Below are 60,948 nucleotides of genomic sequence, written 5' to 3' on the forward strand. Positions count from 1 at the left end.
CATAACAGCACTGCCACCTGGTGGCCAACTGATGGCAATGTAATCACAATTAAATTACATGATATAGGATCCAATAATTTGATCCAATAAATAAATACTAGGGTGTAGCTGTGTATAAATAAGTAGACTGTAAACTGGCATACATTAAAATTTAATAATTATACTATTGGGGGACAGGAGTTTATTACAAGAATTCATGAAAACAGTAGGAGCCCAAATAATAACATACAGTATTTATCATCTTTGTTTCTTGCTTTGCGACTGGGATATAGAAACTATAGAACCATCTAGTCTGTCTGTTTTCTTTGCTGCAAAGACTAAAACCTTAATCAGTCCGTTGTCTTTTCTTGTTAAAAACAATAAAATGTCTCTAAATATTACTATATTGCAAGGAACTAGCAATGGAAAATAATGTGTAGCTAGTGCAAGGTAAATTTTTACCCTGCTGGATGCAGAATCTGATCCTTGTTTATAAACCACGGATATTTGGAGTCATTGAACGTATATCATATCCTTACATCTTTTGAATATGCTTCCAAAACAAAAATGATATCATCCATTGAAAACCACTAGCCAGAACATCAGAATCTGTAATATTATGTTTACTTAGATAGTGCCAGCAGATTCCATAGTGTTGTTACAACAAGGGACAGTGAAAATAACTTTGAGGCAAATGAAAATTGAATATTAACGCATGTTGAGCCATATAGGTACTGAAGGAGAAAAGGGCCCTGGCCTTGTAATGTTACAATCTATTAAAAAAGAGATAATCCCCACTCACTTCTTTCATATCTCTGTTTCTGTAAAGTGGCTAAATAGATGGTTTTTTAGAAGAAATTTTAGGACATCTGCATAACCTACCATAGTTGGTAGTGAAGTCCATGCCATAACTGCCTTGGAAGTCTCTTAGAGAATGGGTTTATCTTGTGAGATGAGTAACTAGTGGTTAATCTGTGCCCGGGTTGTGAAGTTATCGATCACATGTAGTTTTGCTTGATGGACAATGTAAAATCCATACCACATTGATTATGTTTTTAACATGCGACTGGACGGCTATTGTGTTATCATCACACACAGGTGACTGGAATATGCCTAAATTGTATGGAACCCGGATTTATTTGAATTTCCTTGCAAATGCCTGAAACTAATATATATGCAAATCCATTTCAGAAAACAGGTTTGGCGACTCGTTCAGACTTCTTTTTGCTGTGGGCGGCCAGAAGCTAGTGGTTATGTTTTGTACTATAAGTGTAACACTGACACGTACAGTGAGGGGCTATGTAAAAGTGAATTTGCGATGAGACCAAGAACTGATTAAAGTTTTAGTCTTTACAGCAGGAAAAACGGGCAGACTAGACGGGGGCCGAATGGGTAAACTCTATGTTTCTCTATATCTGCTTTCACAACAAAACCAACAACTTTGAATAATACCTCCCAAACTATTACAGTGTTTACAAAGTAAAAACAAATATCTATTTTAGTAAACTTAAATCCGTAAGGTCTTTGTGGCTGTCACCATCTTACTGCTGATTTTTTTGAAGGAGAAAGAAGACATATAATGAAAGTCAACATTAAAAGAACTGAGCAGCAGATTTACAGCAAACGTATAAAATCCTGAGTCTCGCGTGATCGTTGCGTGACAGTCGGCACGTACTACTCCAGCTTATATTCTTTTGAGTGGAATAAAAATGACAAAACCCGCTTAACACGGTAAATAGTAACCCAAAGCCTGGCGGTTTATTGTAACAGTTGCTTGCATTCATTAAAAGACAACGTATTTGGGTATTTACACTGGGTAAAATTTCAATGGTTCAATCTATTGCCCTACCCAAAGCATGAATTACTTTTACGGCATAGTGACCAATTAGGATAGATGTTAATAAATACATCGGAGGCTTGTCCAGACCTGCCAGAGTAAGTCAGAGATGAAAATGGAAAACCTGTATAAACGCCAGCAAAGGGTGATCAATTGTAACCATGGAAACATATATATATACAATTATCCGCAGAGAACAAATGAACATTAATTCCTTGTAAGTCTCAAGATATATGTAAACAAACAATCAGGTGATTTTGGCACCTTAGTTGCTAAACTATTTTCATATTAGACTTCATCAGAGGTGTTTTTGGTGGAAATAAAAAACTGGACAAATATGTCCATGTGGTTAAGGGTGGAATATATAATAATTTTTCTTAGGGATTGGAGTCATTATAACTTTTCCTGTACGTTGGGCAATGATTAACATCTTCCATGCCAATTAGAGAGAGCCGGAGTAATGATTAACACCTTATCAGCCATGCAGGGGGATGTAGGGCAGTGATTAGCACCCTCTCAGATAGAAAGGTTTCAAAGCAGGGTTACAAATATTATAGGGACCTTCCAAGAACAGAAGAGCGTCCGCAGAGCACTCTTGGCAACATGAGAGGTTGATAAAAGTAAACTTCAGCTTTTATGGGCAAGTTGAGCATGACAGTTGTGGTCATTTTGGTGACAGGCAGATGTGCGATGATTTGAGTGTAGTCTACTAGGCCTAGGGTGGCAGATGCACGGGGGACCATTTCCCTGATGCAGAACTGGAGGTCAGATCACCCTCTTGGGCAATTAGGCCCCCATTGTGCTGCTGCTCGTTGGGCTGTTTATGAGAGAGCCTCCGTAGACTGATTATGACATTACACGACAGTGCTTTGTGGTGTAGTTTGGGAAGCGGCTGGGGGCGCCACCCTGTGTAAGGCCTACGTCAGCGCCTAAGGGTTATCCATCTGTCTACTAGTGTCCACTAGCCAGTCACTATACGTAATACCCAGCTCCATTGTAAGCGTTTAATGTAATGATAGATGACTAATTAGCATCTAAAGCAACTGCTTAACAATCCCTCTATATATAGACTTCTAGATAAGACTGGAAAGGATACCTGGAGCCCACCTAATCATGCTTGTATGTGTGTTTAATTGGAAAGGGATACATAAAGTGTAGATATTTAACTGTTCAGAAATAAGGCCATTCCATCAGATGGAAAGAAGACCACCTTTCCAAATGTCCTCCAGAATGATATTCTATATATGGCTCCTGCTATTGTACTAACAAAAGGGGCCAGACGCTTTATACCTGTACGTAATCAGTATCAACGCAATTCTTCTCCTACGTGCTTTCAACCACGACACGTGCTGATGATTTGTAAAACAAAAATGCTCCAGTTAAGTTTTGTGTAAAACAAACATTTTCTACAGTCCGCTGCCCAATTTTTGCATAATGCCGAATATTTTTATTATCTTTCATTAAAGAAAATAATCCATAGAAACATGTGCGCGTATAAACAGAGACAAGCAAATCTTGAGCAAACTCATTATATTTTTTTATTAATGAAACTTAAATTTCAGGTCTGCACACAATTTGTTCACCATACCACCACATATTAGCAATAGTTTTCTATTTGGTATGACGTTTGTTAAATGTGGCTTAAAAAAAAAGTGTAAACTAAACTAAACTACATCTCTATCAACCGTGTCACGCTGGAATTATTTGGGGAATTCATTAAATGTGTATTGCCTCTGGTTATTTTCATTAAAAAAATTGTAGCTTTACCTTGTGTCTGTCCCTCAACTAAATAGTCATTATCGGGGCAATTGTGTTTCTCAGTACCCCCAATTAGGGCTCTGCAATTTTCTCCCAGGTTATTCACTAATATTATTGTTGGACTTGCATTATATGTGTATATATATATATATATATATATATATATATATATATATATATATATATATATATATATATATATATATATATTACAATATACTGCAAGTCCAGTAAAATGTGAGGCCCTAGATAATATGTTGGTCCCATTAACAATAACAGTTTTTAGCTATCTTTGCATAAAAATGGACTAGTTTGCAGATACAGTTAAGGAAAATTAATATTGTTTATACTCATTCTTGTGAACGAGGAACTGACAAAAACAGGTAAACAGTAGCATTATACCACAACATTGGTTTTCATCCCATTATGTTACTAATTAACAGTTTGAGTCAATTCGTTGTTGTGTTAAAGCTTTTTAATGTAAATAATTTGGTCTATAGCATAAGAAAAAAGAAAAGGTGTGATTCTGAAAACATGAAGCGACAGAGAATATTTACAGCAGATTGCTTTTTGTTAAATAAAGATCACTTTTGGATAGTTTAAATGAATATTGCCAACCGATACAATCAATCAGAAATACAATTGTATAAAAAAAAAATACCACTCTCATATCAGAAGAAAGAAAGAATTCACCTCTTAAGACTGTTCATATATGACAGTAAATCCTATCTATTATATGTTTGTCTTTTATTAATGTAATTCTATAAAAATATTCCATAACCTGATAGACAGAACTTAATTTGTGTGGGACTTACTTTCAAGTAGGACAAATTACTCCCATGGCCAACTAAAGAATATATAATACATAATATGATGTATTCTACAAAAGGATGAACATGTCTTTATAAAGCCACAGGACAGTGCAATATAATACTTTTAGCTATTAGTTCATTTCAAATTTTCATATGTGTTCCAATTATACATGAATATTTAAATCCTAGACTAACCACCATTACAACAAACAGCATCACTTCTCAGCTTGCTATTACAGGAACATAAACCATTTAACGGCCGTGACTTTGATCCCCAAATAATTTAATTCAATATATGTCTAAATGTAGTCATTGTGCACAAATCCCCCAGGCAACTTTTAGCTACGATGAAGATCTGCATAAAATGTCTTTCACTGGTAGACGACGATGATCGTAGTTTAGACATTTCTTGATCAAGCACGTTCTCACTTGATAGATGGCAAAGTCTTCTGTCTTTGAACAGTTTTGTTGCAAGTTAATTCCTAAATGCACGTTGGTCCTTTGGAAGACTTGTCTGTCTCGTAAGGTGCTCTCAACAGTTGTGGGACGTTTTTGAATATCCATTGCATCTGGCCAGGTGGCCTAGGAGGTTCAAAAGATGTTGGTGGGGTATTTTCTTAAGTGGCGAAATCACAGGGTTCTTCATCTGATGTGAGGAATAAATAAAGTTGGCGTCTGTTCAAGTATAGGAGAAGGAACATGGAGTTTCAGCTCTTTTTGGCCTCCGTGTTGTCATTGTCCGCTGAATGTTGGGTAGCCCCTGGTGCGGTATCGTTCTCCTGCTCATGCTTTTCACCGTCTCTCTTCTCCGGCTCTCCCGGCTTCTGAGAAGGCTCCACCGCTGTTGTACTTTTGCTGGAGTTGCAGCCCATTGCGGCACTATGCTCAGACAGCCTGTGTGTGTCACGGAGTGAGACAGAAGTGTAATGAACAGATCCTTCCTTATTCCAAGTTAAATAGTCCGGCCTGGTGTATTGTCAACAGTGAAAGTGCTTCTGTCCCCTTGGCAACATAAACACACAGATCTGTGAGCTGCTTAGTAATGCCAGACCTGCGAGGCCACCAGGTGGTTTCCATTAGCACTTGTCCTGCTCCACTGGCTTCGCTGCATTTCGCCAGGAGAATGCTTAAATATTAACTTATTATAAACCTTGAGTCTCAGCTAAAGAACCTTTTTTTTTAAGTAAACCATATCCAAGCGTCTCGCCAACTGAAAATGCTAAGTACACTGATCCAGTTGCTGTATTTGTGAGGGAAGCAGTTATTAAGACATAGAATCATATATTATGACAGTAAAACACAATGGCCTGTTTAGTCTGCCCTTACATTCACTTATTCATTCTTTACAATAGCTTTATCTGTTCTATAATTTTACTGCAACGTAAACAAAAACTGTACATATTAAATAGGACAATGGCTGGAGAATCCATATGAGATTAGTGGGGGGGGGGACTAGGGGATATAGGAGTAAAAGATGAATATTTCAATGGATGGGTTGGTACACAAGCATTGTATGAGATATATGATGGGTTTATATGTCGGTCTAACCTGTTGGCAGATCCTGCTTTTACTGTTATGTGATGCTACTTAAACGTTCAAATTAGTGTTTTTATGGCTAGTATATTCTACTATACCAAAACCTCCAAATTCAAAGAACTGGTTTATCACCAGGAGTGGTTGGGTAGTTGGGTGGTTGAGTTTTAATTAAAAATGACTATTATATTATTTATTACATCACAATCACAATAGGTTCCTACAAACAAAGAAATGGATCTTACAGACGTCTCAGTGAAAAACCTAGACCTTCCTGACCAAGAGAAGACTTCCTGACCAGGGCCGGCCCAAGACATAATGCCGCCTGGGGCGAAGTTTAAAATGCCGACAACCCCCCCCCCCTTGTCGACGCAAGCTTTAAAAAGCTGGGGCAAAAGGCCTGGGACAATTGCCCCACTCTGCCCCACTCTGCTCCATGGTAGGGCCGGCCCTGTTCCTGACTATAGTATGTGCATTTGATATGGGACACTTTGGTTTATGGTGGTTTATGGGCTTATGAAAACATTTTTTATCTCTCACCCAACTTTTTTTATATAAACTTTTTTTTCATTTTTCGTTATTTTTTTTTATATAAACTTTTTTTTGTTCCCATTCCTGTAAAGTGTGTTATTTGCTAGCATGGTAACAAGTTTGTTGCTGTCCTGACCCTGGTAAAATGTACTGGTGATCGAGTTTTACTTCCTGCAACTACACTGAGACTGCTTTTAGCTGCTGGGTATCTGTAGACGGATTGTTTGTTTGCTGTAGGCAAACACTAAGGAAACCTTAACACGTCCAAATGTAGTCCCAGCACAAACAAATGCTGACTTTACTGGCATTTGGTCACTCTCCGGGGGGCAATGGTCTGTGCCATTATGTAGTATAAATCGATCTGCCCTTCCCTTCTTTCTGCTGGCATTCAAACTCCGATACCATACATTTTGAGTACCGCGAAAGCATAATTATTCACGTTGGGGGTGTATTTTCCACCTGCCAAAAGTACCATCAAGAGCCCAACATGGCACGGCCAGACCGCGGCATATATGAATATGGGGATGCATGGTGATGCATGAATGGTAGTGTGCAAGGTGCCAAACGGCGATGTGGCCATGATAATGGTCAGGGTTAGAAGAAGTCAGATGGCTAGATAATAGTTTCTACCTGTGGTACTTAAAAAGTTAACTTTAGACCATTGCTTGACCCCAGTGTGGGCCTGGGGGGGGTATATTAATAATTGGCTAATGCTTCTCTATTAACTTGTTCAGACCAGCGATGTTATATTAAAATCATTTGTCATGTTCAACCCTTGTACGCAGACATACGAAGATAGTTTTGTATAACAACGGGAGTCTTGGAAACTCTTGGAAACTGTTATTGAACCATTTAGTACAATCAAGACATCTGTTAACCATTTGTTATCCTTAAAACCCACACATGGTCAATTGTAAGGTTAAATGTACCATGCGTATAATTTGAAAAGAGGGCAAAATGTTGTTACATTTCTAGCAAAGCAAAGCAATTCTTATCGGACTGTTTACTGGTTATGGTGGGCTACTTTTTATACTTTACACTTGACTTACATTAAATATTGATATATGCTACATAAAAACACCAATCTAAAGAATAAATATTGGGGATTCCATCACATTATATTGCCATGGCTATGTCAAAATGACCCAATCTTGGCAAGTCCCATCTAATCTAATCTAATATAGCTGTATTGCTTACCATGGAGCTAAATCAGGAGACCCTTCTGTATTATAAAGCACACTTTGAATACGACCGGGGTGCTAACCCAGAAGTCTGGTTATACATATATATGGATATGGGATATGGGATAATACCCATCCAGGCCATATTCTCCAAACCAGGCTGGGCCAAAGCCAAATTCAGCCAGCTGCTCACTTAGTCAGGGCTCAGCTGCATCACGTAACAGTAGTAGCGCAGCTCTCAAAGTGCTAAGTGTCTAAGTGTGTGTATATGTGTGTAAGAGTGATTAGGTGTAAGTGTGGAGTGTGTAAGTTAGGGGGCCACTTGGCTTTACATGCCCGAGGCCCTCCCTTGTGGGTGTATATATACTGTATATATATATATATATATATATATATATATATATATATATATGTATTGCACGCACTCAATAGCTCTAGCTTTACTTTTCTTTATCAAACCACACACTGAGCGGAACAGCACCTTTAAATTTCTACAGGTGAAAGATATTTGGCTGATCTTGTTTTTCTTGGCACTAGCAGAAAACATTCAGAATCCCAGTAAATATTGCACATATGATAAAAACACACACACTGACACAAGACCAGCACGGCAGAAAAACATAATTTGTAAATGACTTCATACAGTATGAGTATGTTTTTTAACCTGTTTTTTTGTAAGCTCCTATCATAATTTTTACAACAAGCCTTTTATTAATATGGTAATTTAGATATATTATTATCTAAATGTTCTAGGTAAAGAGTAAAATTATTTGCTAGGATATTACAAATGCAAAATAATAATAAAAAAAAAAAACAACCAGGCATATATGTTTCTGTTTGCAGTGTGATAGAATTTATTAATGAAACAATAAATGATTCATTGCAACAAATAATCTGTGCTTTTAGAACTGTGATAGAAAATGACTTTATATAAGATGATCAATTACCTAAAGTATTGATTTTTTTTCTGATAATAAAAATCATTGGCACGACAGGCACTCAAACATTAGCAGACGGAATGAAGACTGGCATTAAGTAAGTTACAATTAGCAAAGTATAATTACTTTTACAGAATAGTAACCTCTAGGCTTGGTGGTGCCAAGTAACCTCTGTGTACTGTTAAGCGGTTGTCCTGACGTTCGTTGTTATGGATCTAATAGCTGAATCAGTGGGGATTAAAAACCAGCTGACTCTTAGGTTACGTTTCATTGTCCGGGATCCATAACAAAAGCTCTGAAACTAGAGTCTGATAGTTCTAGTAAAGTAGACCTTCAGAGAACAGAGCAGTTGCTAAAAGAAAAAAAGAAAAGAAAAAAGACACAAGTTATCGAAGATCCTAGAGATGGAAATTCCAGATATTTCCTATGTTTTAGTATCTATCCTTTTTTTTTTCTGGGCTAACTTGTCAAATTGTGGGTACCACGGTCCTTCATCAAAGGGCATCAGAAAACCCTACTGGGATCTTTGCTGTGTTGGTCATCACAATGGAGGCCATCTGGAAGTCCAGGTTCTGTCAGAATAGGGGAACAAAGAGGAGCAGACCCTGGACTGTGAAGCCAACAGTAACAATTTAATAAAATAAGATAAAATGAACTTGAAACAAAAGTGAAGTAGTACAGCTGATGAACATCAAAGCTATAGTCTGCAGATGAATACCAGCTGGGTTCTCAATATGCTGATGGACAGACTGACACTTTGTATCAATGTCTTGGTGGTCTTCCTATGAGGTCTATGCCAAAACAAAGTTCATAAAAGATTCATATTTTATTTTAATAAAGTTGTTCCCTTAAAATACCAACAGAGGGCAGCAAACTTCCACATCCTAACTAAATGCAAGCCACCAAAGACAACTAAGAGGTAGCCTTGGGTGGACAATGACCACTTTCAAGCCTATGGTCATATTAATCAGAGCAGGACTGTCTGGCACGTCAAGTCTGGACTGTCTTTATGCAAGATTCAGAGTAATATCTTGATATATATACATATTTCCCCTTATTAATCTGTCAAACATGCTTGTGTGACAATGGAATCGCATACCTCCCAGCATTTCAAAATGTGAAAGAGGGACACTTTTTTTTTTTTTACCAATACAAGCGATTGCACTTTAAAATGCTTGCATCGCCACTTAAAACACGCTTCATTTTTGTCAGCACCGTCATGCATATTAAAAATAACCAACACATTGAACTGAATTCCCATAAGGCTCAGCCAGACATAATACTTCCATGATGCTGGCTGAGCATCATGGGAAGTGCAGCAACAGTAAAGCTGCAGATGCTAGCTGTGAATACAATTCTGATGATTCTCAGCCAGCCAGGTGTCCACCTTAATGCTGGCTGAGCATGATTGGAAGAGTAGTCCACAGCAGCATAGATTTTTTAAAAAGGCTAATGTTAGCCCCCTTCCCAGGACCCCTACACACTACGTTTACACACACACATACACACATGTACAGTACCCTTATACACACACATATACATGAACACTGCCCTTACACACACACACATATACATGTACACTGCCCTTACACACTGTCACAACGCAGCTGATCACCCGAGTACCCGCAGATAGCGGGTACTCGATACTTACCTTCTCCAGGGCCCAGTCTCAACCTTCCTCTGTGCCGTGAGTGCCCGCGTCTAGCTGTGCACCCCTCCCCAGCTGCACCTGAGGTAAGTATCGCTCTCGCCTCACCCTTCTTCTGCCCCTGCAAAGTTGGACAGTTGGAAGGCATGGAATCGACAGGTCTTGCAATAGGAAAACGTAGAATCAGAATACATTAATAACCAGTGTTTTTTCCTGGGGGCAGAGATTCCAGTACTACCATACCAAGGGGGCATTTTCCCTTATCTGGGCTTCTTAGATGTCAAGGGCCAATCTGTCGCTTGAGTGATGCAACACATTAGAGAAACTAATCACTCAATCAGGGGATCAGCCCTCAGCAGACCAGGGGAATGTTCCTGCTATTGGACAATTCCAGCAGTTGCTAGTGTTTGCACCCAGACTAAGTTTTATACATGGGCCCCAACACAAAAATGTTAATTATTGGGATCAGCCTTTCATAATGTGCAATGAGGTTTATAGCTCATGGTTTAACAAATTACTTCTACATACAGGACCAGTTCTGGACCATTTTTTTCAATCGCCGTTTTACTCTTTTTTTCTTTATAAATAGACCATGTGACATTATATACATTTCCAAACAGTTGAGAAAATGTCACACAATCTTTATAAGAGATTTTTACATTCGGGAGATTGATGAGTTAGCTATGCTATCTGTCAGACAGAACAAAGCTGAGGCTCTAAAAACGAAGTTCTAATCTAGAGAGGAATAACGTCTGCTTCTAGTTTTATTCCTATTGTCAAATTTCAGCTATAACAAAAACTTGGCACCAATACGTGCCATGCTGACATCAATATTGTTTTCTAGCAAATTATATGCCATGTGTTGAAATGTCACAACATTATTATCTATTTTCTCATTACAATACAATTTAAAGCAACGGCTCGGATTTAATTTTTTTACATTCTTCCATTTTTGTAAAAAGAAGTCTTTGAATTTCATATCTACATTGTTCTGCAACAGAGGCGAATTTATTGTCAAGAACGAATACTAATTAAGTATATATCTTTAATTAAGTAGCAGGATCCAGCAACAGGGGCATATTGTCTGCCATTATTTGACGGCCACCGGTCTACCAGTGCCAGGGCCGCCTCATCGTCCCCAATCTTGCTCAACCTGCATCTTATTAAGTTTCTCCGTCACATCTACCTTGTCCTGGTGGCTTCCATTCTGGTGGTCCAGCAGTGTGGATTTCTCACTGAATGCATTACATCCCTGCAAGTATTGCAGATATGTGCTTGCGAAATGTGGCACCCCTCTCATGGTGCTGCCCTAGACCTAAATACTCTGTCTATGTAGAACAGGGTATGAAATGATGTGTCCACCCGCACTTATGCGATACCAATGTAACACAGGACCAGCAACTTGAAGGGATAGCTTATTGTTTTTTATTAATATTTTTCCTTCTTCTTACTCCTACTCAGCTGCTTACCTTAGACAATGTAAAAACAATATTACAAATGGGCTCTTTCTGGACCGTCTGTAGTCCCCGAGACTTTGACTCTTTGACAATAACACAAATCGGACTACAGAGAAAATCAGACACTTGTTCAGCTCAGGGAATTCTTCATTGCCATATTGAATTTCTAGCTGAACATGAATTGTATGACATTGTCGTCTACATGTTTTGGCTTCCCTACACTCTGTACAACAAGCAAGGGTTCTCTTTGTGAAGGCAAGCAGAGGTCTAAACCTGTGCTTCTACTCTTGGGATCATATCATCACAACATCAATTATACCCTCAAATCTAATAGATGCAATAGCAAGAAGACACCACAGAACTCACCAGGCAGGTCAAATTAAGTGACTTTTTTTAGGTGGCCTACAAACCAGCGACCATTTCCACCACAATCAAAGTTTTTCCAGTGTTATCGATGACACCTTCTCTACCCTTAATGTTGAAAGCAACATTTGTTTTTTTTACCACCTTGTACAAAATTTGATACGCTTTACATGACAAAAATAGCTGTGCGTCCCCATGAATTAATTTTACTTTACTGAGCCTTGTACTTATCAAATTATAAATGAAAGATGTACGATTGTCTTGTCTCCGTCTCAGCTAATTCAATTTGTCGCTCTCTTTGTCATGATTAACTTCGGAGCAGACAGAGGTACAGATATCAGTAAAGGACTGTTTTTAGTGTCTTTTTTTTTTGCAAATCATATAATATTTATTTTGTTTGACGTTTAAGTGAAGTAGGGGAAAGGGTTGTTTGATCTATTAAGAACGTGTGGTTGCATTTCTTGTAAAGCTGTAAGTAAGTTGGTAAATAATTGAAACTATTTAAATCCTTGACTATATTAAAACAAAACTTGGTGATAATCATTGATTTACTATTAGAAGGGTGACACGGGCACCCCGAGTACGCAAAAACAATGCCAGGGCCCTGTTTCTCCAAAGAGCCCTTGTGGCATGGAGAGCCTCTTGTCAGGGGCAGCTTGTCCATAATCAAGATAAAGACGTGATTTTATCTAGTTTGCTAAAATGTCCAATTACTTGAAGGGGATCTGCCACATTCCAGAGTTCTCAAGAAAATGTAGACTATTTGTAGACATTAGAGAGGGGAACTGATACATAAGGCAGCAGACAGAGTCTTCAAGAAATGTATTGTGAAGGTGAGTCTCTATGATGACCACACCTTACCTTATATGGAGCTGTCCTAATTCTTGAAATTAAAATGGTAATTAAGTGTATTAGTGTGTATTAGTTCTTTAGTCAAAGGTGATACATTTTATTGGACCACCAGAAAATGGAGGATGTTATATCTGAGACATTCATGTCACCTCACATCTTTTTGTATGTTGGCTGAAGACCCCATATTCTATTGACCCAATATGATTATGTTCGTGAGAAATTTATACCTGTAACTAATTCCCATTCTACTGATTTGATTAATGATTTTTTAATGTTCTTTCTGAAAGCCCACACAATTTAGACATTACCCCTGTCCCTCTCCTGCATACCTATCTGATTCTAGTCCTACTCCTTGGTTCCTGTTCCTAAATACCATACCTGATGTCTGCTCTTGCGTTATCATGCCCTGATTCATTAACCCTAAATGTTTTCAGTCATTTCAATCTGCCAAACGCTTTATCCACTATAATATTTTCAGCCTTTGCATCCATTGAGCAATTTCCTGATTTTTGTGGGCATCAAGTCTGGAGTTTGGTAATCCGTCTGCCTCTACCTTGTAATCTCCACCTGATCTCTCTAGACTACAGTCGTCTGATCTGCGTCTGCATCGAGTCTGCAGTCTTTTTTATCTGCATTCAGTCTGCAGTCTCCAGATCTTTAGCTGCATCCGGTCTGCAAACTCCTGATCTCTGTAGGCTCCTGGTCTGTCTGTGACCATCATGCAGTTTCCTAATGCAGCCACAGGTCTGAAAGACCACTGAGTTGTGATAAGCAGGAAAGGGTTCTATGCTCTAAAATGAGAACCCCCATGTAACTCAATAGGTAAGATTCATAGAATTACACAGTAAATGGGTAGATTTCCATCAATGGAGTGAAAACCTGTTCAACTAATGGTGATGCTACATGGGTGACGGGATCCAGCTGTATCCTAGCAACCAATCATAAGGCTTTAGCCTACTGTGTTCTTACCATTAGCCTACAGGGTCTTACCATTGACTAATACAAAGGAAAAACCATGTAATACACCTTTTTACCATGGTGATGTATTACTGGCCTGTGCAGCAACTGACACTGAACACTGTTACCAAGTTCATTCTCTACAATCATTCCCACTCATTTAATGGCTATATTTTCCCCCAAAATGCATACCCTTGCATTTGTCAATATTAAATCTCATCCGCCGCTTGGCTGTCCAGTCCTCCAATTTGACCAAATTCACTTGCAGGGAAATATAAAGCCTAGTTCAGGCTGTATTACCTTATCTAGTTTTGGGTTACTTGTGTCGTCTACGAACAGAATCATTGGATGGTGGAGGAGGGGAGCTACAGCTTCTCCCTACGGAGAATTAATTTTTAAAGAATGCATATTGAAGAAAGTACTTTATTATACATTTTTTTCCATGTGGGACATCATACTGCCCCTTTAATAATTCTCCATTAGGTCTTAGTATGCATGCTTATGTAGTTACAATATAATTTCTGTGTGTGTGTGTGTGTGTATAACCCCCAGTAGGAAATGCCTTTCAGTGTTTCAGTTATGAAAGCAAACCGTTCCCAGTATAAATATATAAACATTTCTAGTACCATAAAAGCTCTCTGTCTTATACAAGCGAAGGTGTTTGCAGTCCGGCCGTTACTCTTGCTGCAGGCAGAGTTAACATTCGTGGCAAGGCTGTCTCGTGATGCCTGCGTGGGAAAAGAATCCTTTTCTCCAGCAGAACCTGGCTGAGGCCTTGGGGGAAAAAACCACAGTGGGAGGGAAAACATAGTGAAATAATCCATTCTGACACCGACATCCTACGTCTGACTCCTGTTAGCGTGGAAGAGGGTGACAATGCCAGTCTGCAAACCCTTTACCCTTATTGCGGGTTCTGGTGTGTGGATTCACATCGCTATGTTATACACTGCAACTTAAATACATTTAAATGCAAATAATAAATATAAACAGTATAATGTATAATATTATATATATGAACACAACACTTTACACAGCTGGTATTCACATAATTGTAACAAAATAGTAGTGAAATAATACTGAGAACAAATGTATAGCACTTTTTATATATAGTATATATATATATGTGTGTGTGTGTGTGTGTATGTATATACATAAATATATACTCAGGGGCATAAATAGAAACCACGGGGCACTGGTGTGAAAACCGGCCCAGGGCCCCCAAACTTCAACAGCTAGTATGTCCCATAATTGCCCCCCCACACACACACACACAAACTGGTCTGTGCCTTCTTTTTCCCCTTTTCCAACATACAACATATGTAAACACACTTACACAAATCATACACACTTACTCATACTTACTAACACACACTCCATCTCACTCTACTCTCACACACACACAATTACACATTCATGCTCATACACACACACACACAAGTACCCATCCATGCTCACACACACAGACACACACAAGAACACATCCGTGCTCACACACACAAGTACACATCTGTGCTCACACACACACAAGTACACATCTGTGCTCACACACACACAAGTACACATACATGCTCACACACAAGTACACATCTGTGCTCACATACACTCCAGTACACATCCGTGCTCACATACACTCCAGTACACAACCATGTTCACACATGTGCACATCCAAGTTTACACACACAAGTGCACATCCTGTCTCACATCCATCCATACATAAATGCAAATACATATAGATACATCCCACCTTCTGCCCCTGCTTACCTCTCACCGCTCCTGCAACTTTCTCTCTGGCGCAGCCTTGTTTTCACCGTGGGGGTTACGACCTCCACCTGAATCGGTGCTGTCTAGGTTGGAAGGGCCCTTTCTAAACAATTTTGGACCGGCATGAGGAGGCAGGAAGAAGGGGTCAGAGGTAGTCGCAAGTGGCCCACTTGCAGCTGCAACTACTATCACCCCTGTAGTTATTCCAGTGTATATACTATATATACACTGTACTGTGCAAAAGTTTTAGGTAGGCATGAACAAATACTGTAAAGTAAGAATGCTTTCAAAAATAGACATGTTGATTTGTATTGTTTAGCAAAATGGAAAGCGAGTGAACAGAAGAAAAATCTTAATCAAATAAATATTTGATGTGACTAACCTTTGCCTTTAAAACAGCCTCAATTCTTCTAGGTTCACTTGCCCAGTCAGGGACTTTGTAGTCATACAGTTAGGTGTATTACTAAACAATTATACCAAACAGTTGCTAAGGATCATCAATTTAATATGTAGGTTGAAACAGCTGTGTATACAGTCTACACAGCCATATTAACTCAAATTTTCACATACACATCCGTGCTTACACACACACACACACACACTTACATATACACATCCATGCTCACACACCTATACATACACATCCATGCTCACACCTATACATATACAGCCTTGCTCACACACTTAAGCATACACATCCATGCTCACACACAAAAGCACCAACATTCCGACAGTCAGCCACTGACCTCCATAACCGACCCCTTATAACTACTGCCTGTAGAACAGTGTCTAAAATCTTGGCCTGTCACTTGGAAGGTGTACTCCAACCATGGTAAAAAAAAAAAACAACTAAGGTACTTCCATCGTTATTTTTAACAAGACAAAAAAATGCAGGAAATATATGTCATTCTGAGCATCTTGTTTCAGAAGTTTATTGAGCTAGTTTGGAATTTGCACACTTATTGATATATTTTGGTTGCTCTTCTGTTGCAGGTTGTAGTAGGTTTCCTAGCATCCCTGAGCTTTGTTGTTTGTTTGCTTGCTTGTTTGCTTGTTTGCTTGCTTGCTTGCTTGCTTGCTCATCAAAACACCACTTCCGACTCTCCAACTCTGGCTCTGAAATGACGTTAGAGTCAGCTTTTATAAGCTTGAAAACGAGGGGCGTGGCCAGACATTCTGTCACGCCCCCTGTGCAAGCGTACACTATCGAAGCGTCTTCTTCCGGCGGCATCCAGCGCATGCGTGCAGCGCCTCAGCTATCCGAAGCTGCGGCTCCCGGATACCGGAAGGACCACATTGGATGTCTAGAAGGATCACCCGGGCGGCCGTAGAACCTCGCCAGTAGATGACGGGCGCGGGGCGCTGGATCAATGGTATGCGGCCGGATTATCCGCAGCACCTGGGGCCCCCAGAGATCGGGGGCCCCTAGACACGTCCCTAGTGTGCATAGTGGATACTCCGGCTCTGGCTTCAGAGCCTTGACTTGGATAGGCACCCCTTTATGTAAGTTGAGATGAAGGTCTGGGATGTCACGTCCACAGGGGCAGCACGTTTTGTGTTTTTGGTACTGTAGCTTTGTGCTGCTGGCTATGGAGCTGTGTCATGCCATTGGTAGTGTGGCACCTGCCCTCATAGCAGTGTCGTGAGGTCCCTTTAAATCATAGACTTGTGAGTGGCATGGGGCTATCAGCCTTACCTCTCTTAGATAATGAATTATGCTATTTAAAGGGTTAATTACAGTTTTTCCTCCCCAAAGATTGAACATGTATGGCATTAATGTATATGAATGCTCTGGTGCTGACACTGCTTTGAAGAGCATGGAGCTGGTAATCCTTGTCATATTGGTGGTGGTGACAGCGCTGTGTGGCACTATGCCCTGGCATGACAAGGGTTAAACTGTGGGTATTTTTGTTCTTATGCGACAATATGATTCAGATCTGCGGGGACAGCTATGGCTGACAGCATGTTAGTCCCTTAAAGTTGCGCGTTGGCATTTAAAACATTGAGGAGAGTCTGATGTCATTAATACTTATCGTGGACCCTGGTGATCTCACTACAGTATTTACAGGTGACGTCACTTGTCCTGCCGGTGACGTGTATGTCTAACGTGTTGATCTCAGAAAAGTCTGGTTCAGCTAATGTCTGCCTCAAGGATCAGTAGGGTTAATCACTGATCAGATTAAAAGCCTTTTAGGGTTAACAGGTTCATACAGTAAAAGTAAATTACCTGTTCATAGTAATAAACTGATATAGTCTGCGGCCTTGGCTATGGGCCAGGAATCAACTACAGGTGACGGAGGAATCGAAGGACTTGAGTAGTTAAATGTACTTTTTCTTGGTTATTTGACTTGGCCGCCGTGCCAGCGTGTGATTACACCATACTTTTTTATTTAAGTTTTCCTGTTGGATTTGGAATCTGTCAAAACCGGTCATTTCGCATTTTTGATGACATGTCAAAAAAAGTTGCAGGGTGTTCTAGAACTCAGGACTTTCCTTTTAAAAGCCAACTAATAGGGCCCATGTCATCATGATTATATCCATTGCATGGCAGTAATGGGTAGACACATGGGTAGATTAGATGGGTCTGTCATTCTTGAGTTGTTAGTGTTGTGAGTGGCTGATAAAAGTTTTTGGTGAGGCTTTACATTGTCTACAGGGGCAAGCCGCAGTCTTGTTCTGCCTGTAGTGTTAATAAATTTACATGGCGTAAATGTGTTTGATGTCATATGTCGGTTAAGGGGTTAAACTACCTCGCAATAAATAATTGCTGCTGGAGGTTCTGTTTGGCCTTTCGAAACTTAAACCATTCCTGGTATTGTTGAATGTCCAGGTGATTCCTAGAAATAAATCTATAATCACGTGGAGTTTTGGACCATTCATGGTTTTTACCAGGAACACCTAATTGCCATGTGACATAGAAGCAAGCAGTGGTCGCTCGATGCGTCAATAAGATGACATATCCACTGAGGTTTATTTAGATGGCTTGCTGGGGAGTGCGGTTGCAGTTCTGTGTAAGTGGAACAGCATCTTAAACATATTGCGTTTTATCAAAAAAAGCAGGCTGTCTTGGGACTTGTTTGTTTCCTGAGTGACTTAATTGGCTGATGTTTAAATGTAGAATATGAATACTGTGCTGCTTATCTTAATGCCCTCGTTTAACGTTACTTATGCCTTTACGTGTGGGTGCTGGAGGCTGTGAGTTGCCGATTAGGTGGTGTAGCACCTGCAGGGTTTCTAGAGCAAAGTGAACCCACGTAGGATGTTGACAGCCAGCCTCGGATGGGCTGATCCTCTGTCTTCTCGCCAACTCCTCCTAGTGTCTCCAGAGCGTAGCCTGAGACTCGGCGACAGGGTGAGACTGTGTCACTCCACCCCTTCTGGCCACGCTGAAGGGATGCCCTTCTTCTCCACTCCCCCCTCTTTAACCTATTACATCAGGAGCAGTCACAGACATGTTCCCTCATGCCACAGACAGGGGCCCTTCCTCTGTTTTCTCCCACGCAGGTCATGTATCTTCCTTTCCTTTTGTACGGGGAATCAGACAGCACTCACATCGATGATATCGGTGCTGGTGTTTGAAGGTTGCACGCTCCGCTCTTTCTGGAGCAGCAGCTGACAGGGTGGCCCCCATTCTCCTCTCCTTAATCAGTCGGAGACAGCTTCCCTCACTGATCGGTAGCCTAAACTGTTTGATATCTTTGGCTTTAGCTGTGTCAGGCGGCGCACATTTGAACTTCTCTGTTGTATTTTAGCAAAAGGGCATGCCCCATATTTTTCTTTGCTTCTGGAGCAGAGGCAGACAGGCAGTGCTTACCCACAGCTATCTGACAGGCAGGCGAACAACCCTCTCTCCTCCTCCTCCTCCGCACACACATGTATTTGTGTAGAGCAGCACACTGAGCGCCTGCCTGCATTAATCTTCATTCTCTGGAGGAGTAGCAGTCGGGGGGATCCCCTCTGAAGCTGACAGCACACAGAACCCTTCATACCACCCAGATATCTAGATCACTATAAGACTAGGAATTCCCCTTTAGCCCCTTTTCTTCAGAGAGGTGCTTAGAGCTATTGTTATCCATCTACTGTTCTCTGGAGAAATCCTTGCTGCTCAGATACCTTATTAATCTTTTTTATAGAGAAAAAGCATACAAAGCATCCGATAACCTTCGCTTTGTGGAGCTGGAGCCGATAATGTGTGTTAGGCGGTTGACTGAATACCCACGCTGTACTTTTGCCCCTAAAATTCAGAAGCAGATAAGTGTGACCTTGGTATCCTCTGCTCTCTAGAGCCGTAGCATATAGTGACCTTGGTGACACGTGAAGCCCGCTGATACCCACTTCTGTCTGGAGCATTATCAGGAAGGAGTACCCATGGCAACCTCTGATTACCAGATAAGCTAGGGCGTCCCTGACATGGTGGAGTCTCTGTTATGGTAAAAGGCAAGGGTTGTTCTACCCTATAGAATGCAGCCGACGCATTCTGGACTAGTAGCAAACAGTATCCCGCTTCAGCTATAGCAGACAGTGTGCTCTTTCATTCCACATCCTTGGGGTAGTGTTAGACATCACTCCTGTAAATCCTCCTCCTCTTGTGCAGGAGCGTCCATGCAGACTTTGCGCCTTTCCCACCCACCACTCTGTGGTGCACTAGAAAGAAAAGGGCTTAGCGTTTTGTATTTCTGGATATTAGCTGATCAGTTGTACAATAATGAACTCTATAACACAGAATGTTGATGTTATCCTTTGCTTTTAGAAGTAAATACTGATGCTTGCCCATTTTTATACCCATTTGGAACACAGGCAGAAGAGCATCCCCTTATCTCCACAACTATCAACGGTGGAATGATTTTGTTCTCTGGAGCCTTTACTGGTTGTCCGCTACCAGAGCTTCTCATTCCGGAGATGATTCTTTATGAAGAAGGGATGTCCCAAAAGATCCCAAAAGTTATGTGACACGGCATCTTTTTTGGTGTTGGCCCAAGGTATCAACTTTGACTAAGAACACGGTTCTAGAGCAAGACCCAACAAGGCTTCTTTTCTATCTACCCCTCAGAACACAATTTCCCTTCTGTTTGGTTCTGCTGGATAGAACCCTTAATCATTCTCTTTGGAATGGGTCTTTTTGGACAAAGCTGACAAGGTAAAGGGGTAAAAGTGCCAGTGCTCATGTGTCTATTCTGTAGGAAAAATTGCCCCAGATACAGATCGGGCTCCAGCTACATTCACGATTTATATATAAATTACATGACTAAACTGATATGAATAACTGTGCACATGGGAGAAGGGTGTGGGAGAAAGCGTTTGAAAGGGCTGAGTCATATGCATATTTAGGAGATTTACGTCTGGCATAAGATGGGAAGAACAGGGCAAGATGAATCGGTTTGCCAGTTTTTGCCTGTTTCTAGAGGTACTGTGAGAATGCACAGTATAGTGAAATACATTTTGGGAGATGGCCCCAAAAGATTAGAGAAATAAAAGGATTTGCACGTTTTGGCTTATTCATATTGTCTGAGTAATCAATGCCGTGTCTTCTCCAGCAGCCGTCCGTGTAAATGGCGTGCAAAATAAAATCAGTTATCAGACATTCCTTGAAGATTCTCCTTTTTTTTCTTTTTACAACCTATAGGGTTTGACACGGAGCAGTCCATGAGCAGTCCTCGTAGTAATGTTTATTATATACACCATGTTCCTTTCTAGGGTGGGCACACGCTTCTACGCGATACATGCAAAGGTCCTGTGACGGAACATCATGAGAACGGGCGTTTAACAAGCAACCCTGCTCTGGATATATGTAATAATGGCTTTAATTTTAATCATTTGGAGGCCAAAATTGCCATAGAAATACTCTGTCTGATGAAATTGTCAAGTCCACTTAGTTTTACATGCAGGCGTGACTCTATACAATGTAACGCATGAGGGAAATGTATATGTATTAATTTTGTGTTGTGTTTTTGCAATGTTTTGATACTTTGCTGATAGTTTATACACAATACGTGTGTGGGTAGACATATGTATGTGCTTGGGGACGGAGATGTGGGTCCTCAACTATGCAGATCAGTTTCTTCCCATTCTACTCTTGGTACATTGTGTTTTCTGTACAATAGTTATCGTTTTCATGTTGGTGTTTCCCCTTGAAAATAGCATGCCTTGCCGAAAAATGTTTAAAATTGCGTCCTTGACCTGTTTTAATAAGGTAGCTACTGCTTCTGAAGGGCTGGTGTTCTGAGAAGTTCTGCTGGGATGCTTCTGTGGTGAACGACCACCATAGCTCAAGAAGATAAGGCATTGGCCTGGCTTTGGTCGGTTTTCCGTGGACAGCTTCCTAGAAGCTCTCCAGCCATATACAGCTGGGCTAGCACATGTTAGACGTCATTGGTTTAAATGCTCAGGGCAGAGCATTATTTGGCCTGCCAGATGGTGATAGCTTTTCATTATAGGACTTGTAGTCCTAAAAGACTTCTACGGCTGAGTCTTGCTCCAGTACTATCCCTTAATCTACATTATTTGTACCGTGCATATATATCAGTAAAGAAAGGGCTTTCACGCCGGTAATAATGAAAGGAAAGCGAGATAGCGAGGAGACGGGGTGAAGAAGTGAAATGGTTTTTAGCAAGGCGTGATCCTATGAGGGATGTTGTAGAGTTTCAGTATTAATGGTGTCTGCAGATTCGACTGTAGCTATTTTTCTTCTTGCAGAAAGTTGTTTGTTCAGCCAGTTTAATGTTTAACACACATTTCAGTGAATTCCATATCCAGTTATGTAGTATGCATGTATATTGCTTCTTTACCAACTAGTTACTGATTACTTGTGTTTTCTCCCCGTTTTTTTAAAATATTTAAGTACCAGACTGTGATAGGTAGGTTGGAACAATGGTTGCTCTTCGTCAATAGAACACCTGAAGATGTCCAATCATTTTCTCCTAGAGTTTTTCCTGAACCCCCTTTCCACTCGCGTAAAGCGCATCCGTTTCAGTCCTAATTCATTAGAAGTTCTCTCGAGATGAACAACAAAATGCAGGCCTGGCTAAGTGAGATTCTCTAGGGATTAGCATGGATTTGAACGTCAGACTAGATATTATCATTTCAGCATGGGACACCTTGTGGAACCTTGGAGACTTTGACATCCTTCTTCTGGAAGGTGTTGAGTCACCCTTTAACCAACCGGAAGCTGTGTTGATGTAACTTTAATCGTTCCATCCACGTCCACCTTTTTGAACTCGCTGAAATATTTGGTGCAATTGCCAACCATTCACTTGAGTGAGGTTTGGTCCTTTCCTACTTTACATTGAGTGACTTGTAAGAGGAACACGTTGCTTTTTGTCCCTATGTAGATCTAGAGACATGGTTTCTTTGTCATGCCGGGGGAGAATCTTAGAGGCAGGGCTACACATCAAGCGTTGGTAGAAACTGAGAAATAATGATTTAATATCTTCTCTGCAATATTCCGCATTGAAAAAAGGCTTTCTCTCCGCAATTAGCATTCCATTCCTGTGTCTTAGAAAACCATAGGGAAGAGAAATGGTTCTTTCTAATTTATGAAACCGAAAGAGAGAAGAAGAAAAGTAATTTAATCCCTTAGCTACTCCGTTGAATACACGACGCTCCAGAGATAAGTCGCCAAGCCAATACGACATTCTAAATAATATGAGATACTAAATAAGTAAATAAGGTGCAGCGAAGGCTTGTGACCCCGAAACCTTTTTCTAATGCTGCATTTTTTTAGCTGTTAAATTCAGTAGTTGAAAAAAGATCCCAATTTTACTAGCCAGCAAAAAAGAACTACCAGCCCGCCTAACGTTAACAAGAAGAACAATAAGAAAGATCACCCCAACAAATCCATTGGATTATATATACTCTCAATAGATTTACATTATAGAATGGCTGTTATATTGTGGAATTATCACCCCCCCCCCCCGGGCATTCATGACATCTGCCGTTTTAACGTCAATGTTCATACCTTTGTCCTGGTTTCAATGTGTATTCTGTCTGTAAGCAAAATCATTTTTTCGTAATACAAACTATGATTGCTATTTACAGTTGTGTAAGCAACTTGGCATGGATTTTCAAAGTGGAGGCCACTTCAAATGGAGTAAACGTTTCAAACTTTAACTATCCACGCGCCGGCAGCGTGTCCATTTGTGTTTTGCTCTTCTAGGTTTTTGCTGCTATGTGTACCGTTATCTAGATGGTTAACCTGGTGAAAGACAAGCGATAGTAACTTGTTGGTTGAGCAATGATTGCGAATGTACTGAACGTAATCAATAGCTCTTTCCTCCAGAATAGGTCAATAATATTATTAAGTCGATTTATTTCACTCTCCAGCTCGCAGTCGCAGGATGCAGTGCTAATGTGTCATCGGTGATGGGCAAGCTGAAGTATGTCATCGGGACATGCTAATGTTTACTGTTAACCACAGTCTCGTGTGGTGTACTCGTACAGAAATTGACACTTCTTATCTGATCTGCCCTTAAATCCTTACTAGATCATTAGTAACTGGCTAATCATACTTTTGTCATGACGTGTACTGGTTGATGTGATTGCTTTGCCCTGATACATGCAGTTGACCGGCACTACTCTCAGTGACTTCAGTTGAGTAGGATGATGGTACTACAGAGCTTGTGCAGGAAGCGTACTTAAGTATGCTTCCTGTTTTCTGCAGATCCTAGTGAGGGAGGAGATCGTCGTAATTTTCTAACTCCGGTAACTAAAGCATGCATTTCATAATTTGCATGCGGTAAAATCCATTGGGATCCAAGGTGATTGGGCTACAATATGCTTTTAATATACTGGTTGGGCCGATCCGTTAAATGTGAGGGTGCTGCTGGGGCCTTTATTTATCACTTCATAACAATCTTAACCTGGCACAGTTTTTGTTCCTTCTTCTCCACCTGTTAACGTCTAACCCAGTCACTTGCACATGGGGATTGAAGAACCTCATCCCTGCCTGCCCTCGGGTACATACACTGCTTTGTATAACCGTGATGCAGCTGCTCTTTGGAACAGATTAATCTCCCTCATCGACTCGTTGGAGCCCCTTATTGCCACGCTTGTCTGTGATGGTGTTCTGTAATGATCGAGGGCGCTGAGCACTCTGAATAAGGAATAATCAGTTAATGGCTGTAATCTTGGGTAAAACATTCGCTATCCGTGCAGGTTCTCGGAAGGCTTGTAGAGGTCCTGCTGACAGATTCAAAAGCTTTCTGCCGTGGCGGTTGTAACCCACCGTGCAGCAGGTGAACAACGTGGGGATCTGAGATGACAGCTCCGATAAGAGCCACAATTTAAAGGCTTATGGGAAGCCGTCGCGCTCTCTTGTTATGAACCACATTTGGATTGGTGTATTGTGACTGCGAAAGGGTTCATTGGAATCACGACCTCGTAGTTGTGAATTTTCCCACGGTCCTGTAATGGAAAGTAGTAGTAGCGTTCTAAAGCCCTTAGGTGAAATAAATAAAAAAACATGAGGTTTATTTACAACGGTGCCTGTAAGCGTAGGTGCTGTTCCACTTGGGCAAGACAATTGAACCCTGTGCTATGTTAAATGTTTTATATATACGTATACGTTCATTTTTATATTGATATTTCAGCCCGGTCTTTTTTTAAAATTATTATATATATTATCAGTTCTTACCACTACCTTCCATTGGCCTTCTAAACCACCGGTTCCATGCGTGATAACGAATCCCAAAGTTCTTAGTATGCACACGGATATTTGATAAGTGCATAACGATAACGACCTTAAGTTTGTTTTTTGCATTGTTTTTGTTCAATGCATTCCCAAAATCTGCATAATTATATACTATTGTTAGAAAGTTGCTACCATAGCAGTGAACTTCATGAAGCCAAGTATGGTCTTGGTGACATCCGCCAAGCGTGCATGACTTAAGACCATTGGATAATCATGGCTGGGGTCCCGGGGCTGTGCGGTGTGAAGGGGGCATCAAAGCACAAGCCAGTTTACTGGATTACTGGGAGAGGGAGGATCTAGTAATGGCGCTGAGTTATACTACAGGAAACATAAACAGGGGCGAGTATTTTAATATCTACTGTCCCTGTTTATATGCCGTCTACTGATAAGCACATGGTGTATATCATAATTCTAAAAAAAAAAAAAAAAAAAGTGAGCTTCTCATATTTCCATCTACTGGTGATATTCTTGGTGTGTGGGATAGGCATATGGGTCCTGAATCTAAGACTAAGCCAGAGACTGATTAAGGTTTGCGTTTATATAGCGGGAAAAATAGGCTTAAAAGGGTAACTAATACTAATCCTGGCATCTTCAGGAAGTATTTTTTTTTTTAGAAAAAAATTTTGCTGGTGTTTTGCAAATTAGTTTACTAATTCTGTTTTTTTTCTGTTTTCTTTATAGGGTATTGATAATGTAGCGAAATCTTGTTGGAAGGAACTATGCAGCCATGGCTAGGGTCTTGACTTGGCTAGTCGTGGCTTAGTCTTCTAATGATCAAGTCTTAAATCAATTGTTCAATATGACAGACCCGATGATGGATTTTTTTGATGATGCACACCTCTTTGACGATACATTGGGCCTCTCGGATGATGCCTTTGTTCAGCATGGCCCTGTGTCCCTTGTCGATGAGTTGAACCTTGGAGCTGAGTTTGAGCCTCTCCATGTGGACTCTCTGAATCATTGTCAAGATTCTCAGACACACCAAAAGATCAATGAGTTTGACGCATTGAATCAGTTTGACTGTATTAAGCTACACCAGGTAAACCAATCATACAATAGCCCGGTGGAAAACGTTCTCTCTCCGCGGTCACAGTTCAGCTGCTCGCCAATTCACCCACCTAGCCAGGGCAATGGGTTGTTCCCTGATGATGGTAGCCCTATGTGGGGCCACCAGACCGCTACCAGTATTCCTAGTCAGAATGGTTCACCGTTCCACCAACATGGACACTCTCAGGCTATGCAGGAAAACAAAAGTTTTGCTGCACACCATGATTTTGCCTTGTTTCAAACCAATGAGCAACAGGGAGTCCCGATGCAGCGGCAGCACAATAGAAATCATATCGCTTCAGGTCAGGAGAACCTAAGCCAGCCAAAAAACTTTATGGAAGTCAATGTTTCTGTACCACACAGAACCAGTGTTACCCAACAGCCCCAGATGAGTAATACTGCGACTTCGCTCCCGTCTCTTCCTGTTCAACAGTTTTCTCAAACAGATGCATCGATGCACTTTTGTGGCAATCCATTAGTGACGCAACAGGAAAGCACCTTTGAGGGCCAGTCTACTACGATGTCCTCCTGTCCGGTCAGTGCTACTCCACCCTTTTCGGCTCACTATCCCTTCCCCAGTAACCACCTTAACCGGTCCGTGCATTCATTATCAGACTTTACTGGAAGCCCAACATTCTCAGACCTAGGAACAAAGCAAGAGACTAACCAGCACATTCTAGATCCAAGTGCACAATTACATTCAAACAATTTCCAGATGATGCACCCTTCACTCCCTCAGGGCAACTTCAACAGAACAAAAATGCCTCCGGTGACCATTAATTTCCCTACTCCAGACAGTTCCTCAGCTCATTTAAGCCATTTTAATGATCATATGGAAAGCAATGGGTTCTCTCCTTTGGAGGACAATTTGCTGCAACCGGTGGATTCCCAAGCAGAACCGTTTACAGGACTGGATCCAGAGGATTTGCTTCAGGGAGATCTACTACAAAGTTTTGATGATGCTTCATATGGCCATGACAGCTCCAATTCAAGCCATACTGTCTTAGAGGACCAAGACCTAGATATGCACATTGGTCAACATCTAAAGCTCTCAACTGACCTCCTTAGTACACAGCAGGATCCTCATCCTTGGCCATCGCCTCTGTCCAACCATATTCAGATTCAAGAGAGACCTTGTGTGACCTCCAGGGGAAAGGTAGGCTTTCACACTTATTTTTTTTTTCTTGAATTACCTTTTTACTCCGCAACACATTGTCCCACATTTAGAAAACTCATTACATTTTTCCAGCAAAGTTCATGTTTACCAATTTTCTGAGACCCTTGAGGTCTAACTTGTAGTCATGTGATGCAAGTAGAAAGCGCTGATAGGTCGGAAGACTTTGCTGCTGTACTAGCTGCTGAATATGATTATTATTGTTCTGTAAAGCACTCTTACTGGTGCCACTGTATATGGTTATTGTTACATTTGTTTAGCTGTTTATTTAAAGCCTGCGTGAACTGTTTGTCAATAAATAATCCCTTGTTTTAGGGATCTGTTGCCTAGGGCCAGTAATACCTTAAAACAATTCTTCCCAAAGTTTTTCTTGCATTTCAGAGAATTTAAATTTGTTTTTAGCAGAATTAGGGATGCACCTAATGATGCCAACAGAGTCTGCTGCATTGCACAATTGCTAAATGGAGGAAGGATGGGTGGAGGTGTCTGATCGAATGGCTACTGGCATTGTTTGGCCTCCAAATTACAAATACAATTTTTTATTCTTCTATCCCATCCCAAGACCTTAATAACAACCTAAAGATGCAGGCCTTTGGGATTTTTTTCTTTATGTTGATCGTATATCACAGAAAGGGGCAAACTATCTGGAAGCCACCTATCAACCAAATGTCTCTCTTTATTTTCCTTGTCGAGAATTACTTTCACCTCTTAAGCCCCCCCCCCCTCATTGTGATTGAGAACCCTAACTGTTCTGCACTATGATCCTTTAGCATAGGAGGTCCTATCTGACTTAAATTGGAGTAAACATTTAATTGGACATCTGTTGTGTGAATGTTCAGCATATGAAACCAGATATGTAGACCATGAGGTGGCCTAAATTATATTTATATTTGACTGTATGCCCCTGTTTTTTTGCATACTCTAACTCCTGCTAGAATGTAAGCTCCCAAGAACAGTTCTCCCCATACATCCTGAACCAGCAACGCCTTGTATTTCTGCCAGTATTCTGCATTTTGCCTTTATTCTAACAGTGCTGCTTGGTGCTTTTTTACTCTACGGTATGATAACACTAGTGACTTTTCACTGTGGATCCTTATAGCGATATGCACTCGCTCTTATGGCTCAGCAGGGGGTGATGGGTATATGCAGTATGTGCTCCAGCCTTGCCATGTCCCGTTTTAAGCTGTGGTACCTATAATAGGAAAGTTCAGTGGGAAGGCAGGGTTGCAGCTAATATTACTTCCGTGTCGCCCTTGTCTCACCCTCCTTTCCCCAGCCTCCTGCTAGATAGGGACTGTTAGGCAGCGGTGTAATCCGATCCCAGTTATTACGCTGGTGCACACAGAGGGAGGGGGGACACGCTGCGGGGGAAACGATTGCAGATAGCTGGAGACTCTCCAAGCTCCGATCTGCCCTCTCATTGGCCCGGCCGTGCTCTCCAACGTTTAGGTTAAAGGGTGAACAGGAAGCCGAGCGAAGGGAAGGAAAGAAGTGCCCCCAGCCAGGGACAGCCAGGGTTAAAACAAGATGCACTCAACATGCAGGATCCTCTCCTGTCAAAGCTGTAAGTGGCACATAATCTGTGGGGGATCAGCGGAGAACAAGGTCTCGGAGGGGACCGCAACGCATGAGGACAAGTGGCTAATGACTAATGGCACACAGCGTTTAAGTTAGCGGGTCGGGTCTGCGTTACACATGCGACCGCTTCCTCGTAGCAAACAATAGAATTTTAACTGTGCCGGAGTCCGTTGGGCCAGAAAATACCATTTTGTGTTAAAAGCCCAGCAAATTCCAACCGAGTGTTAAGTGGAATAGTTTTGGTCCATGGCACTGGAAATGTTTGAGTTGGAGAAGCACCAGGTAACCGTGGGGTGCTCCATCTTTCCTTCTAACAATAATAATCGGTACTTTGTATAGACAAGTGACGTCGGCACTGCGGTGACCGCTTTCTAGAACACCACTCATCTTCTATTTGTTGTGCTGGCACTAGACGGTAATGAAGGAGTTAATGCCGTGAATAGGTTTTCTTTGTACATTCCTTGTGCCAACAGCATTTTCTATTATCTCGCGCTTGGTTTGGGCATTTTGAGGTTTTTTTTTTGTAATAGATAGTAAATGTCATATATATTTTTTCTTTTTCCTTCGGAAGTCCTCTGATGGCCCAAATGTTACTGTGCTTTTTAGGTTGCTATGTATCCAAATGATTCTTTGCTGTATTTTTAATGGACAGTATTGTAATTTGTTACATTTGGAAAGTTTGTAGCAAATTTACAGTATTTTATGTAATAATTGAGCCAATCTCTCCCAATGGCAAACATATGTTTAAAGGGACACATTCAAGTGCCCCATGGAGCCCTGCAAACAATAAATGCGTGTGAAAGTACTAAGTTGAAGGGGGGGGGGGAGAATACTTAGGGAGAAGCTGCAGCTGCTTGAAGTGGCAGAAAAGCACTTCCATTAAAATAAATGCGCAATGGAAGGTCCATAGGGGAACGTAGGCAAATGCATGTTGGGGTCCTGCAGAATCCTCCCATGCGTTTGCAAGGGGGATACCGCATTAATTTAAAGGGACCTCTACGCTGTTCTATGCATTAAAGTGTGTATGACAGCTGCAGTCTCGCTTTACGTAGAAGATAAGTTCATATGACACGTTCCTGATACAGGATTTTAAAACCAAGAGGAAATTAGCGTCTTATCTCCTTTTAGATAACGCCTCTGCTCATGGTGTTGAATTATAAGCGTATCAGATTCTTCTCTGATAATTAAATCTTTTGGTGTACCCGCTTGGTAATGCAATGAGCAGATTACATTTCTCTTCCTTTTTTTTTTTTAAAGCTCACCAATGCCTGTTTTTTTGCAGTCCGTCCTCTTTCACATACAAAAGACTGAAGAAAGAGGGGCACGTTGGTTTATTTCTGCTCGGATATCTTGAGTTTGAATTCAAGATAAAAAAAAAAAAAATTGTCAATTCAAGTCCATTTTCTCAGTTGCTCACCTGACGCTCGGGAGGAATATCTCCTGATACAGCAGAACTCGAAGAGTTTTAATTAAACGCACGCTAATCATTTTTAATGCTAAGCCATACAAAGACGGCACAGCGCGCTTAACCATTATCGCCGCTCTCCAGCAGGCGCGGAAGGTGGTCATTGCTGGTGTAGCTTTGTAGCCTCTTCTGTACTGGAATGCCAAAGTAATTCCTCTAATGCCCCTGGTACCCTCGGGGTTAACACTTGCAGAAAGGGTAGATTATCGTACTTATGTTTTAAGGCTTCTGGTAGAAAAAAAACACTTTTAAAAAGGCATTTGCGTGAAATGCCAGGTCTTGATATCTGATCAGCTTGTTATTGCTGCTGTCCTACCTGCTACGAAAACCAGCGCCTACATTTCAGATCTAACAAGCGGTTATAATGAGAGGTGTCCTCTTGCTCAATTTAAATGCTGGTGGTTCAGCTAATGAGATCGATTCCGCCCCTGCCGTTTGTGAACATGCCAACTTCATGAGCGGCTACTATTTTATGTATAAAATAGCCCTTAGCGGTGGCCAAGCCAAAGGACGCGTTGTTAGAGCGAGCAAAGAGGCTCTTCCACGAAGAAAGGGTTCTGAAGAAGTCACTGATGAAGCCGTCTTGCTCTTAGACCAACTAGACTGGCAGAGCGCAGTAATCATATAAAAGCTCGCATTCAGCAGAGCGATTAAAGTGCTGATTAAAAGAGGAGCTGGATGCATCCAACACAAATCCACCCTGAGCCTGCCGTGGCTAACACACGGGCAGTCTGATGCCCCAGGTTTCCCGCTGGTAGGGAGCGCAGACTTTTTAAAGGACTGTTTAAGACAACCACATGGTCCACCTGGCCGGCCTCCCCCAGAATCATTTGTGTTCTTTATCATTTTAACAAATGACGTGTGACATATAACTGTTGTTCAATAATGATACTGCGTGGTACCTCCATGAGGGACACAATACCCAACTATACATTATAGAACCAGATGTATAGAGCAAGTTGTCCCACTGACATCACTAACTTTTCGGTATACATCTAAAACTCTAAGATAAACTCTTATGTCTTCTATGTAGTTCAGAGCAGGTGTACCGAGCCGCGTAAAGTTGAATTTGAAGAGTCAGTGTAATGTCCTCGACAGCTTCGACAAGGATGAGTGCAAAAATGAATACACATGTCAAGATACACAGCTATTTCTTTACATTGACTTCACATGGTGCCTTGTCACGTTGTGATATTTCACGTAACAAAACCAAAGGTAACGCACTTGTAACTAACATGCCGCTGTGCAGAGGGAACATTGTATCTATATGTACAGTGGGCTGAGTGCCATTGTTTAAAGTTAAGTGTAAAGCAGGTTATTTGTTGTGATAAGTGTTTCAAAGTGTTGTGTAAATACAGGTCCAAGTGACAGAAATGATTACCCAGCTTGAAGATCGCTTACCAGCCAGCTTCCTTTTTACAAACGTTACCAAGAATGCCTACGAGAAATTCAGGATGGTGGCTCCCACGGAAATTTGCAGGGTGATTCCTGCAGAGGGCGCTGTTCCAGTAAGGTTGTTCTGTTTCTTACGGCAACAGCCTATCTTTACCGCCTTCTGCGCCACATGACAATTTAGTGTTTCCAAGCAATAATTGTGAATGACTGGTTAGGGCAATCGATCTTCAAGTTAAAGGGAAGGATTATACAGTTACTCCGTGTGCATGCGTGGAAAGCCCTCCCTTTGATTTTCCTGCACTTTTTGCTATTAACATGTGCTTCTCTGTGAATGCCGCGTGCGTTAAGGTGTATATCTCTTAAGGCAAAGTTAAGTGGTCTGGATCACGCTCTGGCTGGATTACGGGCGTAACCCCCGGGGCAGAATGTTTCTGTACGTGGTAGTGTTTTGTGTCGCTGCCTGCCCACGATGATTAGGACGGTACGCAGCCGCTTTTCTGTAATACTTTTATTATAGGCTGATTTCCTATGAATTGTTTGAGGATTTTCGGAATGACGTTGCCCATGGCCTGACCTGCAGCGATTCCTTTTAGCTCGGGCGGCAGGCTTTTGATATTCGCTTTGGCGTTGGCAGGAGGCCGAAGGGGATATGGCTACGGAGGTGGTGTCCTTGCGTGATGTAATGGGTCATACATCACATCTGTATCCTCAGTGTACATGAATCATATAAGTAGGAAATAGGAGAGCACAGCCACATGATCTGCCCCCTTTTTTCTTCGTTTTTACAGTTCTGGATGCTAAACGAACCCAGATAATGGTGTTTACAGATTCCACTAAAAAACATATGTACGAGAAATCCGCATTTACGTGCATGCTGTGTGAGCAGCCATTTTACCGTCCTCTCCTCCGTAATGGAAAATCGAGCCCTCCCTATTAAGTTATCTCTTCGCATTCCGGAAGTTATTGCTCCCCTGGTCCATAACTGCTTTCAGAAATTGTGTATAGATTGCAAAAAAAAACATTTCCATGGCTGTATCGCATACATACCAACAGTCCTGGTTTTCTCAGGACTGCTGGCCCTACTGTCCTAGCTGTGCGCCCTCATTACCTTTTTTCTTTCTCTGAATCCAAATAACGTTAGACTCAACTTGTTCAGTTCTCTTGCTTGTACAGGGGAAAAACAATTGGTTTTGTTTTTGTTTGTGTTGCTTTTTTGTAAGTTTTCGTTTTGTTTCATCATATTGAACGAAAATATTTATATAAAATAAATTCTGTCATGTCAAAGAGTCACATTTTAATATTTTTGTCAGTAACTTCAACTTTCATTCTGCGTTTTTAAAATGTGTGATATAGCTGTCTGTGTATAGATGCTACGCTAGTTTTATATAGTGGCAGCGGTTTCCCTAGCGCTGTTAAAATATAAATACAATAAATATTCAATTACAGTAGTAATAAATAAGATGAACCTATGTTAAAACATACGGAGGGGGTATATGTGACTTACTGTATCCTCGTACCATGGCATTCATTTCAGCCTCCTATTCTAGGCTGTCGCCATAGATGAATAACGGGGCACTTTTGGGCATGAATATGCCACATTGGTTTAAGAGTAAACCTTCGTTTTTGTTGTATGTATGTAATATAGCCTGAAACCATTGGCTTTTACTAAAGAAAATTGATATTAAGAACACAAGTAAAATGGGCATTTCTTACGTTGCAGATGTATTATTTTTTATTTTTTTTTAACAATCCCATCAGAATCAACTCAGGAAGGGCCTTTGTGGTTTGGGGAAAAAGCTGCTTGGGGAGCGGAGAATTTGCCATAGGAAACATATTCTGCTCCATGTGGGTCGTTAGATATTTTTATAAGAAGATCTAAATAGATCTGGGTTAATAAACACCATTTTCTTATTATATATAATAAATATTCTCTGCAATCTATCTAAAATGCTGCTGCTGGGCTTATCTTCCTTACTCAATGCTCTTCTTCTGGTTCCCCGCTCTGTGAAGCCCACCATTGGCTCCCTATTGCCTTAAAATCCTTGCGCTAACATATAAAGCCCTTCATAAAAACGCTCCTCCATACGTTTCAGCCCTCATCACAAAATACTCCCCTACCCGATCCTTGCGTTCCTCTGGGGGCTAAGGCTCCTCACTGATCACCTCTTCCTTCTCCCGTCTACAAGACGTCACTCGTGCTGCCCCTTACCTCTAGGACTCGCTTCCACCGATCCCCAGCTTTCAATCTCCCTCCCAATATTCAAGAAAACCCCCCAAAACCCACTTCTTCAGAGAAGCCATAAAACCTCTGTAGCTAGAACTTACCGAACCCTATTACACTAACACTACCTCTCGCCTTCCTCCTACCTTATGTCTCTCCTCACCCCGCTCCTACTAGATTGCAAGCTTGTGAGCCGGGCCCTAATGTCCAAGTCCGCCATATCTAGTTTTCCCGGACCAACTGAACGTATGGACTGTAAGAGGCGCTGCGGAAATCGTTGGCTTTGTAAAAATTAAAATAGATGTATATTTGTGTGATTGTGTATATATGTATATGTGGGTGGGGAGATTGTTAGGGACGAAAGGGTTAAACCATAGACCTTAACAAGGAGAAACTGCTTCCCAGCACCCTCTACTGGACATCCCCGTTTAGCTGCTGTGTATGTGTATTTTTTTTTTTTTTTTTATCGGCATCTCTAATATTCATGCTGATGCATTTTGATGCTACTGTGCATTTTTTCCCCTTCTCTCTCCTTTTCCTTCTCGGTTTTTTACCATTTTTTTTTTCATATACCGAGCTCCTGCATCCATACCTCGCAGCAGAGAGGAATCCCTTCTCTCGTTCTTCTTTTCTCCCAGCTCCCCCCCCCCTCCCTAGCTTCATCAGGACGGAGGAGAGAAAAAAAAAATATAATAACATTCAGGATACACAATGTATAGTTGCCGTGTAAGGCTGCCGCTCCTCGATAGAAGAAGCCAGATCCTGACGGTGCCTGCGTTTTGAAGCCTTGTTCTGTGGTAGGGGGGTGGTTTACTTTCAGAAGGGGATTGCCTGGAGGTTAAAAAAAAATCCTTGGAGATCAAGAATGTCTTCGGTGAAGAGGCCAAGAGGAAGGGTAAGTGAAAGGCTGAATGGGAGAAGAAGAGGAGGGGGTGGCTGACGGGGCTGTATAACCTCTCCTGTAACTGGCCCTGCTCCATCGCCATCTTGAGCTTGTGCCTGACTGTTTTTAGTTGTGTGTTTCGAGCCGAAGCCCCCTTTTAGCTGTGGGATCCGGGACAGATCAGAGCACTTATTCCGACCGTGCCGCAAGACCCAGTGGCGCCCAGTGCCTCGGGATCTCAAGATGCATGTGGATACCCCTTTTGACATCTCCCGCAGTTGCCCACGGGAGCCTAGAGAAGGGTGAGCATCAGGAACGAGGGATTTCTGCATCCTGCCTGCTGCTCCCGTCCGCTTTTATTTTACTGGGAATCTGGCATCCAGATTTCATTCTTTTTTTATTTTTTATTTTTTTTGGACTGGCTTGGGAAGGGCTGCAGTCATTTCCCCCCCATTTGTATTATTATTAAAACTGTTGGGAAGGGGGGAGCTTCAACAGAATTAGCCTGTGCTGATGTGGCTGCGTCTCTTGGCAATAAATTAATGTTTTGTATATTAAGCTGCATATATTATGGAGGCGCTGGTAGAATGAAATAATACGAGCTGCAGACTGCAGTGCTGCATCGGAAACAGTTATTAATTTTACTGGCAATATAAGCAGAATCTGATGTCAAATATGTGCGTGTATGTATATAATGTATGTATTTGTAATATGCTTTATATATGTATGTATAGTAGGTGCTTAAAAAAACATATATATATATATATATATATATATATATATTAGTGTGTGTAAGTATATATATATATAATATATTAATTTATATTAAGTTCATATAATCTTCATAGTTAGATTTGTAGGTTTTTAGTTAAATATAGTTACAAAAGTATACTTATTTATGTATAATATAAATATTTGTATGTTTATATACATTATGTGATGTTTGTATAATATATAGTGGGGTTTTTTTTTGCTTAGCACACCACCAATCTACAGCAGAGAATAAAGTATATGTGTGTGGATGTATCTTTTGGAGTGTCTCGTATGGGGCACAGTGATGTGCCATCCTGTCTCCTAAACTTAATCACATCTGTATAGGTCCCCTGGCCTAATGCTACTACAGTTACCAACCCCTGACATGTCGATTTGTTTGGAATTGTGTTAAAGTTACAAATAAGGAGGGCAGGGTTTACATGTCCACGTTAACGCCTGCAAGATACGAACTAAATGTGTTCTATACATACATTTAATACTTGTATCTGCGTAACATGTTGGTTTAGTGCATGACCCTGGTGGTGGTGCTACCCTGGTCTTTCTTCCTGTTCTGCGTGCCATTTGGGCAGGTGATGCATTCTTGCTGCATTCACCTAGACCTTAATGACCTATTCATGCTGTGAACAAATTGTTCCCACTTTCCTCCTGGTCAATTGGGGCTGCTGTGAAATTACCCAGCAGGCATCCACCCCGAAAGACCGGTCTGCCTGAGAATTACATTTAAAAGGTGCGTTTGAAATTGTGTCAAGCACTAGGCTGTGATAAGCTTCCTATAGATACTCAAACCTTGCTGGGTGGTAGAGAAATGGAAAAGCCTCCCAGCATATGCTTCCTGAATCTAAGACGAGGCCAAGGACAGATTCATGTTTGAGAATGGGCAGATTGATTGTCATTTAAGATCACTGTTTCCATTATTTTATTGGCATTATTTAGAATTTACAATACATTATTAGAATTGGCATTATTTACCGTATGAGATACCGTTCTAGCCGATAAATCTGGTGGATCCTTAATAACGAAAGAACATGTTGTTGTCTTTCCCAAGAATTATGATTTATTGATTTATATGTATGTGTATATATACATATATGTGTGTGTGTGTATATATAATATATAGCGCCTTAATATTCCACAGCGCTGTTAAGCTGTATTTGTGAAGGAGGATGCTAAAGAGACATATAGGATTTTCCTTCAGTATGGTCTGCTGTAATGATCTATTTGTCTATTAGTCTTCTGTTCGGAATCCTTTTATTTTATTGAAGATTAGGTACCCTTACTGTATTCGGGATAACTATATGTATAAAATCAAGGGTATGTGCCAGGAAAAAACTCTCCGTTGGATGTTACGATGAGAAGACCACCTTAAACTGTTCTAGCTTTATAACATTTAGAAAACAAGGTTCAGAACTTGGTACCTGGATCTTTTTTTCCTGTACATGGAACCCTTTCTTGTTTTTAAGACTTTATTGAAGCATTATTTGAATTATTTGTGGGGTTTCTCAAATATACCAAGTATTAACATCGTTACCTTTTATGCTTCACAGCCTCCCTCCTCCAAAAAGCTTGATGGTTCCCGGACGTACCACAGGCTCTCAAATCCTAAGGTGAGGTCAGCGTCCGAGAAGCGTCCCAAAAAAAAGGCCGACTCTGAGAGTAAGCAGGAGAAGGCTAACCGCATCATCTCAGAAGCAATTGCCAAGGCCAAGGAGAGGGGTGAGAGGAACATCCCACGTGTAATGAGTCCGGAGAACTTCCCCAGCGTCTCCTCTTCTGAAGGCAAGGAGGAGAAACGAGGGAGGAAGGCCAGATCAAAGCCCAAGGAGAAAGAGAGCAAAAAAAACAAAGCGGGGCTGTCCTCAAAGCTTAAGGAGAAGAAAAAAATTGGGTAGGAGACTCGTGCGTTTACATTGTGTTCTTCTGATGTCTTGGTTCTGATGAAATACTAACCTGTACATAATCTAATACAAGGGTTTGCACTGTAAGTTGAGGCCGGATTAATTGAAAGGTTCTCCACTGTTTTAGTTGTTCCTCCTATTTGGAGGAAGATGATTGGTCCTTGCAGACCTTTTAGGGTGGAGTAAAGAAAAGGAATCTCTCCCATAGTCTTCTGTAAACCTCTTAAATCTGGCAGAAGGCACAGCAGACAGGTTCTCATCTTGCATTATGTTGTTGGGGCCAATTTGAGTGATACTTTCTCTACGGGATTTTGAGCCAGGTGGGGATTTTGATATTTAAAAGGAAGAGTGTTTTGTTTTTAGCAAAACATATGATACTATTCCTACAATTTTTTTTTCTTTTACCACTAACCCCAGCCTACAAATGAGGCCTTAATTGCTGAATGCACTTCTTTTAAAACTCCTCCCGCGTCGTATTTCCCGTTCCAAAGCACGTCACAGGTGCATAGGAATGAACAGCCCATCGGGAAGGAGGTCGGTTGGGTGTCGGGTTATGTCGTTTCAGCAGCGGAGGCTTGATATGTAGTGCCGATCATGGAATCTCTTATTACAGATGGAATGAATATCCACCATATGGTGCGTCAAAGATTATTATTAGCTTTTAGCAGCCAAAATCCATGAACACAGACTTCCAGTTATCTTTGAATATTAACAAGTGGTGTTTTCTCCCACTTTGGGTTGGGTTTTTTTTTTTTTTAGTGCATATGAAAACAACAAATTGATTTCCGTGGTTAACGTGTGCATCGTCTTTGTTCTGTATCAGTTACCAAGTATTGATGCCACTTGGCCCTTTCCCAGCTGTTTGGCATCAGCCTTGCAGAGCACCATGGGATTTGTAGTTCAACACCACCTAGAGAAAGTACCTTTCTGTACCCCCGATCAGAGAGATACTAGAACGTGTTACAGAATATTCTTGCCGCAGAACAAGGTGTGAGCGTCCATAATACTTCTTATTCACAGATGCGTGGAACATGGACTTTATTTTTTAGGAAAGATTGTATCTATATGAACTCGCATGTCTAGCAATAAACTTTGACAGATGCAGGAGACCTTTTTATGTGGAGGAGTAGGTCGCTACCCATGTGTTGCGATGCACACCATGCTCCATCTACGAGGGCCTCAGTTATGGTGCTGGAAACGTACCTTTATCTAGCAGAAAGATTATAATTTGCTGGCTGGGATTCATAAAAGGATTAATGAGGAATTGGTAAAATGTCAATATTCTGTTTAACAAAACACATGCTTAGCATTTTATGATGGCGATGACATTAACTTAGTGTGTATAATACATATCTTATTTATGGAAATACAAGGCAGTGCTGTAGGCATCTCTAGACTTTAATAGATCATGAGCAAGCTGCAGTTGTTGTATTATATTATTATATTGCATTAATATGTATTGTTGTAGAAGGTTATATAGCACCATGGTCACTTTGGTCACTAAACCAGTTACCATAACACTGATTCTCATGCTGAATCAAATATAGAGATATTGAAACATAAAATATATTATTTATTTTAACATAAAAAAAGGAAAAAAAGAGGCAAGTACCCCTTAGATTTAAAGTCCTTGGACAGACAGATCACCTTCCCTGAATTTTGTTAATGATATTATTAGAGTAAAATGGACAATGAGGATAATCCTGTTAAAAAAGACCTCTCTGGCAGAAGGCGAATAAATCGAACGTTAAGCGCTGTTCTGCCTCTTCTCGGCCGATGAGTAGACATCAGATTGATAATACCTTCAAGGAAGGGTGGAGGAGCCGAGGAGTTTAGGTGCCCGCAGTGTCAAAGCTCTGCTTTGATGTAAACTAATTGCTTTGACTACGCAATAAAGGTCGCTTCTCTGCTTTGATATAAAAAGCCCGAGCTGCAGAGCAATTTGTACGCGGGGAAGCTCATCCTATGCCATGTCTAGCTCGTAATTATCAGATCTGCAGTATGGGCCGAGTGTTCGCGAGGACAGCTTTCTCTGATTTTCTTAGGGTTCTCCATGGCTGCTGCCTGTGATTATCTTCTTAGCCGTCTGGCTTTTCTGTAGGATGAGAAGCTCTTTGGTGCCGTTTGGTTAGCTTTTCCAAACTGTCACAGAACGGTATGACTTGTGTAGCTCGCGTGAGCTGAGCATAGATCTTCAGCTGTTAATAAGGTCTTTTGCTAAAGGATCACGGTATGTAGCCTGTAATTTAACCAGCCTTTTACCAATAAAGGCATATAACATTTATACAAATGCGTTACCTTACACGGATTGTTAAGGTTCCTGCGATTAAAGGGGTGGTGAAGACTCTTGGTAATTAAGTCCTATCTCATCTTTATGTCCAGCTGCATAATCAGAGAAATTAATCATTGAGATTGTTCATACTTCTGGTATTTGAGACAAAAACCCCTTACAGTGTTTAATATTGTAATTAAGATTTACAGAAAAGATTCTAAACACATTTTGGACCTTTCAGGCTTCCTGAAGATGGAGACTTTAGCCCCTTCCACAATCCAACTTGAGATGGCAGATGATTGATTTCTCAGGAGGCCGTAGTGTCCCTTTTAGTACAGGCCATCCTAATTATGTGTATCTACAGGGTTGGTTAGGGTAGGGCAATCTGTTATTTATGACCTCAGGGATGCGGACGGGAAATGGTTATATGGAATTCTGTGGGATAATCCTCTCTAGACCGGCTCTCTTACATAGACTTGTCGCGCCATACTTGACCACTTTATTCTTAGGAAATAATTTATTAGAATAGCCTATTGATTCCATTATAAAGGGGAGGCTAAAATCAGACAAAGGATGCTGTCCAAAGGGCTGGAGGGCCACTTAACGTATACGCGTTACCTAGAAATCAGTGGCTAAAGGGCTGGATTGCAATCATGGCACTTGTACAGTTGTTCAGCAGCAGCCGGGCTCATAGCTCTTGACCTCCCCTGTCCTAGAGTCTGGTGAAGCAAATGGAAGTAGGAGCAAAGTCAACGCCAAGTTGTCACTGCTCACCGCCAGCACATGGTCTTCACTTGACGTGAACGTGCTGCTTTTTCCTCCATTGTAATCATTACACAGGGAGAGATGATGTGCTTTCCGGAGCTCTACCCACACAGCCAGAAATGTAGAATCCAGCGCCTGCAAGCTCATCTGTGCCGTGACTCGCTGAATAACTCGCTGGAGTGATGTCAAGGCCAGTATCCATGAGCTAATAGGAATATCTGCCTCATTCGTCATATCTCGCTGCTGGTCGGAGTAGCTATATGTCTGTTACCGTATGAGAGCTTTCTCTCCACTCCTCCCGTCTTTAAACCTTCATGCTATCTCCTCTTCTACAGAAATAATAAGTAGCCCTTTCTTTCCTTGACTTCTCACCCATCCATTTGCTTCACCTGCCCCACCACAGTCCTAGGTTCATACTCTAAAAGACCGCAGCATCCGGAATGTACATTGAGTAGATAAATCACAAAGGGAAGAGCGATGGTCATTTTACATTTAGGTTGGGCGTGAAGGGGGGAACTCATTTGTTTCCCCAAACCAGCAACTTTTGCCATGAGTGCAAAATATATCGTGTGTGTTGTTGAGGTATAGTGCGTTTAATGCATCCTCTGTTCCTACAGTAAACTCATTATTACGCTGGGCCCGAAGCAAAAGAGGAAGATTGAATCTTCAGATGACGTGTCTGATGCAGAAGGGGCTCCGCGAGGATTAAAAGACGATCCTCAGGTGGGTTGCATAGCTGAGTGTTTGAAGATGTAAAATCAATTTCTCACGCAGTTCCTCTGGTTTTCTCGTTGCTCTCAATCTCTTTTCCTTTGGTCTCTTGTATTGTGCGTTCATTCACCGCCATCAGTCGGGCCGAGTGCCACGCTGGGTATCACTCTTTCGCCTCTGTATCTATCCTGGCAGTTTTAAAGGATAAAAAGCTAATTGCGGAGGCTTGTCTCAGTCTTCCAACACGTACAATAACCTATTATTTAGGGTCAGCTTTAAAATAGAGCCGCAGAATGCATGCCCTTGTCTTCTAAGGAAAGTTAAGAGGGAAAAGCTCCCTTGAAGCTTTCTTATAGAGAACCTTTCCATGATTTAGCAAATAAAGCAATTGAAACGTCATTATAACTGCTAAAGAGCGGCATCAAAGCCCTTTTTCATTCCTTTTTGGTACAAACCCATGCTCGCTTCCAATAAAACACCTCTGATCTAAACGCTCCATGCCAGCAGGAGGATGAAGGCTTTCTGTAGATCAGAGGTGGAACAGGTGGGGCCAGTAGTTACCGAGCACAATGGGACAAGCTTTCTGTTGGCACAACGCTGCTGTGGGTGCTTGTTGGGCCAAAAATCACTCAAGCTATGTGCTTAGTTATATATATAAGGTAGCATTGCTCTCATTTTATCTTCTTTTGAATTTTAATGGGACAGAAATAAACAAGATTATTAACTGGCCGTAGGAAAGTGTTAGCATTCTGTGTGCTATGGACATTGACACCACCACAACTGGAGTTCCAATGATTGGCTATAACTTATAAGTTGAAATAATGACGTAGAAGCTCCAAGCAGTGAGGGTTATATCACGACCTTCAGTAGTCTTCTCGTACAATGGGTTGGAAGGCCCTCTGTCACGGGCTTCAGCCGACGTGGGAAGCCAGTTGTCTTGAAACTTGTGGATCTTTTTCCACAGAAGCGAAGATCCAACCGCCAAGTAAAGAGGAAAAAGTATGCAGAGGAGGGGGAAGGTAAGCAGTCTGAAGAGGAGCCGAAGGCCAATGTTAAACCCAAGAAGAGCACACCATCCCTGCCAGCAGAGCAGCCGCTCCAGCTGTTTGTGGTAAGTCAGTCCTTGGGATCATAGTTGTTGCGTAGCCATGACCTGCTTTAAGGGGCAATAATGTTCTAGTACAGTTTAGAGCAGATGTGTTCGATATCCTTGTTTTTTTTCATTAATGAATAACCGAGGCAGGAGAGTAGATGCAACCAAATACCTTTTTTCTTTTTTTTTTCCTTAGGAAAACCCGAGTGAAGAAGATGCAGCCATCGTGGATAAAATTTTATCCTCGAGAATAGTTAAGAAAGAGGTAGGGAACAATCAGATGACATGTTTGTCTATTTGTGTAAGTAACTTTAGATTGTGATTTAATTTCTCCATGTTTCAGACGGCATCTGGGATGTTTGTCGAATTGGAAGAATTTTACGTCAAGTACAAAAATTAGTGAGTATAACAAAATCGCTTTATTTCCACTTCATTGTCATCTTGGATTTTTATCTGTGGACTTTCTAGCTTCATTTTCTTCAATTTCTGGGTTTCTTTATGGCCCATTCCGTTTAGTTTATGTGGTAATAAATCATTTATGTGCGTTGCATAGCAGAATTGTAGGCAGGATGGGGCCACCTTGTTGGATGGATCAGAACGCAACAAGCAGGTTTCTAACTAGCAATAGGTTTTAGAAGTCCATGGATATTTCCTTCCTAATCTATGTAGTTGGGAACATCGGAGCAGATCATACTGTATAGCTTGGTTCTTCTTCGATTTCATTCTGTTTCCTTTTTCCCTTTAGTTCCTACTTACACTGTGAATGGGCCACCGAACAGCAGCTGTTGAAGGATAAAAGGATCCAGCAAAAAATAAAACGCTTCAAGATCAGACAGGCACAACGGGCGCACTTTTTTGCTGATGTAAGTTAAGGTGTTTGTCTTGTTTTATTTGGGATTCACAAACCTGTGTTTAAAATAAGCTTATGCTTCTTGGGTCCTTTCCTGTAAGAGTCCAGTTACTCTACCTAACTCATTTATCCTGAACCGAATTGATCTGCAGATGGAAGAAGAAATGTTTAATCCAGACTATGTGGAAGTAGATCGAGTACTAGAAGTTTCCTTTTGTGAAGATAAAGACACTGGGGAAGTAAGTGAAATATCTTTTCTATGGTACCTTTCTTGTGTGTGGGAGATGAAATTGTAGCATTCTTACAATTGTTGGCGAGTTTCCCCTGCCAGAAGGGACTGGGCTGCTCTGCCAAGTCAAACCTGAGAGATAAAACAAGATATCTTGTTGAGCCAGCTGAAGTTTGGTAGAAATGTCAAAAAGCTGCATTTAGTGACCATCACGTAGTTGGAGAAGCCATGTTTAACGACTGAAGCAGAACTGAAGATATATGATGGAGAAAGCCCAAAATGTTTGTGATAATCTGAGGTTTCAATGTGTTGGTACCTATCTTTGTGCACCATGAGTCAAATCGATAATCTGATCTTGTGTTTTATCCCTCTTCAGCCCATTATTTATTATCTAGTGAAGTGGTGCTCCTTGCCATACGAAGACAGCACATGGGAACTGAAAGAGGATGTCGACCAAACAAAAATTGAGGAGTTTGAACAGCTGCAGGCAGTGCGACCGGATACCCGCAGAATGGTAGGCATTCAAAACCCAAGTTGGGTTCGCTGCCAGCTAGCATTACATTTTTAGCGTCTTTGCAAGAGTACCATAATGTGCTCTGCTGATGAAATAAGTCATCTTCTAGTCTCATTGTTCAAACTGCTATACAATAGTCTGTTATTGTCTCGATAGGAACGACCACCCACAAACACTTGGAAGAAGATCAATCACTCGAGAGAATATAAAACGGGTAACCAGCTCCGAGAGTATCAACTGGAAGGACTCAATTGGCTGCTATTCAACTGGTACAATAGGTAAGATCTCTAGAAATTGGCCACTTTTCTTATGGTTTTGGGTGTACCGGTAGTAATACCATGTTTGTGTGTCTTTGTTTGTTAAATGGGAGTAGTAAACTACTTGGCATTAGCTATTAGTATTTGGGCTTCAGATTGGTGAAAGGATATTGGCCTCAGCAGAGCAACAGCCTGGTTTAGGGGTTTGTTCTAAGGTACTGCAAAAGTAGACTAATAGTCTAGTAGGAGTCCACATCTAGAATCTTGGGGTAGGCACATTTGACATAATGTCTTTGCTTACTATGCTTTCTGTCTTATAGGAGAAACTGCATTTTAGCAGATGAGATGGGTCTTGGAAAAACTATCCAGAGTATCACATTCCTGCATGAAATCCTCCTAACTGGGATCAAAGGACCCTTTCTCATCATTGCTCCGCTCTCCACAATCACCAACTGGGAACGGGAGTTTCGCACGTGGACAGACCTCAATGTGGTTGTGTACCACGGCAGTATGATCAGCCGGCAAATGATCCAGCAATATGAGATGTATTTCAGGGACTCCCAGGTATTTTCATTATCAGATGTACTTATCTCAGAACACCAGATAAGTTTTATACTTAATGTCTGTCTGAGTTCTGTTTCATGGAACATGGTCTCTCTCATGAGTAATGTTTAGGAAATGTAGTGATTATGAGTAGGTGCTGATGATGAAGAGGATATAAATTACCGTAGTGGAAACCATTGGTCTGATATAAGGGTTGATCCATCAGCAAATCTCTGAATCTGTGGCAGTGTGTCAATTGGGACTCTTCATGCCTTCACAGGGCCGCATCGTACGGGGTGCCTACAAGTTCCATGCCATCATCACCACCTTTGAGATGATTTTGGGAGGCTGCCCGGAGCTTAATGCTATTGAATGGCGCTGTGTGATAATTGATGAGGCGCACAGGCTGAAGAACAAGAACTGCAAGCTGCTAGAGGGACTTAAGCTCATGAATCTGGTAAGTGCCTAACTAGTGGGGGCTTTAATTGCATATGACAAAATTTTGATAGGTCCTGATGGCCACTCAGTAGTACTTGGTCATATGTTTTATGGTGTACATTTTTAAATGTTTGCTATTCTTTAATGCATTCTGACTCCCCGTTATTGTGTTTGGATCTGATCATGTCAGCGTGGATAGTTTATAGTATTCTAATATATTGACAAGTTTTTATTAGTGAAGGCCACATAATTAGAACCGGAAATGTGTTACAAGCTCAGTTTGACAGATGTGAACACTGCTTTTAAGTTATTTATGTGTATCTGGTGTATTTATAGGATGATTAGTGTGCATTAAGTGTTTGTGTGTATGTGTAGGAGTCCTAAATACGGGACTATTTTTGCAAAGTAGGTGAAATGCATGCTCTTACCGTATCACATGCTTGGAAATGAGCCCTTCGTTAGATATTCCTTGACAGAGTCCTGACATTTTAAGTTATGATGCTTGGCAGCGTAGTCTGTGTTGTGCAGCTGAAAAGGCTCCGGATCTGACAGTGGGAATCCGCCTGTGATAGATGGTTGGCTGCAGACTGGGATGTTTCCAGAGGCCTTGAAGTGCTCCTTCTTATTCTCAACAGGAACACAAAGTGCTGCTGACAGGGACACCTCTGCAAAACACAGTGGAGGAGCTCTTCAGCCTCCTGCATTTCCTAGAGCCGCTGAGGTTTCCCTCGGAGACCACGTTTATGCAGGAGTTTGGAGACCTGAAGACAGAAGAACAGGTATGAACATGGATTTTGTTTCATTCGACAAAGCCATAATGTTGCCCTTGGTGGTTCCTTTGCTTGAGCACATCCTCTACTTTTGTTTGGGGTGCTCCTTCCAGGTCCAGAAACTTCAGGCCATTCTGAAGCCGATGATGCTCCGACGGCTGAAGGAAGATGTGGAGAAGAAGCTGGCTCCTAAAGAAGAGACCATCATCGAGGTGGAGCTGACCAATATCCAAAAGAAATACTATAGAGCCATCCTGGAGAAGAACTTTGCCTTCTTGTCCAAGGGCGCAGGGCAAGCCAATGTGCCAAATTTGGTTAACACTATGATGGAGCTTCGAAAATGCTGCAACCATCCATATCTGATTAAAGGTAACTGATCTGCAATTAAAATCATTTTAGTCGATCAGCATTCATTTATCATGCTTGATACAACTCTTAAGACCCCCCGCCCCGGATGTGATTTTATTAACCTAGTAATGTGGAATTATTTTACTGTTATTCCACCATGATAATGGCCCTCGTCACTAGACGTAAAACTGAGATGCTTGTGGAACTAATGATCTCATGCTTTGGAACGTTGGCTCAGCACAAACCAATCTAAGCTTAGAACATGTGTGTGTCGCATAAGCCTTCAAGGTGCAAGGCCCCCTAAAGGGATAGAATGTGCTGTATCCTATTCTAATTCCATCAATGGAGTATACTTAATGACTCCTAAATAGGCCCCATAAATGGTATCCTGTTCAACTGAAGACCACATGTTAATAATAGTCATTTTTTGTTGGTGCTATGCTCAACAGTAACTATTAGCCCTATGGAATATTGTTAACCGGCCCTGCACAGTAATGACCAAATGTTCCAGGTGCTGAAGAGAAGATTCTCGGGGAGTTTCGAGAAACCCACAATCCGATGGCTCCAGATTTTTACCTCCAGGCCATGATTCAGTCTGCCGGGAAGCTGGTCCTCATAGACAAACTCCTGCCGAAAATGAAGGCGGGAGGTCACAAGGTGCTGATCTTTTCCCAGATGGTGCGTTGCTTGGACATCCTGGAGGATTATCTGATGCACAAAAGGTAAAGACTGGAGTTACTGAACGTCGGGTGTGAAGTATTATGAATGAGATGCAGTGGTTTCAAAGGAAGGTGCACTCAGAACAGATCATGCCTTATACCTGATAAATCAATGTCTGTTCCGCAGGATAAAGTTGGCTTTTTTTTGTAGTTTTCTTGCCTGTGTGATCGCATTGAGTTGGTTTTGTTGCCTGCTTTTGTTCTTATCTGATTAGTACAGAGAGTATGTTACTATGGTACTAGATGGCAAAATGCCCGTGGTCTAGAGATTGAAATCTGCTGAAATGTACATTTTATGCCTGATTAACTGAGTAAACTGCAAGGCTTTGAGATAAAAGAAATGTGTCGTCCATAAATCATTCTGGCACACATCAATCTCTGCACAGCCTGGGCATCAGGGTGTGTATGGTCAGACCTACACATACTCTTTAATACCGCCTCTGCTGGCATTAACTAGGTTAGAACGTGACATGTTTGTATGCGTAATTGTTCATACGCCTTGGTTTCACCGTTACACAAGGTACTTGTATGAACGGATTGATGGGCGAGTCCGCGGGAATCTACGCCAAGCAGCCATCGATCGTTTCAGTAAACCGGACTCGGACCGCTTTGTGTTCCTTCTCTGTACTCGGGCAGGAGGCCTCGGGATTAACCTGACAGCCGCTGACACTTGCATCATTTTTGATTCAGACTGGAACCCCCAAAATGATCTCCAGGTAAGCTGTCTTCCCCATATCTGTGTTTCGGAATCCCCCAGCCACGGGAATTCCGTCTCCGCGTGATTTACCGCGATCGTCATTATGGAAGCGTGCCTGATGCAAAAATTAGCGTTTCAGAGGGAGAGAAAGATATGGGAGATCAAACTAATATACCGTTTTAATACCCTAATTACTGGCCTCAACAGAGACAGAGAATTCATCTCCCATTATAACATCACCAACCATTAATCCTCCCACAATTCGAATTCACTACAAACAACTTATTCCTGGGAACATTTGACATCTTCATGGATCTGGCATATGTCTAATGGTTTTATGGCCCCTCTAACCAGGGAGTGAACTGACCAACGATGCTTTGATTGAACCGTATCTGTCCATTGGATCTCTACTAGTCCAACTAATTTACTGCTGAACAAATTCCCCAATACCTCTGTGTTTATCTAATGTCTTTGTTAATGTGTGAATTGTGCTTTTGTATTTAGATAAGTCTGTGTTAGCTTCATTAATGCCTGAGGAAGGGACCTAACAACTTGGTCTCGAAAGCTCGCAATCAAACTCTCAGTTAGCCAATAAATGGTATCATTTTAACTATACTTTTCTCCTGTTTTCTCAACGGCTAACACGGTACAAAACCTTTTTATAATTTTTTCTCTCTGCAGGCTCAGGCCCGTTGCCACAGGATAGGCCAGAACAAGGCTGTGAAGGTTTACAGGTTAATAACAAGAAATTCTTATGAGCGGGAGATGTTTGACCGCGCTAGTCTGAAACTGGGACTGGACAAAGCTGTCCTGCAGAGCATGAGCGGTCGAGAGAACAGTGTTGGTGGTGTAAGTGTCTTGCTCTTTCAAACATGCTTATTAAGTGTGGCTCCAGCAATAAATTAGGCTGTCATTAGTCCCTGGTATTTATACTAACCACATGTTTTACCGTACTGCATTAGTTTTGAGAATCAATCTTGGTACTTTATGGTCTCTACCTCTCATTTTTATGATTTCTTCTCCTCCAGCATCTCCCTTCTCTCGAACCCCCCACATGTTCTCTAATGCCAATCCTTTTTTGCTCATTTCTTAAATTTACACTTAAGAAATCTGTGTATGAGCACTCTATAGAAGCAAATATATCTTGATACGTGGGGAGGGATCTGTCCTGTGTGGTGTTAATGAGGAGCAGACTAACCGATTTTTTTAATCTTTCGACAGATTCAGCAACTATCCAAGAAAGAGATTGAAGATCTTCTAAGGCGAGGAGCCTACGGGGCTATCATGGACGAAGAAGACGAAGGCTCAAAGTTCTGTGAAGAAGATATTGACCAGATTCTGCAGAGGAGAACTAAGACCATAACCATTGAGTCAGAAGGAAGAGGGTCAACGTTTGCTAAGGTGTGTCTTGCTCAGAGGAGTACCATGGACATCCCTAAACCAAGGAGAGGAGGGATTGATTAGTTGTGCATGTTTTGCCACCAATTACTCTGAGTCCCTTGGGTAAAGTAGCCTATAACATGTAAAGAAAACATTTACATTTTGTATTAATTTAATGCTGTTAAAGGCTTTGTAGGTGATGGATCTGCTTTGAATACTCCATAACAGAAAGGATAGGTGTTGTGGGTACGATTAATTTGTTTGCATGATGTAAAAAGTAATTATTTGTCGTTAAACAGGCAAGCTTTGTGGCTTCGGGCAACAGGACAGATATCTCTTTGGATGATCCTAACTTCTGGCAGAAATGGGCAAAAAAAGCTGAAATTGATATTGACTCTATGAGTGGACGGGTATGTTTCCTCCAACGTACATTTAAATATAAGTAGTTTAGAGGGTCTATGATGGCGATGTGAGAACAGTCAATTTAAAATGTTATCTTATTCCATAGTAGTGTGTGAGAACAGCCAGTAATGCATTCTTATACTGTACATTGGTAGCCTGTCTGGACAAGGTCATGTTAGAAGCAGGTTCTAGTTGTCACAGTAATGAGATTACCTGCTTTATGACCATTACAGAACAGTCTAGTAATTGACACACCGAGGATCAGGAAGCAGACTCGACCCTTTAGTGCTACCAAAGACGAGTTAGCAGAGTTATCAGAAGTTGAGAGCGAAGGTGACGACAAGCCCAAGTTACGTAGACCATACGACCGCGCCACTGGCTACGGCAGGACAGAGTGTTTCAGAGTCGAGAAGAACCTGCTTGTCTACGGGTAAATGTCCGCCCTTTTGTCCGTGATGAATTTCTGTCTAGGTTAAACGTGTGTTTCAATTGTTTTGATATGATGCGTGTTATCTGCTCAGGTGGGGAAGATGGAGAGATATATTATCCCACGGTCGTTTCAAAAGGCAGCTGAATGAGCAGGATGTCGAGATCATTTGCAGAGCTCTCCTGGCTTATTGCCTTGTGCACTACAGAGGAGATGAGAAGATAAAGAGTTTCATCTGGGATCTAATCACTCCAACAGAGGATGGGCAGACAAGGGAGCTACAGAATCACTTGGGTATTTACAATCTAAGTACTTAAAATCCACTATTATCGATGTCATTTTTAAGCGATTTCCTGATATTCTGTTTTTTTGGATTTTTTTAGGTCTATCAGCACCTGTACCACGGGGAAGAAAAGGGAAAAAGATAAAGAACCAGACAAGCACTTTTGATATCCACAAAGCAGACTGGCTCCGGAAATACAATCCTGAACACCTCCTGCAAGACGAAGGCTACAAAAAGCACTTGAAACACCACTGCAATAAGTAAGAAATACATACTGTCTTCAATATATTAAGATATGTTTACTGAATGTGTATAGCTTGCACAGAATGCAAATGCATCGGCATGTCAAAGTACACCTTTGCCTGCTAAATTTAGAATCGTTGTGGGTGCGATGAAAAACTAAATCTTTAGGAAGAGTTATCTTAGTCCCTCTTAAAGGAATAATACATAGTGCTTAATTTTTAAGCATTAGCACCTGAAGATATATTCTAATATTTCATTTTGGAGAATGGTCCCTCATATTCTTGGACTCAGGTACACTGAACATTAAAATTATCCATGAGTTCAAACTAGGGAATACGTTTGGTTTTGCTGAGTTAAACGCAACCGAATATAACTTGTTTCCCTTCTGTTTTTTTTAGGGTGTTACTGAGGGTGCGAATGCTGTATTATCTCAAGCAAGAAGTAATTGGTATTCACTGCCAGAAGGTCATTGATGGAGTCGATTGCAGGTACATTATGTATACTTTCTACCTTTTTAATAACAGCAAGTGACCTATAAAGATTCTCTTAAAGCCGTATTGAAGTACTTTTAAGCAGTATTAGTTTAAGATGTATTAGATTTTTATAGCACTTAGTTTTTTGCAATAATTCCGTTAATCATTTTGTCCCGTGATGTGACAATTTCAGTGAAATTGACCTGTGGGTTCCCGAGCCGGATCATTCCGAATTACCTGCAGACTGGTGGGATGCCGATGCGGACAAATCTCTTCTCATGGGTGTATATAAGCACGGTAAGTAACGTTTCACATAGAAGATCTCTGGGTAATGGGCAAAAGGATTTAAAACCATATTATTAGCAGCGTCATTGTGGTCTAGCTCGGTACAGAATTATTGGTATGAGTGGTAAACCGGTGGCGGATAGCTGTATTGGGTCATTTTCTGTGATGTGTACTTTAAAAAAACAAAAACAAATGTTTACCTCTCTTATCAGGGTATGAGAAATACAACACAGTCCGGGCAGATCCAGCCCTCTGCTTCCTTGAGCGAGTCGGCAAACCAGATGAGAAGGCAGTGGCTGCGGAGCAGAGGGCTAACGATTACATGGATGGGTACGTTCTAGACTTTAACTGGGCATAGTGGGGTTGTTTGTTTTTAGGGGCAAATAGTCATGTTCAGTGAGGCATTCCACGCTAACGGCCTTCTCTCCCTCCAGTGATATTGAAGATCCGGAGTATAAACCAGCTCCTGCATTATTTAAGGATGACATAGAGGTAAAGATGTATTCTACTGTTATAACTCTAAATACATGTTACACCTCTGTCTTAAAAGGCTCAGCCTGCAAACCTCAAAGTAGATCCAACTGCTGTAGCAAGTGATGGAGTTACAAAAAATATTAAAATAACTAATAAACATATGTTAGTATTCGAGGGGACTTATTTTAAGCAGCTGTGTAGAAGTACATTTATCGCACTGCAGGTAAACACTGCTTTACCTGTCAAGTCATTGCTGTGGTTCCTGACAGTCTGTTTCCTCCTACGTAGGATGACGCTTCATCTCCCGGTGACCTTGTTATAACAGATGGAGGTAAAGAAAACCATTTTGTTCTTTGGCAGATCATTGACAGAAGCTTGCTTGGAACATTTTTAAATATTTAAATATAAAAAGTATAGTCCTATTGTGAAACGTATATTAGAGATCTCGGACAAGCTTATTTGTATAGCTGAGTACGATATGATACAATAGCTAGTCCTGTGTGGCATGTCTGAACTCCCTGTATTAATGAACAAGCTGCTCTTTCATTTGTTGAATATTTTATTTGTAGTCTTGCGTTAGCAAGGGGGTCTGTATATGATCACACAGTATGCAGGATCCCTTTAAATATACCGAACCATCTTTTTGGTGAGGTAGGGCTGCAATAAGCAAAACTCTTTCATGAGCGGCTCTTGTGTTTTGTGCAGATGGACAGGCCACAGAAGGGGACAAGACCTACTGGCCGACACAGTCCGCGCTGACCACACGCCTCCGCCGGCTCATAACAGCATTCCAGAGATCGACAAAGATTAGGCAGGTACAGCAGGTCCCACCGATGTTCCCGGTTCACACGATAGTGAATCAAGCACCTTACGAAGATGCCTCCCTGAATCCAAAAATGGCTGCCAAGATCGAACGACAGCAAAGGTTGGTATAACTCTTCTTTGTAACTCTGCTCTTCGGCATTGTTATGCTCGGTATATATATATGATGTGTATCCTGCTTTCTTCTGGTTGCATTGCCGTGTGTGGCTACCAGGAATGGAAGGTGTTATGAAGGCTGCATATAGTGGATAATTTGGGGCAATCAGATGTAGTCCCTTCTCTCATTACATTGTGTAACATCAGTACCTTTTTTTAGGATGTTTTTTATTAGGATTTTCAACATATATTTATTCTTAGGTGGACTAGAAGAGAAGAGGCTGATTTTTACCGAGTGGTGTCTACATTTGGAGTGGTATTTGATCCGGGAAGAGGGCAGTTTGACTGGACCAAATTCCGTGCTATGGCTAGACTTCATAAGAAGACAGATGAGAGTCTGGAAAAATATCTTTATGCTTTCATGGCAATGTGCCGGAGGGTGTGTCGACTGCCCACTAAGGACGGTATGTAATGTTATATAGGCTTTGGGTTGTGTTTGTGGGCATTTGCCAAGAAATGTGAGAAGCAGTTACTGATGTTGGTGTCTATTTTGTTTTTCAGATTATGTAGATTCAACCATCTCGATTCAACCAATCACAGAGGAGAGAGCTTCAAGAACGTTGTACCGCATTGAACTCCTTCGAAAGGTACGGGAACAGGCTCTTCGCCACCCACAGCTGTTTGAGTGCTTGAAGTTATGCCAGCCGAATCCAGATTTGCCTGTGTGGTGGGAGTGTGGCACCCATGACCGAGATCTATTAATCGGAGCTGCAAAGCATGGTGTAAGCAGGACAGACTACCACATTATGCGTGACCCAGAACTGTCCTTCATGGCTTCCCAGAAGAATTACAACCAGAGCAAAGGGACCTCTTCTATTCCACTTGTAGCTGTGCCTAGCCAGATAACATTGTCTGCATCTCCTCACACTCCTCAGCCACGGATGCAAGAACTTAAAGCGAGCACAAGTGATGAGGTCAAAATAAAAAGTGAGATGGTCAATGAGGACAACTCCTTACCAGAGGTAGACTATGCACTTTCAGAGCAGAACAAGGCAAAAACAAAAGCAGAGCCTTCAAGTCCTGTCAATGGTCCATTAACTCATGGAGGAGAACACAAACCAGCTGTTAAGTCAGAAACAGACAGAAGAATGGTGGCAGCAAGGACTGAACCTCTCACCCCTAACCTGACTTCCAAGAAACAAAGGATAAGCAAGCGAGGCTCAGCATCCAGCTCTGATTCTGATTCCGACTCTAACAGATCATCATGTTCGTCCAGATCTTCCTCATCTTCTTCCTCGTCGTCCTCGTCTTGCTCTCGCTCAGGATCAAGCTCTTCCTCCTCATCCTCCTCCTCTTGTTCATCATCATCATCCTCGTCTTCCTCCTCTTCTTCTTCCTCATCTTCATCAGAGGACAGTGACAGTGATGAAGAAGAACAGAAAGGTGGTGAGTTAAAAATATTCCTTAGTTTCCTTTCATATTGCAAAAAAAGATTCACTCTTCATGATTTAGACACTTAAAGTAAATATATTTTAATGTTTAAGCTAGATTACTTCTTAAAGTACTTTTTTTTTGGATCATTGTATGGAATAGTGCTTTACTAATCCAAGTTTTCTGTTCTAACAGACCGCGTGCCTCATGTGAAAGCTTATGATGAAGAAAGCGTGGCCTCTATAAGCACTATACAAGATGAAACTCAGGATAGCTTTCAGATGGATAATGGGACCCACCATTCCAATTATCTTGTCCAAGGGGGCTTCATATTTGCAGCTCCCCATTGGCCTAAGGTAATCATAGTGTATATAGAATGAATTGTGAGGTTGCATTATCACACCAGTACGTAAGTGATGCCAATAAATAAAAGGTAATCAGATTTTTTATGTCGCCCCTTTCCCTTGGGCGTCTTATATTCAGAGAGTTGAGGAAGTATTTCTTCCCATTCTGTTTAAGATCATCATGCACAGGATTACATGTGCAGCCACCCATGTACTACCCAGTGTTTACCCCACTGACCAAAAGTATAATTACTGTTCTACAGCATTCCCGGGCGGTCACCAGAATTTTCCGTTCTTTCCTACAGGATCGTGTGATGATCAACAGGCTTGACAGTATTTGCCAGGCTGTATTGAAAGGCAAGTGGCCAACATCTAGAAGAAGCTACGATGGCAGCAGCGTGGCCTCCTTCTACACCACTAAGCTCATGGATAGCCCAGGAGCTGCCATCGATTACAGCGAGCCTGTCCCACAGACAGCGCCGCTCGTCAGCATCAAGGACGAGCTCGGCCATTCGCCCCAGCTGTCAAAGGTGAAGAAGCATGTACCAGAAAAGGAGTTTACCGTGAAAATCAATGACGTATGTTTTATTTATTTTCTTGCCCTGGGACCTGATTGCTGTGTGCAGCATGCTCATATTTTCAATTGGCTGCCTGCTCTCTTACTATTTAACCACTTGCGTGTTTTGGGGTTTTGTTTTTTTTCCAAATCTTGCCATTTTGTGGCCAGTTAGCTGCTGGTTATGCTTGACCCTGCAATCTGTATATGTTTATAGCCAGAGCTCACGGTTTTGTGCTGCTCATAACTGCCTTTTTCTTGCATCTTTTACAAAGCAGGACTAAAGTTTTGAATCCTGTATGTTTTTTTTCCTTATGTACTTGGCTTGCTTTTTTTTTCCCTCTTGGCATGCATTGCTGGAGTTGGTAATATGTTGCATTTCCCCATGCTATAGCCTTTTAAAGCATATTTATTTTATGTTTATGAGCTTTTTACCCGGAAAGTAAGCAATAACTGCTTTTATAAAATAAATGGCTTTTTCAAGGAAGTTTAATTATCGAGAAATAGTTTAATGGCTCTACATTAAAAAGTTTAGTTACCATTGTAGTGGGAAAGATTATAGGTTAGTGGTTTTGTTTTTCATCAGATGATACGCCATAAACATTCCTTTAACCTTTAGGTTAACTTGACTTGTTTTTTGATAGAATATATAGATTATTTTTTTACTTTTTTTCTAGAGAGCATTTTGGAATGGTTTCGTTTTGAGCCCATAAGTTGGCAATCTTTCAATTCCCATCTTTGCGCTTGGTCATTGGTGTCTGATGTGAAGCTTTGAGCCGCCAAAGGGTCTAATCTGCTTTATGCGGTGTTTGTTCTCTTAAGCACGGGGACTTACTTGCTAAATGACAAACTTTGTTTCACTTAACAGGAAGGAGGCCTAAAATTGACTTTCCAGAAGCAGGGAATTCCTCAAAAGCGACCGTTGGATAATGAAGGACGGCTGAGTCAACAGCAGTATTTGGCTCGGCTGCAGGATCTCCAGAATGCGTCTGAAACCAGTTTGTTCCATTTCCCCAAATCAACAACAGTATCAGGTAAATGGAGAATATGTCATGCAAACATACCTCACCGCCCTAGGGCATTATTACACAAGAACTTTACTAACTTAAGCAAAGACCAGATTCTCCAGTTCCGCTGCAGTTTGATTAATTTGACCATTTTCTGATCTGTCTAGGTACCTCCAATCAGCTACAGCCACCAACGGCTAATGCCAATGGCGTATTACCAGACACGCAGCCAGTAGTCAAGAAGAGACGCGGCAGGAGGAAGAATGTGGAGGGTGTTGATATTCTTTTTATGAATAGTAATAAAGGGCTTAACCACGTAAGTCCAGCTTCGGCAATAGAATGGAAAAACAAATGTATGCTTACATCCTTAAAATAAGCAAAATTACTTTGACTGTGTGCCACGTGGCAGTAACTCCACATTTCTGCTCTCAGACTCCATATGGTCATTCTGATGTCATCTGTTTTTTCCCCAGGTCAGTCCATGTTTGAACCCTGTGCTGCCTCAGTCTGCTTCCTACCCCCAGAATCTCCCCTGCCCACAACTTCAGGGGCCACAGGACGCAGAGAGCCCCGTTCCTGTGATAAACCTAAAAGATGGCACGAGACTGGCAGGAGATGATGCCCCAAAGAGAAAAGACCTCGAAGGATGGCTGAAGGAGCACCCTGGCTACGTGGAAGACCTTGGTGCTTTTATCCCAGTGAGTGATACTGTTGTTTATTGAATTATTGTGGTTACACCTTTTTTTATCACAGAAATCTGTCAGATTTATGTATAATATTATATACACTGGTATTACATGACCATGGAAATGGCATTTCACCGTATTGTGCTAAGGGTAGTTGGATTATAGTTCAGCAGTAAACATGCGATAGAGGTTTTTGCCAGTAAACTCTGCAGTCACTCTCTGATCCGGCTGTAAATAATAATGCAGGAATACTTTCCTTTTTCATTGTGATTAGAGAATGCCCCTCCATGATGGGCGGCCAAAGCAGAAAAGGCATCGTTGCCGGAACCCCAATAAACTTGATGTGAACAGCCTTACTGGAGAAGAGCGAGTTCAGCTTATCAACAGGAGGAATGCACGCAAGGTGAGTAGCTTCCGTCAGAGCTTTACCTGCATAGCAATTGATTCAAGTTATTCTTCCCCTATGTGTAATGTATATATTTGTTTTTATCCATTTTTTTATAGGTGGGGGGTGCTTTTGCGCCTCCGCTGAAGGATCTGTGCAGGTTCCTAAAGGGAAATCCAGAGTATGGAGTGGCACCTGAATGGGGAGATGTTGTGAAACAGTCTGTGAGTACAAACCTTCGGCTCTAGTTAACATTTTATCAGACTATCAGACTTCAAGGGCAGGTTTTAAGATTCACATCACAGGGTTTGAATCAGTTCTTCAAAGTAAAAGTTTAAAGTTTCTATACTTAAAGTATGACATGCTGTACATGTTTTGAAGCAGTTGATGTCCTTTCGGTTGTTTTTTTATATATATTTTACTGTATTTCACATTCATTTTATGGTTTTTGACTTCTGTAATGGCCGAAGATGCTTAATTGGTAAAAGCAGATGTCGCTGTAATTATCATTGTTACATAAGGTATCCGCTGTCGCATCTCTGTAGGGACCACATAGGTCTCGTTTTTACTATGATTGTTGAAAGACTAATTCTAAAATTTTGATTGCGAATGTGGTCTTCTAAGTATGATTTATTTATTTTTTTTGCCAGGGTTTTCTCCCAGATTGCATGTTTGACCGCATTCTCACAGGACCCGTGGTAAGAGAGGAGGTGAGCAGGAGAGGGAGGAGGCCCAAGAGTGAGATGACCAAGGCACCCGCAACAGCAGCCAAATCGGCTGCCAATTCTGTGTGTGTGAATCCTCTACTGGCCAATGGTTTGATCCCAGGCATGGACATCTCCAGCTTTCAAGCCCTTCAGCAGAACCTCCAGAGCCTACAGTCCCTGCAGCTGACAGCTGGGTTGATAGGCTTACCCGCTGGCCTCTCAGCTTCTGGTGGAGATGCCAAAAACATGGCCGCTATGTTTCCTATGCTGCTCTCCAGCATGGCTGGGTTGCCTAATCTTCTGGGCTTGGGAAATTTGTTGAATAAGTCTCCAGAACCCAGTGCCGACGGTAACGAGAAAAAATCCTCAAGTGAAGGCAAAGAAGCAGATAGAAGCAAAGAAAGGACGGTGTCTCCTACTGGTGACAAACACAGACAGAACTCCAGCCCCCCATCCACGTCCACGGGAACTGCACTAAGCGCAAACTCTTTAGCAATCAACCCATTGCTGTTACCCAACATACTGTACCCAGGGATGCTTCTCACTCCAGGCCTTAATCTCCACATCCCAGCTGTGCCCCAGCCCACTGTTTACAATGTACCAAATGCTAGTACTGAAACGGTAACGGCTCAACCCCCGGACACCACCACCACCACAGAACCTTCTTCTGAACCCAATCGAGAAGAGAAGCCCGAAAAGGAGCTTGGTTCTCAGAACGAGCACAGCACTGACGAAGGTTCCGAGAAGGTGGATCCTTCATCAGGATCGAACAGCACTTCATCATCTTCATCTGAAGTCTCAGAGTCTTCAGAGGAAGACTGAAAATGACCGTACCCTGCACTTAAATTATACTAGAAACCCTCATGAACCCCTCTCCCGCCTACAGTTATTTTAACTGTAAATATTGTGTGTTGCGGGTGCATCAAGGATTTAACTGACACAAACATTTCAGTATTTGCTCTGAAAATGCAAATGGCGTTTAACAAACGTTTTGCATGTAATATTCTCGCAGAATCTCTGAACTTGTATGTAATATCAAAAAATGAAAGGAAAAAAAAAAAATACACATTGTGCTGTAAGAAGATTACAGCAAAAGGCATTATAAATTTTGTTTCGGGACGGGCCGGGGTAATTTTATGGAAAAAAAAAACAAAAACTGAAACGGACAAAAAAAAAAAAAAGTTTTGCTCTATAAGAGCTGTATATAAATAATATATTTGCAGTGAAACACAGAACCCTCTTAGTACATTGTGGTTTTCATTTCTGCCTTTTTAGTTTTTGCCATTTTCTTCATGGGCATCATTTACAGAATTCAGCAATAATTTGGGACAGTTTACGAATGTGGTGAAAAAGTTTCAAACGGCACTGTCTTCGTTTCACCTTGAACTGTTCCTGAAGATGCTTTTTATAAAGGGTGCACAAAAAAAGGGATATCGGCAAAAAATGAATAATTTGCACTTTATCCCTTTCCATTATACACATAGTTACATAGTTAGGCCGAAAAAAAAGAGTCCACACTACTAGCATTGCCGCTGATCACATCACAGGTCATTCTTCGAACACGTTAAGTTGGCAATTAACAAAACAGAATAGGAAACAAAAATATATATTTTTAAAATGCAGTCTGGCCCTGTTAACGAGTGGAGTTGTTTGCTCCCCGCAATCCTTTATTATCCTTATTTATGTGTCATACATGGCTTAGTATATTAACTACGCCGCTTTCCTGAATGAGAGTGAATGCTGTTTTAAATGCAGTGCTTTGGTTTTCTTTTTCTTTTCTTTTTTACTTTTCTTTTTTTATTATTATAAATGGCCCTGCCTTATCGGAAATATGTTTGTTTACGACGTTAGATTAGAAAAGCACAATGATCGTTACGATATATGCTTAAAGCGGATCTGCCCCCGAAATCAACAAAATTGTACAGTTCTATAAATCTGTGTTTACAGATTAAAATAACTAATATATATTTGTGTTAAAATACACGGGAAAAAGTATTTTAAACGTCCTGCATATTTATTTCTCCCCATTAACTTATTTCTTCCCTGTTAATTGGCTGATTGCTATTGAGTTGGTGTGTTTCAAACAGACACATGGTTTTATTTAGTCTGTAGAACTGTAAATGAAATTATGGATTTGGTTAGTGACTTTTAAACGCAAGGCACAAAGGTACCGACAGACGGAAAAAATATTGCAGTATTTTTTATGATTTTATTTTAAGCATGGCTTATTTTTTGAATATTTATCATAAATTATTTTTGATGTGTAAAAAGTTAGACCATTCCCTTGGTTGCTATGGTGTTAAGACCACAACTTAAATGGATCATCATAGTAGCAGTGGCACCCAAAGAGATGACCCATATACAGTTCCCTTTCCTAATGTATACGAAGGATGAAAACTATAAAAAATAAATAAGGTTTACGACCGAGAAGAACATGCAAACTTCAAGTGTTTAGAGGAATTTGGACTGGGTGATGGAGGGGTTAGATCTTCAAACTATGGTGCGAATCTGTGTTCCTATCTCTTTATTTATGTATTTTAGGTAAATATAGATTTATTTTTTTGTATCCATTTTATCATGTACAAGACTACAAAAGCAAATAACTAATTATTAAACAAAGTGTACAAGTTAAGGTTAATGAAGATAGACCTTCCATTATGTAGGAAAGGGATCCCTTAGAGGGCAAGTATGCATACTGTGGACCCTACTGGTTTATACGTCTTCTGAGCTAGCCACGAAGCATAGTGTTTCTAGGTAGGGTTCTCAATATTGTTGACCCCATTGTCTATCATCTTTAAACCGATCAATTGATTAGAGAATGTGGGTTGGCTAAGCATCAGGCCATAAATCTATTCCTCATACTAATGAGAGTCCATGATTACAGAGTGCCTACTCTACATTGGATGAACTCTAAGGTTTATCAGCCCGACCCATGTCACCCTTTGCCGGATAGGGCTTCGGTACATTGAAGATTGTAGATGGGGGTTCAGATCCAAGGAACCTTCTGTTATCTCCAT

General features: G+C 41.3%; 1 protein-coding gene across 4 annotated transcripts; it reads left to right on the forward strand.

The window, feature by feature from the left end:
- Positions 1-16,881: 16,881 nt before the first annotated feature.
- CHD9 (chromodomain helicase DNA binding protein 9) lies at positions 16,882-59,166 on the forward strand. Of its 4 annotated transcripts, none has more exons than XM_053448468.1 (39): positions 16,882-16,980; positions 25,974-27,495; positions 37,374-37,714; positions 41,379-41,484; positions 42,437-42,583; positions 42,762-42,830; positions 42,909-42,964; positions 43,311-43,428; positions 43,568-43,654; positions 44,021-44,158; positions 44,315-44,436; positions 44,736-44,979; positions 45,239-45,415; positions 46,032-46,175; positions 46,280-46,535; positions 47,026-47,236; positions 47,754-47,949; positions 48,612-48,779; positions 49,152-49,331; positions 49,610-49,720; positions 49,946-50,142; positions 50,234-50,433; positions 50,523-50,682; positions 51,064-51,153; positions 51,332-51,435; positions 51,636-51,753; positions 51,858-51,915; positions 52,186-52,228; positions 52,603-52,822; positions 53,077-53,279; positions 53,377-54,261; positions 54,442-54,602; positions 54,896-55,168; positions 56,015-56,180; positions 56,321-56,469; positions 56,627-56,851; positions 57,114-57,242; positions 57,344-57,448; positions 57,875-59,166. In XM_053448468.1, the coding sequence occupies exons 2-39, from the start codon at positions 26,092-26,094 to the stop codon at positions 58,751-58,753; spliced, it is 8,640 nt and encodes a 2,879-aa protein (XP_053304443.1). In that variant the 5' UTR covers positions 16,882-16,980; positions 25,974-26,091; the 3' UTR covers positions 58,754-59,166. The 4 variants fall into 4 exon arrangements, with proteins under 4 accessions (XP_053304443.1, XP_053304444.1, XP_053304446.1 ...); XM_053448469.1 differs by having other exon boundaries at positions 54,896-55,120; XM_053448471.1 differs by lacking the exons at positions 16,882-16,980; positions 25,974-27,495 and adding an exon at positions 34,834-35,067.
- The last annotated feature ends 1,782 nt before the right edge of the window (positions 59,167-60,948 follow it).

The sequence above is a fragment of the Spea bombifrons genome, chromosome 10 (assembly GCF_027358695.1).
Source record: "Spea bombifrons isolate aSpeBom1 chromosome 10, aSpeBom1.2.pri, whole genome shotgun sequence".
Lineage (NCBI taxonomy): Eukaryota > Metazoa > Chordata > Amphibia > Anura > Pelobatidae > Spea > Spea bombifrons.

Bases quoted from the DNA above. Each gene is read 5' to 3' on its own strand.
- CHD9 (XM_053448468.1), top strand. From the start codon at position 26,092: ATGACAGACCCGATGATGGATTTTTTTGATGATGCACACCTCTTTGAC. The intron at 51,436-51,635 runs GTAAGTAACGTT...CTCTCTTATCAG, and splicing joins CATGGGTGTATATAAGCACG to GGTATGAGAAATACAACACA. The intron at 52,823-53,076 runs GTTGGTATAACT...ATTTATTCTTAG, and splicing joins AAGATCGAACGACAGCAAAG to GTGGACTAGAAGAGAAGAGG.